This window comes from Dreissena polymorpha, chromosome 9, assembly GCF_020536995.1.
Source record: "Dreissena polymorpha isolate Duluth1 chromosome 9, UMN_Dpol_1.0, whole genome shotgun sequence".
Lineage (NCBI taxonomy): Eukaryota > Metazoa > Mollusca > Bivalvia > Myida > Dreissenidae > Dreissena > Dreissena polymorpha.
In genome coordinates, this window is record NC_068363.1 from 32,805,872 (window position 1) to 32,877,960 (window position 72,089).

General features: G+C 34.1%; 3 protein-coding genes and 2 long non-coding RNA genes across 14 annotated transcripts in view; 4 read left to right on the plus strand and 1 right to left on the minus strand.

The window, feature by feature from the left end:
* LOC127843866 (uncharacterized) overlaps positions 1–6,561 on the plus strand; it is a 15,007-nt gene extending 8,446 nt beyond the window's left edge. For 4 of the 9 annotated variants that reach the window (XR_008032389.1, XR_008032391.1, XM_052373736.1 and 1 more), the window contains 4 exons: positions 3,515–3,629; positions 3,940–4,022; positions 4,192–4,298; positions 5,469–6,561. Coding sequence is in view for 6 of the 9 variants with exons in the window: in XM_052373736.1 (XP_052229696.1) it covers positions 3,515–3,629; positions 3,940–4,022; positions 4,192–4,298; positions 5,469–5,543 (380 nt within the window). In the remaining 3 variants the exon portion in view is untranslated. The remainder of the gene's footprint in view (positions 1–3,514; positions 3,630–3,939; positions 4,023–4,191; positions 4,299–5,468) is intronic. The other 5 variants (XR_008032390.1, XM_052373742.1, XM_052373741.1 and 2 more) reach the window with 3 other exon arrangements.
* Positions 6,562–23,991: 17,430 nt separating this feature from the next.
* On the plus strand, positions 23,992–42,724 carry LOC127845938 (uncharacterized). Its single transcript, XM_052377117.1, has 3 exons — positions 23,992–24,064; positions 42,192–42,265; positions 42,365–42,724. Exons 1-3 carry the CDS (start codon positions 23,992–23,994, stop codon positions 42,722–42,724), a joined length of 507 nt encoding a protein of 168 aa, XP_052233077.1.
* Positions 42,725–47,821: 5,097 nt separating this feature from the next.
* Positions 47,822–54,514, plus strand: LOC127844076 (uncharacterized). The gene is made up of 2 exons (XR_008032553.1): positions 47,822–47,942; positions 53,888–54,514. It is a non-coding gene; the product is annotated as an uncharacterized LOC127844076 (long non-coding RNA).
* On the plus strand, positions 48,149–52,680 carry LOC127844072 (cell division protein ZipA-like). Of its 2 annotated transcripts, none has more exons than XM_052374044.1 (2): positions 48,149–49,044; positions 49,638–51,640. In XM_052374044.1, the coding sequence occupies exons 1-2, from the start codon at positions 48,670–48,672 to the stop codon at positions 49,722–49,724; spliced, it is 462 nt and encodes a 153-aa protein (XP_052230004.1). In that variant the 5' UTR covers positions 48,149–48,669; the 3' UTR covers positions 49,725–51,640. The 2 variants fall into 2 exon arrangements, with proteins under 2 accessions (XP_052230004.1, XP_052230005.1); XM_052374045.1 differs by lacking the exon at positions 49,638–51,640 and adding an exon at positions 51,776–52,680 and having other exon boundaries at positions 48,174–49,044.
* A 6,864-nt stretch (positions 54,515–61,378) lies between the features above and the next one.
* Positions 61,379–63,720, minus strand: LOC127844078 (uncharacterized). Its single transcript, XR_008032555.1, has 3 exons — positions 63,621–63,720; positions 61,967–62,131; positions 61,379–61,691 (listed from the first exon to the last, which is right to left on the minus strand). It is a non-coding gene; the product is annotated as an uncharacterized LOC127844078 (long non-coding RNA).
* Positions 63,721–72,089: the final 8,369 nt, after the last annotated feature.

A 72,089-nucleotide genomic window follows, 5' to 3' on the forward strand; every position in this document is an offset into this window, starting at 1 on the left:
TTATATCTCCCGTGAAATATCCGAACATTTACGGGCGAACACGAGATTGGATACGGTAAGCGTAGGAAGCATGACGTAGCTCTCATGAATAATCATTCTGTGAAATCAAAATGAATTCTGGGTAACTGGAACTTAGCGAATGCGAAAATGGCTTGTATAAATTATGCAAATGAACGCAACCCGAATGAATCCGATCCTGACTCGAAAGCGAAAGTATATTACATCGTGGAACGATATTTTGATATTTAGATGCTTAAAACTTGCCGAATGCTTGTAATATAACGTTTTTACATCAATGTTACTTGTTGTTAGGGTCTTCCTATTGTAATTAACCATCGTATGGTACTACTTGTTGTCTAATGATTTTATATAGCATAATACAGTAGCCGTATGTATTGGTGAGCGTGATAGTTACTTAAATTATCAACCATAAAACGTTTTTAAAGCGAATGAAAATTGTTATCTTCACCTTATAAATGCACTATAGTTTTTGACAAAACGTGTCAATATTGTATTTCATCATGTTAATGTCAGTTTGCAGTTAAATTTATCAGACTCGTTTCAGAAAGGCTTATTCGGCGAGGGTATTCGTTGCCTAATTGATTGATTTTATAATTAAAACGTTACGATTATATCAGTGTTGAACAATAATTGTTTACTGTACTGCAATTTTTAATTATCAACCATAAAACGTTTTAAGAGCGAATGAAAATTGTTATCTTCGCCTTGTAAATGCACTATAGTTTTTACGAATAAATGAAACAGTTATATAAGCGATCCCTTTATTCAGAACGAGAAATACAAGGAATAAATATTTCCGCATGGAGTAGAAATATTGCGATTGAGCTTTTAAAATAACACCACATTACAAATCAGATGCTTAATGCAAAATAACAACGCGCCATGATTGCTAGTTAAAATTGACTTGTACATGCGTGTAACTGCGTACAAAGCCCAACCATCCGCTCTGCGTATCTGCTGAAAATGAAAGCCACCAACGCCGCCGAAACAATCGCCGCACCAAACAATTGAATCAATGCCACCGCCGTTTTATTCATTCCATTTACTCCTTGGCCCATTACATGATATTTACACTTCCTTGCAATACCAAGTATAGAACATCATTGTGTTAGACGTTACACTTTAAAGATATAATAACATAAAAAACATAGTATTAATGTATTATAGTATTATTTTATGTATATGACTGTGTTGCTATTTAATTTTTTTTTATACTTTGTTTTCAATAAATTGTTACCCATAATTAACAAAAGTTAATCAACATCGGTGTGTTTACAAAATCGTGAACAGATATAAACAAAACTGACAGTGATATTTACCAATCAGATCAGATTGGGAGGCGCCGGCCTTGACCGCAACAGAAATAATGACAGAAGGGTTGTAAGCTTCATCTTGATATTTCATCTTAATATCTGTAAAGATTATTTACTGGTGAAATCATAAAATGTGCTTCAAAAGCATATATATTAATGAAGTTTGATATTCAAATTAGCAGTAATGCACTTCGCAAATAGACGAATTCGCAGCTAAAAGAACAACGATAACAAAGCATGGGTTTAACTTAAGACAGTCACGAGTTAACATTTTTTTAAATTGATAAACGATTTAAAAAAAATTATATTGTTAAGCGGAAAACATTAAGTGACAAAAACGACTTGCATTCGTGTGAAGTATCTATCGTAAAACAAACGGCTTTTCACATTTGTATAATCAAAATAAAAAAGCTTATTGAGTAAATGGACAAAAAACAATATATAAACTATATATCATGATAATAACAATAGTTAATTTAAGGATATAAAGTTGATGTAAATTTTGATTCGGCCGATATCTGTTAAAAAAAAAATTCAATCAAAAAGATATTACCTGATTTTTATGTCGGTTCGTCGTTATGGAGTTAAATTAGCGTTACGTATTATACTTCGCAGAAGCGTTATAAAAAATCGTTAATTCAACAGTTAAACGCTCTTTACAAATCATGAAATGTTGTTAAAATTCACGTGCGGACATTACATTTGTAGTAACATCCATCATTTACTCATTTATACCAGTGCGTTTAAGTCGCTCGCTATAAACGGAGAGGTCGCCGTACGATACCGTTTACAATATCGACAGAGTGCGGCATGTTTCTCTGTGAGAACAACTGCACGCTTTGATGGAGAATTGACACACGTAACATGCACTTGGTTAACACATTGTTGATTTAATAAATAAATGTTTTCGAATTTTGTTTGGTAAGCGACTGATTTATCCGAAATGGCATGTCTGTTTACTGCGCAAATACGCTTTTCGTTACTTCTAGCCAAAGACTTATATTAAGAACAGTTTTTTCGTGGAAAAAACACTTAACAACGGACTTTAAAAATACAAATCACGGAAAGTGTAAATAAATCTTCTTGATTTAAGGTTAAATTTTTACTTTATTGATATTTGTTATTTTTCCTACTTATTATTAGGTTTATGTATTGTTCAAATCACTTCTTTATAAAATTATGAACGTATATCTGCAATATATCTATTATGCCTTTAGTGTACATCTTTGTATACTAATTCTTGAGTTGCGTACAAAAAGTGCATTTTTATATATTGAGATATATACCTTGGATACTATTTGATTTTATTATTTAAATTCAATGTTTACGACTTAACAAAACAAGAATTTCTAAAAAAATGTGTACACAATGTTAACTTTCGATTTACATTATGTATTAAGTATGTACCTATTGTCATTCATTGAAGACGTTATATTTCGGTAAAATGTATACGTATTTATAAGACTTCTTTAGATATATTTCATTGACGTGTATTTAAAGTATTTGCTAAACATGGTTGATACATTTTATTTAAACATTATTATGCATTTACACTTTACCTTTGCCTTTGAGTATTCAACATCAGACTTTTAAAATGAATATCACGGACAGACCACCCTTTTCCATGTTAGCATGTCTGATTGCAAGTGATCCCGGATTAAATGTAATTATAAAAATGTAGTACCGACATACGCTTTACAATTTGTTTCATTTTAAGTTTTTGTGTGTTTGTAACCATAGTATCCTTGCAGTTCATAACAGTAGTAACTATAAATTATTACCTTGATGAATTTCTTGTGCATGCTTTGATGTCCTTCAAAATGTGAAATAAGCAAGTTAAAATTGTCAATTTTACTTGTATGCGTTTTGATCAGATAAACTATATATTTAAAAGCAAACGTTTGAAACAACTTGAGAATCTTTTCACATTTCACAGGCTTAATATCGTCTGAAATATAGCCATACGTATTCAGTGGTATTGTACTAAGCATTCTGTTTATAAAGATGAAGGAACAATTTCATTCTTTGTTTTCCTCAAAGTTTTGTTGCATGTGACCTTAAAGTAAAAAAGACAAATTGGATTCAGAAATTCTTCAGCTTTTGTCACAAGCAAGTGTCTTTAAGACTTAAGAATGTTTTATTTAATTAAGATTGCACAAATATGCTAATGTGGTTTATAGATATTGCATTTACAGGAATCTACCGAAACACGAAGATGCTCAAAACAGTTATTTTGGTAGCCATGGTTATTATGCCTTTAGTGGTGGACGGAAGATACTCTTGCTTGAAGTTACAGTGAGTTTTTTCTATCAGTTAAAATTATGAAAGATTCATTAAGGACGTACGCGGCAGTTTGAAATATTTTGTGTTACTCACAAAATGTAATAGTGTGTGTTGTTTGCTAGAGCCATCTTTTGCTGTTAGAAAAACAATGTAATAGAAATCCAGCGTAACAGTTGTTTGCATTTGACTTAGGCCTTAAACAACATGAATATATCAACTTTTGGGTGACCCACACATATGTCATGCCGTATAAAAATGGACGTACCCATGCGTATCAACACACATTTGATTTTCAGATAAATTTATGTTGATGTGTTTACAGAGATTGTCAGTGCGGGAATGTGTGCGTTAATGAACTAGACAAGAGCTGCCAGGGACCAAAAGACTCGTGCATGTGCAAACCTGGTACGTTATACTAGTATTGCCTTAGTCTTACTACCTTATGGATATTTGCCCGATGTCATGTTAATAACACGTGCTATCATTTCTGTTTATGGGGAACATTGATACGTATTGTATTATACATTGTATTGACATTTTACTAGGCGACGTTTCATCCACGTGGTTGTTGCAGGTTGTGTGGTGTTCGACCTCTTCATTAAACCTGGTGCAGCAAGGTTCGTGTATGGCAACACTTGTAGCTGTCCTACAAGCCCCCGAGCAACCAAAGGGCCGTTAGCTGTAAGTAAAAGCTAAAATACGCTTATATTATTAACACTCAATATCGGTTATCCGCACTTAAATAACCATACATTCCGGTGTTAACATTGTGTTGTAAATAATTTACATGATATTCATCGCGATTTGAATAATGCGTGTTCAAATCCTGCTCTCCAACAAACTTAAATACATATCAAAAACCATTATAACTTGCGTTTGTAAAATGAGGTGTGAAAGAGGAAGACTTGGTAAATAGTTTGTCCCAATAATTGATTGTAGTGCAAATCTGTAAACAAACTGTCGAGCATTAACTATTATCTAAATGATTAGATGCGGGCATGTTCAATTAAAAACAGAATGGCAGTTTCGATTATTTCAGTTCCAGTGCCTTTTTTCCTGATTTTGTGAAGCGACCATGGCCCCCTAACTTCGTTAAAAAATGAGTCGCGAACTTGTAAACATTGTGAAAAAAATAGTCGCGAACTTCTGAAAGTTGTGAAATAACACGAGTCGCGAACTTGTAATAATTGAGAAATTCAGTTTGTTAAGAATTAGTATAGTAAAAGCATTTTTAATACTTGCATCATATTAAAATGTCTCTAAATAATGCATTAAAATATTATTTTCATTGTGTTTACACTTTCTTTTAACAAATAACCTTTTACAACAATATTCTGACTGGTAAACTCTGTCTAAAACAATAGAAAGGCCTATCTACTGTCAATATATTATCTCGCTTATGTAAAATATTAAATCAAATTTTAATTTTGAATTGTGAAATGGCCGTTTTTGACAGTTTTAAGCCCAAAAAAGTCCAATTTTCACATTTTTAAATGGCCGTTATTGTTAAGTAAAGTGACCTTACTAGCTTTGTGAAATGTTCGTGTCAAAATTGTGAAATGGCCGTTCACGGCCATTCTCTTAGAATGAAAAAAAGCCCTGCAGTTCATAAGTATTTGTCGGTAAGACACAAGTTATTGATATTTCAAGATTTTTGTTACCTTCGTCATTGAACAAAATTCCAGTGTATCAATGATGGGTGTTAGAAAAAATAAGTTTTTAAAAATATACTTGACCTATAAATATGCGAATGATTTCTTATTTGCCGACACTTAGTTTAGACTCTTGTTACGTGTGCAGATGATTTGTATTAGGATGTAATTGATTATTTTACACTTGTTTCATCCCCAGTGTACCAGGGCGGGATGGATAGGCCAACCAGATGGTGTCCCGGAATATATGGAACACCCAAAATGTTTGTCGTGATTCTGAAAGAAAAGTGGTCGCCGTGGTTTGTTTCTGTGTTTTATACGTTTCCATTTATATATGTATATAATATGTATATATGGTATTGAAATAACGTGATAGCTGTCTGAAATGATGTTTGTACATTGTATGCCTCGCTACAACCAATACATCATTTACACAATGCACAATTACATAATATAATAGATCGCTCATGCATCCTATTATGTCAGCTCTAATTATTATATTTGACACTAAACACTATCCAAGATTATAAGAAGATTTAAATATAAATTAGAGAACTTATTGTGACATCCGCAAATCAGGTGACTAATTGCCTTTACACTAGAGGGAAAAGTAAACAAAACAACATGTAACATAAATACATATTTCTGATATATAACAATAGTGAATAAAGTACATGAAGCTTATTTATATTCATCACTATATTTATGTTTTATCAATTCAGAGGATCTGCATCTAGGTCTAAATGTCAGATGTTTGTAGGCCGTGACAACGTCTCTAAAGAATGCCTTCTTCAACGGGCCGCGGCTAGTCTTCTCCATAAGTCGATTTACATCAATCTTCGCACTTTCAACGTTTGTTTTACTTAGAACTCAAATTGGATAACTCGATTACATGTTTTAACAACGCCATTAAGCATATAAATGCTTATGCAAATGTAGGAAAAAGCTGCAATTAAAACTATCTTTTTGATATATCGCATGAAATATTTTAATAATATTCGCGTACTAAACCTATACCTGAAAACAATGAATATTCATAACGTCTTATCAAGATGTTTGCGCATGCAAAGAAAGTTAAGTATTTTGCCACTTTACTGTAAAGCGGAAAACGTTGCCCATACAACATTGTCAGATTGTCACAAATGTTCAAAGTTATTTCAAATTGCAAGATTCCCCATAGTTTAACAGAGATGGATAGATATTTGCACAATGTTCATGCACAAATCATGAATAATCATCAATGCAACACATTTTGTTTTACTTTGAAAAGTTAAATAAATAATAACCTTACACATGCATTATTATTATTCGTGAGATATACAATCAAGGACCAATCAAAGGCACGCTAAAACGAACACTCAACCCGGCAACGACCACTTTAAGGCAGTGCCTATTGACTTCATGAAATTCGCACAAATAAACAAAATAAAGTCGAATGGTAGGGTAATCTGTTTGAAACAGTCCATGCAAAAAAAAATATTGGAAGCGTTAACCGGTATTAACGAATGCATAAACTCTGATACCCTTACACTAAGCAAATACTTTATCACAAAAGACAAACGTTTTTATATATAAAACGTATATTTTACCATTTTTAATTCGAATTAAACAGCAACAAAATAATTTCAACTCAATATAAATTTCCGATGGTTATAGAGAAACACTATTCACTTGTTCCAGAGTGATGAGGTATGAAGAAACAACACATTCAACTTAAAGCCACACACCTTGAAATGAGGTACATGTTAATCAATACATATAGATGCAATTTGAAAGTTTGCAAAATTGTCATTAAATCTATAGCCTAGTTAGCAAGTAATTAATTTTTTTTTAAATTTAAAACCGAAAGTAGGATTTCTATACTTATACATACATTTCGACTAACGCGATTATTTTTAAGTTTAAGCGCAAAAAAGACGGATATCTACCTTGTAATCACCAGATATATTCTAATTGAGATAGATACAATTAAATTTATAGCCTAGTTAGCAAGTAAATTATTATTTTTCGAACGGTACCGCATTTAAAACCGAAAGTAGGATTTATAGACGTATACGTCCATTTCGACAAACGCGATTATTTTTAAGTTTTAAAGCGCAAAAGAGATGGATTTTTTCCATGTAACCACCAGATATATTCAAATTGGCATAGATTAAATATGTTTCTTATTTATACTTAAATTTACTATGCCATGTAGTGCATTTCAAGGTGTGTGGCTTTAACAATTTCTGTCGATATTGTAGAACCAACACTCATCAGCATCATATCGTACAGAACAAAATACAAGCATCTATATAAAAAAAGCCGTAAACAACTGGTTGGATTACAAAATGATAATGGTCATTCCAATATGTGCACATACCGCTGTGAAACTGTAATTGTGTTCGCAAACGATGGTGAAGTACACTTGCGTACTGAATTGTCTTGAAATAACATACAGCAACGATTAACTATAATTAAAAAGGGGTAATTGTCAGTTAATAGAGTTGAGCACTTAAAGCGGGTATATACGATTTTTTATATGTGTTTAATTGTAATATATTGATAAAATATGTTACAATAACACAAAATAGGCAAGAAAAATTATACATTAAACCCGAATTTCATAAAATGCAGCAAGACAAATTAGCGCCCCCAGCCGATAGTGACGTACATATTTTCCTACAATAACCGAATCATTCGTCTTTGTATTAGGATCGGAGATAGTGTTCGTGTGTCGTATGAATAGATATCGTTGCAGAATTTCAAATAAACCGTTAAACTAAGTTTAGATGCACATCGTTCATGTATGGTATACATGCTGGCGAATTCGGCTGTACAGCCGTTTTCAATTTCAGAATTAAATATCGACACATGTTCTTCTTAACTTTTATTTTAATTTATATTGAAATATATATATAATAAGTTTTTTACACAGTTTATATAAATTCATAAATATTTGACTAAATCGTATATACCCGCTTTAATACTGGTAAACCAGCTCAATCATGATAAGTGATAGTAAGTTAACGGTCCGTAGTGATATGAGTGGATACTATTGAATTCACCAATAATAGCCTGAAATAGCTTGAAATAGCTTCCCCTTCCATATTAGAATCTGCTTGAAGGCCGTCGCTTATTCTGATCTATTGAACAAGCAGCGGGAAGACCGCATGATTCCTGTTTACATCTCTCATACATTTTTCATCTGCTGAATATAACTTATAACACGATTTTTATGTAGTCTATAAACTACATGTATAGTTAGAATAAGTAGCTTGTCCACATATTCTCGTATTTTTGAAAAAATCATTAAATGAACTAGCATAACTGTAAAATTTTGAAATGTTTTGAAACAATATAATAACAAGGTAAATGATAAAATACAAACACTGGCCTGGGATTCGAGCTCGGGACCTCTAGAAGCAAAGGCGAACTCTTCCATTTTAAAATGCAGACTTTTGAATGAGATTGGTAGTTTAAACGTTATTTTGGTAATACACGTTTTTTGTTAAATTTTAAATGAAGAAAATTATAAAACATTGTTTATTTTTCCATTTTTGATTGAAGACAATCGATGAACGAAAATATATTTAAACATTTTCTTAGAAAGCAGTGTTATTTTGCTCAAATGAATATAATGCATACATTTCGTGTGTTGTCTTTTTATTGCAAACTGTAAACAAGTCCTCTATTGCAGTTCTATTCCGCCATACAAATGTGTGTGAGCAAACGAATACTGATCAAAATAGAGGTTTGACGAGCAAATCAATACACTCAGAACATTTATCTTTAATTATATATACAACGGCATAACAAGGCCCTGCATAGAAGGACATTATTCGCTAACTTGATTAAATTATCCCTATATAGTATAACGTAATGTCGCCGTAAAGTGCTAAAATTTTATTTATGCCAGACCCTTACAACTGTAAAGTAAACTAAGTATATGGTACCAGTGCAACTCTATTATAGCCTACTGTAGATATTGGGAGGTAAATAATTATAGTTCAATAAGCTACGCTGTCGAGGTTAGTTCCCTTATATTTTATTTCTCGACATCATTCTTGCTTGCGGTTTGTTTATGTCTTATATATTTATATACATTAATAAATAACAGTTGACACACTTTCCGAAGTTCTAGTCAGTATATTCTGTTTATTAAGAACATGTTTGTTTCCAACAATATGGGCTGAAACACTATTGATGCTCCTTTAGCGCATTTAACACTTCATTATGTGCTATGATAAATTAATAAGTGATAATGTCAGCCATTTTGAATCATGAGTTCGTAATATTTATATTGAACGATTTGGGTGCAAAATACACTAGAAGACACGATTCCAGTCGTATCTTTATAAATGATATTACATATAAAGATTCTGAGAAACTGCAACTATGCGTAGGCTGTACAAGTAAAGAAAACATACTTAATATATTAAATTGCATCGTTACTGGACAAGTGAACTTAAAAGTTCAATTCAAGCACTGCATGTGCACACGATAGACAATATTGAAAGACTGGCCAATCATGCTAATGTTACACTTGCACGACGGCCTAGCAGCAGGGAGATCTTTGTGTCTCAATAAGAATAAGAGTTTAATTAAAACCAAGTAAAAATAAGTTAAAACTCAAGCATCTTAGCCACATAAATGTACATGGCAATACAATCCCACCACTTGTAAGATGTAAATAGTAGCTGGATGATTTCGAATTATATACTAAGATTTCATACGTGCCTATTAACATATATATTCAATGAAGACACACATTTGTTTGGATATTAAATAGTAGAGGCCTGTCGGCAACATGTAAAGCTCGTTGTCGTAAATGCACGATGCGTGATTAAGTTGTACTCTGGAAAATATATTTTTACAATATGTGTATGACAACAATTAAACTATTTTCGCTTTGTCTTACCTTTACCATGTAAGAATGGAGACGATACACGCATCTTGTCGTGGTCGATATTTGTGATATGTTCTTGTGTTTTGAAATAATTAAATGACATAGTAACGTCAGGACAATCGAAGACTCTCATATGCACGTACACACATGTGCGACCAATGTGACTGCTTTAATGAGCTTTCCGAAAGTATACAAAAAAAGAACTTCTCAATTTTACAGCCAGAGTTTTAATAATGCTACAGATATTAAAGTATCAATCAGGGCTGACAGTTTGAAGCTTAAACATATCAAATAAATACAAAATCTATTATTGAATTAAACTAAATCATAATGGTTGGCATTTTGCAATTTTGATTTGGCATAAGAGGTTTAATTACATGAGCACGGGTTGCTTAATAAGATCTCAGTGCTTGATATTTTTAATAAATGAGTAAATACTAATTACCAAATATAATTTTCATAAAAACATTCTAGGGCTTACTTTATATATCATAAAGGCCTCTGTTTTCGGCACAGACGATCTGAATATATATCAATGACAGCCTTACCAAGTATTCAAATTATCTGAAGGATAGAATCAGCTCGCGATAAAGGCACGTTTTCGGTTTATTAAACATTTTAACTGCTAACACAAAAATAAAACAGTTTCATGTGCTGCGCATGAAATTTATCATTTGAAGGTCTAATTCAATCGACAGGTTTCATCACATTAATAACAAAATCAAATTTATTCTACTCGATCCCAACTATTTCAAGAAAATTATATTACGCGATAATAAGAAAATTATTTTTGGGCTTGATGTAGAAAAAAATATACGCGGAATATTACAGTGGCGTAACTTATGAAAAATCCAACACTCGCATATTGGCGTTTCTAGCTATCGGAAATTACACTTTAAATATGATTTATGTTATGTGCATGTATTCCATATGCATACTTGAGACGTTTTAGAAAAACAAATGTTGCACTTAAACAGGACAATTTACAGTTTTATGTAGCAATACAAAAGTCCCGTAAGAATGAAAACCTGTAAAAAATAAAGTATCTGCAGTAGCTGTGCACCGTTCTTTATATGGTCGTGTTTCATGTTTCATAATCGACTAGAATGTCAAACAATCAACGAAGTTAGGTATTAAAATATTCACAACAAGTTTAACCTCTACTGAACATATACCTGTTTATACTGCAAGCATGCCCAACAAAACAACTTAACGCAAAGTTGCGACACAAACCCTTACTTTTGATCTCTTAGATAAAATATAATTTCAATTAAGAATTTCAAAAAATACTTTTAGTCCATGAAATATGTGTTACCCTTACTTTTTCAATGTTCAATGAGACGAAAGCTTGTGAAATAACTTTGGTTCTATTGAGTATCTTGTAATAGCAATGGTTTAACAATTAAAATAAAAAATAAGTTTACTTTTAAATTCATATATTACCTATATACAATCACAGTCACATGCTTTTTATCTTTTTTTAACTTGTGTTATTAATTCAGCATTTTTTAATTAAACTAAAGGTGTTTTTTTCCATTCAGTTTGTTTTTGTCGTTGTCCTACATTTGTCCCACAACGTTGTTAACAAATATGGAGAACGTCTCATGCCTTTCGCTAACCGGGTTAAATGTAGTATTTGGAAGAGATGTAATGCAAAAAACATTTTCCTCTTGTCGATATTGTGCCGAATATAACCCCTATTTAAATATGAATTCTTGGTATTGAGATTTCCTTTGTTGCATGATATTTTACTACGGCCTACATTTTGGAGACATCCTGCTGATAAAATTACATTCCGTGAATAGCGCTAAATAAAAACTAAGGTCATACATTCGATATGTTTTCGCATATTTAAGACTTATGAAGTTCAAGGTAGTTTATTTTGAACGAATTGTTTCTTGGTATTGCGGACTACGTGATTTTTCGGTTGACCACGTGACAAACTGTTGATACATCCGGCTCACGTAATCACATTCCACGAACAGCTCTCAAACTTTTTTCCGACTGAATGCAGTTTTTACAATAATGAAAAATACTGATGTAATAAGTAAAACCGGTTGTAACAACACAGAGAATAAGCATTGTCAGGTAAACAAATTTTGAGAAATTTTATCAACCAGATTAAAAACTGAATATTATTTCCGTATATGGTGCATAATTTTCATTACACTATCTTATGCATGTTTTTAAGTATTTGTCATTTACTCAGTTTCGCTCTTGTATTATTACCTGTGAATTTTACATCGGTAAAAATTAAAGATCGTGAATAATTTCACGATGTAAACCAAGTTTCAACAAAGTGAAATGCATACGTATTTATTTATAACTTGGTAATGGACGAACTGACAAACATACAGAATAGATAGAGGGCATCATTCATAGTCGTCCTCGATTAACAAATTACAAATAAGAATATACAACGTGTGTGGTATTTAGAATTGAGTGTTTGTGTAAATAGATCTGTCTTAGATTTGACCTTGCAACCTGATTTTGTTACTCAACATTCCTCAGATTCAAACTTGGTCCAGCTATTGTCTAAACAGTCTACACAAGTTTCACAAGCACATGTGGGCTCTAGAGTGATAACACGTCTAACGTTGGCGAAGCACGATGCTGAGCGCTGGACATATATATTTATATCAATAGATCACCTTAATTCCTTTGTGTTCAATCGATCTTAAACGAGTAATTATTTATACTTAACAATTAATTATATTTATCGCATTCAAATCCAGCACAAACCATCTATTGAAAGGACCTACCTTTCTTGAGGATTGTTTTAATGGATTCCCATATAATAGTATATATAGTGGCTGCGACCACTTTTGAAAATGTGTTTTGTGTATGTATGCTTTTCTTATTCCGAAATTGTGCCCTTTTGACTGTGTCCCGCTGTAGAATTCACAGTCCCCAAACTTGTTGGTGATTAACTCCTTTTTAACAGGGTGGCGTAAAAAATTGGACAGATTAATTACCTTCGTGCGTATGTGTTTGTAAAGAAAGAATTGAAATCGGATCAACTTTTGTGAAAGAATAACCCATGTGTAATTTTAAGTGTTGAGCATAAACATCAAGGCTGTTTTGGTTGGAGGAAAGTCTTAACCTTGACTAGAGGATAAATCTTAGCCTAAACATGCGTCGCTGACACAAGAGTGTATGTGACATACCTAGTTTTTTTTTACGATTTTTGCCTCATTGGAATGAACTGCCTAACAAAAGATACACTCCGTGGTAACATGATTTTTTACCAGTACAACTAGATGAAGTTTCATTCGATCGTCAAACTAGTTAAATGAAACTGTCTCCGTTTTCCTTCCACGAAATCCTATTTGTGGTAACAATGCAGTTTTGCTGTGTCATTATTTAACCGTAATGTCCACTTCTTGAAATCGTCAGTGTCGGATGAATAAATTGTAACTGTTCGCGGAATGAAACTGGATCGTTCTTTATTTGCTGAAAAGTCTGGGTCATCGCAACACAAAATGTATATACATATATTTACAATGAAATGTAAACTACATGTTTACCAGGGGGGTGGAGAGGAGAAGTACCCATGGATGAACTTAATGTTCAAATAGGGATTGGTTACCGTACCAGACAATGAAACGTGTCAAAACGGCAAATGTTTGAAAGTCCATTTCATGTTCGTGTCCTCTTCAGATATCATATACCAGTTGACGGATTGTAATGAAATGTTAATACTTGTTATTGAAAATCGGGGCCTTTATATTTGTGTCCGCTTCATATCTCCTTTACTTGAAATATATTCATGAAAATATGATAGTATGGTGAGATCGATGAGATGATGTTCAAAAGTCATGAATCAGTGAAATCGGGTCAATGTCAAGGTCATAATTGAATGTTAAAAGCATGAGCTTTAAGTCCGCTTTATGTCTCATTTGAAATATCCTCCAAAAGCTTGCTTGCTTGCCTCTAATATTTTGGTGCACAGGTCGTGAGTTATACACGCTGGTCAAGTTCACGATTTGAAGGTCAAAATAATCGCGGCGGGGGTTAAAGCTGTCTTACTGAGGGCCTTGTTAATCTGTCTTATATTATATATTCTCATTATATGTTTGAGTACTGTACGTCTGTCTTTCTGTTTGACAATCAGCACTTAATGACATTTTAAAATAACAACTGTCATGTTGATGACCAATCCAATGACTGTGGACGTGTTTTCAACTTTCAAATAACAGTGCAAATTTACTTCTCTTCCAACTTCCACTCCACGAGCAGAATTTCGGTTACTAATTTATTTCGCAAAATAAAACTTACTACTGTGTTAAGGTACAGCTCGCTCCAAAATGTATCGTTTAAAATAGGTTCACGTGACTTTCATCATGTTTCGTTCTACGAAAACCGACTTAAATAACAAAGCAAATTTGATTTCTCATCGTTATACATATTTTCCTAAAACTGGTAAAGGCCACTCTTGTCATTTTTCGTTCTACGAAACCCGACTTTAAATAGCAAAGTAATTTTGCTTTCTCATCGCTATACATAATTTACTCAAAATTGTTCATGTCATGAAAGCCAATTTAACTGCATTTGCGGCGATGTAATTAGATCTTATCGTTAGGTAGGCTAGTTTTCGTCCGCACTAACAAAACTGCTTACTCCGCACTAAAATTGCAACTTGATCAGAGCTTTAGCGCGATGATACTTTCCGCCTTCAGGAGGCCGACACATTTTTTATTTTTACTGCTTTATTATGAGATGGAGTGTCCATAATCAAGACCATAGAGCGGCCTAGACAGTCAGGACTTTATGAACGCCGAACCCCTGTAAGAATTTTAATGCAATTGCAGATTCATGTCCCTTTGCAATAAAAAAGGTGTTTACCATAACCATATGAGATAGTTTTTCACGCAATAACAATAAACAAGTCATTTGATGGATAATAATGGATGCGCTGAGTGGGTGAGAAGATCCTAAGATCTATAATCATCATGGTATACCATAAGCAAATACATATTAACGGTGTCTTGCACAAATGTTCGCATTTCAAAATCTTTGGTTGAAACGTTCAAAATTAGATGTATTAATTTAAATCGTCTATATTTTGTTTAATTGCATGTTAACATACAAAACTGTAGTCAAATGTAGAAAAGTGCAACTTGTCTACAAATCATAATTTGTTATTGTTGGTTTATTAAACATGCAGTAAAATTATACATGACAATTCTTCTCCGCGTACTGTTGTGTTGAGCAATAAATCCAAATGAACATGGCGTTTCGTACTTTTACCAATCGACTTTAAATTGTTATTTATTGGACATCTCAATGTACTATAATGAATGCTAGTGTTTAAGATGTATAGAACTCAAATATGCGGTATCTGATCATGTCAATTTTATTACCGGCCTTCTATGAATAACCACATACAACTATAAATAAGATAATTGCACTGCGACGCACCTATTGTACATGATTGCTGAAAGCGGAAGAGATATTTAAATATTTATTGGCTCTTAAACACACTCAATGATTGAAAAGGTCTTCCAAAACATAATATCTGTATTTTAAAACATGGTTTTCCACGTCGTTGAAGGCATTCATTGCGGCAGTTAAACACGAATATGATTACCGATTGCAACCTAGGACTTCCTTTACAACCCTGAAAACTGCGCAATTCAAAAACTTGAAACACTACACCAAAGTTGTTTATACGAACAGTTCATTGTTCAGTGTGCTCTATCTGGCTTAAATCTGTTTAAATATTGTCCTTAGCCTAGTGCAATTTAAAGTGCACATGCTTATGGTAAAGTTAATCAAAGTGTAGATAACTGCGTGAATTGTTTAAACATTTTAACCATATGTTCTATGCATGTATGCCCATAGATTAATGTAATGACAATCAACGAAATCCTTGATATTACGATGTGTGTGCATGTTTAGAGGCTAATAAGAAAATGATAATAATAAAAAAAAAATCGGTTGCATATCAGTCACGTATTTACATGTTTTCATTATATATGTTTGTGGTAAATATACTATTATTTATGGAAATTCAAACTAGTTATTTGATTTATTAATCTGGCTCCATCATGCTACTGCATTCACAGTTTCATGTAGTTGATATTTTGTATAAAAGCAAAACCAATGGAATATTTTAAGTCTTCTTTAATATCATTTCTGGCCACATTGAACCATATTGTCGATGTAATCAAATCAATTTTAAATACAATAAATATAATCTTTCTACAATGTTGTGTCGTCTTCCGCTGATTATTTTATTAGTCCATGCAAATTCTGCCAGTCCATCGGTGTCAAAACAATTTATTAAGTGTACGCATATTTCCGTCGTTACGTGTATGAGTCCTAAACATATCTTTTTAAGAAAGCAAAATGAAGTTGTTAATGCGATTGCAAATAACCCACAGTCGGTATATTGCTTTTTGTATAACCTCAGGTAATGTGAACATTTTGGAAACAACAATATATATGTGTTACTAACGAATGCTTCTAATTCTTCGGCTTTTTCTTATTAAGTTCTCAGTAATCTGCTCTTCAAATATAGGTCTCCATTATTAAAGACGGCGCTAACTAACTGTGGAATATAATTTCTCTACCGCATTACAAACTGTATGTCTCAATTGTTCTTGTGCTTGAGAAAGTGTGTGCTCGGGCTTGCATTTTTAATGACAATGACCTTACCAATTGTTTACTTACCTTAATTTACTTCAATGTGACGCCAGTCTGAAATCTTTATGCACAGTTCACACATCATAGGTGTCAAAGAGGTCATTATCGATTGATACCACTTTCACATTTTGCATACGCGGAAGAAACACCCTCGCTAGTTTTGCATATGCATTAATCAGCACAAAGCAGTTTGGAAATAGATTTTCACACCTTCGTTTAATTAATGATCAGATAATGATGAGAAGTTGTTTCATGATTGGCGCCTTTTATTCATGTCCGAAAAAGTAACAGTTTGTTTAATTACATTTGATCAATTATTTGGTGTTTACTAGGCCATCGGTTACATAATTCGACTATAATTGTGTGTTTTAGTGAAGGGTGTTGTGTTGCCATTAGTTTTTTTCCATCAGCAATGTGATTAGTGCTGTTTATCATATTTTTGTTTGATCTTTTATTCATCTGCATTACTTTTTTCGTCAACAATTTGAGTAGTAATATTTATCATATGCCTGTTTTATCGTTGAAAATATATGTATGTTTTTTTCATCAACAATGTGTTTATTGCTTTTTAATACATGCCTGTTTGATAAGTGTAAATCTATATTATTATATTTTTGTCTATTTTATCCTTCGATAATAATTATTTTTTTCTCCATCATAAATTATTCGCTTTATTACCAGCTTGATTAATTCTAACTAGCAAGTATCTTTCAAATGATTCAATTATCTCGATAACGATGTTTGAGATCCACAGCTTGAATGTGTTTATTATATAATGTGTATCATTAACAACTTGTGAACGAACGGCCGGTACACTTCTTTAATCAGCACAAAGCAGTTTGGAAATAGATTTTCGCACCGCCATCCTGTTATGTACCGCTGGCTATTGTAGATGATGGTAAGTTGTGTCATGATCAATTAATCAAATTTATCAAAGTTAGGAAGGGGGTTTATTCCGCCTGTCTGAACACTGGAAGGGGGTTTGTTCCGCTGTGGAAGGGTGTTTCTTCCGTGTATGCAAAATGTGAAAGGGGGTTTCTTTCGCTATGCCGTTTTTAGGGAAGGGTGTTTCTTCCGAAAGGTGTTTATTCCGGTAATCCTATTGTTGATATAGCAATTGTTGATTAGATGATTTTTATTGAAAGATTGTACTTGAAAAAGATGTTTGCATATTATTAAGACTTTTTTATTGTTGCTACCTAATTTACCAGAAACACATGTTTTAAATTAAATGTTATTGTTATTTCTTTGCTATTATATAAACAATAACTTCTGATTTCAGGTAACACAAGTGAACGGAACGAATCCTCATTCGCACGAAGCAGATCATCACATGATTGAGGCGAACAAATTACGATTGTATGTGCTTTCCGTTGCGTATTTTGTGTGTATATATGTTTATAAATGTCATATAAATGTCATATCATAAATACAAATGAAATAAAGAACAACAGTTCATCTATGCGGTTTTCATGTTTATTCCATTTGCAAACTGGCACATATTCCAATAAATGTAATGTAGGAACGAATGTCCCTGATAGGAATAATGTTGGAATCATTGTCCGAGGTGTCCTTATAACTACCTTATAATTACAGTTAAAGAATCTACAAACTGCAACATAGTTTGCTAATAAGTAAATTAATTAATTAAAATCACATTGATAGGCTCATATTGAATCGGCTTACTGTTAACAAGTTGGCAAATTTAATTGTCGGTTAATTATAGGTGTTAGCCTTTAATCACACACGTCTTAATCTTAATGCCGGGCTAAGCCTTTAATTGTCAGTCAGCATTTCGCTGAAACATGACTGGCATGTGTGTGCCCCGACACGGGATCGAACCCGGGACATCTGGATTTCAAGGCAAGCGCCTTATCCACTCGGCGTATACTACGTTTTGCCGTGGAGTCAAAATAATGTAGGAGCGACTGTCCGGGTTGACAAAATAATGTAGGAGCGATTGTCCGGGCTGAAAAAAATAATGTAGGAGCGACTGTCCGCCCTGTCAAAACATTGTAGGAGCCACTGTCCACCCTGTCAAAACATCGTAGGAGCGACTGTCCGCCCTGTCAAATTTTTAAACAATTAACCGGTATTTTTTTCCATCCGTCAATTAATCGGTTAACTGAAAAACTGAAAACAAGATATGTGTTTGTGATAAACTATGTCCCGTTTTGCGCTGCTTTGACGCTATATATTTGACCTTTGACCTTGAAGGATGACCTTGACCTTTCACCGCTCAAAATGTGCAACTTCATTAGATACACCTGCATTCCAAATATCAAGTTGCTATTTTCAATATTGCAAACGTTATTGCAAATGTTAAAGTTGGCGCAAACAAACAAACACACAAAGCAACAAACCAACAGACAGGGCAATAACAATATGTCCCCCACTATAGTGGTGGGGGACATAAAAAACTAGCTATTCGATGTACTGCTATGAAGTCGGGTGGTTGTAGTGCATAGGTAACAGAACGCACATTTCGTTTCACCTGAAACACATACACATGCAAATTTAAAAAAAATATTTTTGAGAAAAAAATGAAATGAAATACAAATAATGTATCATCATATTAATCCTTTACGGATGCTAACAAGTATTGCGATCTCAAACGTTTCTAATAACTTTTTTAAACGTACCGTAGTGTGCAACTGTAAAATAATTTGATAAATACTACAAGTAATGATTTAATGACTTAACGAGTGTTGGTTTCTAATCAAGTTTGTTTAACAGTTCGCTCTTAATTAGAAAAGCTTAAACGGTTGTGGTTGCATAATTGATGACGTAAATTACATAGACGTTAATATTTATTATATTAAATTCTGATTTAACAAATACGACGTAAACTAATCATATATCAACAAAAGTGATAATCTTGATTCAATTTATATTTCTATTCCGTCATCATTTATGCTGTTTTAGTAGGCGAAAGCGTTATTTGACACAATGTAGCGCGCTTAAGATCGACTTTGTACGATAAAGTCCATGATAAATGCATTAATAAACATTTTTTTGGTTATTCTTTAATAGTTTTTCCCCGTAATTATACAGTGCGGGTTAGGTACTGACATTGCGCTTTCTGTACCGATACAGCGTTAATTATCATAATATAGCGCGCCTAAGAACGAATTTGTACGAAATATTCCATAAAAAATGCATTAATAAACACGTTTTCGGTTATTCTTCAATTGAACATTTAACTGATTATTTCCATAATGTACATTCTACAGTGCGGTTTCGGTAATGCTATTGAGCTTTCGGTACCGATACCGAAAGCACGCGCTTTCGGTAAATCTAGTAACCGTAATGACATCTCTCATTGCCAGTATTCATTCTTCTCTTGTGTTTATCAATGTGGGGATTGTATTCTGATTGCCTTACATTCTATACATAGATTGTGACGTCACTTCGTTATTGTCACCTCTATACTTAGACGCATCACATTCCCCTGGTTTGGGGAATTATGCTTTCGCCAAAGTAGTTCTGCGTAGGAATGAAAATGTTAATATTGAAAGGAAAATCGTTTTTATTGTGTGTTTAAAACGGAATGTTGTTTAAAGAAATGTTATTTAATTATGTTTAAATGTGATTTTGAATCTCTATTAAGCCTAATAGCGATTATCAGAAGCATGATTACCAGACCTTCTTTCGCTTTCACTTTTCATTCGTAAAAGAAGTGCTACCCACAATTCCTTTCGCGTTAGTACACAGGTCAGAAAGACCGGTGTGTACACAATGGATTGCCTTATAAATTGTTAACTTAAAGTGAACTATGGACAAAGCGTCACCGAATGGACTTTCAGCGCGAGAACGTTGTGTACTTAAAGGCCATGTTCTCATATTTAGTACTGACTTCCATATTCCTGTCAACATGTTATATGTAAAAGTATAAAGAGCAGTGGAAGCGATGCCTCACTTCAATGCATTACATTTCAACCCGCGAGGTATAAGGGGTCAGTTCGCGGTTAGTGTGTTTGAATGTCAGAGTTTATACAGGATAGACCTTATGTGCTGTTCGGAGTTCGCGGTCAGTAACATAATAGTTATATAATAAAGACGCTATAGCGTCAACTAGGTGAACTGGAGTTTTCTTTACCACCATGAAGATGTGAAATGAAGATATCCAGCGATATTATTTTATGGCATGACAATAATAGATTCTTAATGTGTTTTCAACAATACCATGATAAATATTATTTTTAATTAATTAACAAGAATTTTTCCACCATATTGACTAATGTATTAAGTATGAGCGCGATGATTCTCGATACTGTTAATAATCGAATCAAATACACGTAGCAATGCCCGATAAACCACTCAAACAGTTTGTTCGAAGAACGCGCGTATACATATTTAAAATATGTACGAAGACTTCGCGTGTGGCCGGTTGACTTTGGTTTTCTGTTTTGTATCTATAGGTTTTTGACCAGCAATATGTAATAATGTAAAATAAGCCGCGAAAACTCCGCGTAACATCCTGTACTGCGTTTGATGCAGCTAAAAACTGCACAGAAAAAGATATTAGCTATCCTTGATCTCATTCATTTAAATCTTTACCTTCCATAAACTCCAACCACAATCAACGCCGTATATCTTTTTTAAAGATATTTCTTGTGTACATTGTGATGTTTATTTTGCACTCAAAAGCACGTCAATGATATTAATGAGGCAGTGTCCAAACAATCAAATACAGCACAAATTGCAGATCTGAACCAGTTTTCTCGCAATTAAATAAGTAGGACAACTTATATCATAGTCGACATTCCGTATGTTTACAATCGGTGATTGCAGCGAGGATTTATCGTTAGACGGGGGGCATAACTTGTATTTTTCGTAATGTATATCTGATATTCTCCACGTATCAACTTCTTAAAGCTCTGTGCTCTCATTTCGGATGATACAATATTATAAAATTGAGCTCCTTTAGTTTTCTAACATGTTTGATTATCGTCAGTGGTTGATTACTTGCAAATATGTGTTGTTCTTCTAACACAGACGTGTTCTTACAACTCCAAATATTATATAAAAGTAATACTTCTTGATTTAAGAGCTTTATATTATAAAAGTAAATTTCATTTTAAATATCAGTTTTATCGTGCTAATATTAGCAACGACAACTACAAAATATATGCGAGTATAGAAAGGCTCACAGACTGTGCGGGCGGATGAAATAAAACACAAAGTCAACATTTTGTACCGTTTTAGAGACGAATTCGACCTTCTTTTTTATTATAATACGTACCCTGATCTCAGAAATATCCGAGTATACTATAATCGCCACCGAAGTAAGTTATAATGAATTGCACTATTTTGCAACACATTTAGTGTGTGTTTTTTATAAACTTTTGCTGTTAATATTGAAACAGAGGTTTTCATATGAGAAATATGTTTAGTCTAGATTACTTATAATGATGATGGTGATGATTGTGATGATTTAGATTAAATTGATGATAATAATGATGATGATCATGATGCTGATGATATAGATGGAGGTCGTGGCGGTGGTGGTAGTGGTGGTGTTGATGATGGTGGTGGTGGTAGTGCTGCTGCAACTGATGGTGATGATGATGATTATCATAATGATTATGATGATGGTGGTGGTGGTGATGATGATGATGATGATGATAATGATGATGACGATGACAATGACGACGACGACGGTGAAGGTGATGATGATGATAATGATGATGTGATGATGATGATGCTGATCATGATGATGATGATGAAGAGGAGGAGGAGGAGGAAGAGTATTTGGATGATGAGGATGATTTAGTATATTAGAGTAATATGATCGTATTCTGAAGTAACTTACAATTGTAGATTAATACGGGTGACAAATCGGTTATATATAAACGGTATGTAGATATGTTGTTATTAACGGGACCTTGGTTCTCTTTTATTTGTACATGGTATTGATGGCATACTGAGATAAACAGATTTGTGATTTGTGGTTGTGTGTGACACCCAGACAGGTTTATGTAGCACGTTGTATGGTATATAACGTTAATGTTGTATAATTGCATAATTATATAAATTAAGTTATTAAACTAATAGGAAACTGATTTTTGGATCTTATTCGGCATACAGACTAATAGCGTTCGAATTGATCCATTTTTATTTTTTTTCAAAGTCTCAATACAATTTTGCATTTACAATAACGGGCTTCACCAAAAAAAAATAATGTAATGATTGTGTATTATGTGTTTGTCATAAGGCACTAGTGAATTGGCAAAAATTGTATTTCGTAATATAATGACACAGTTTTAACTGTAATTTCTCGCCTTGAGAGATTTACACTGAGCTGTTAAGTGCTTACTCTCATTATTATCCCAAATTATGAAAATAACTTGTTGATTTCAAAACACATTTCAAACGCTTTTCACAGCGCCAATAAAACAGATAACCAAAAAAACCGACCAACATCTCCCAACAAAGTGCGGGGTCATCGGCTTTTAAAAGTACATATCTTTAGTAAAAGAAATAATCGAGCCGGCACGTCGATGATGCATTTAATGCAATGATGCTGGTGAAACTTAGTTTACAAAGTTACGATGTGTAGGTCGCATGGTAAAAAACAATGTAACTTCTTTTGCTGTTTGGAGATTAAATTTTGGAAAAATATGGTCTTTTATGTTTAGTTGATTTCCGATGATAATGTAATTTGTAAGAATCATGTGATTGATTGCATACTTAACATGAACAATTTAACGACACTTTATTGATAACGATATTATAATGTATAAATACGTGTAAAGTATATTGTATAGTGTTATATTTATACAATACATAAAATAAAGTGAGATTAAGTTTTTCGGTAATGAATTGTTTTTCGTACCCAACAATTGCATCATCAAGCAGGGGCTTCTTACAATGGGCGTTTCCGGCGCATCCCACAACGTATGTCATCGACACAGTTTATCAAGCATGGCCTATAACTGGATGACTGCGTCATGTCTGTTTGAATCATATCTATATTAAGACTGCTTCCGCTTCTGTTTTTGATGATGACAAAAGTTTTCCTTCTTGTTGCTCCTATAACGTAAAGAAAATTGAAAGGTATCTACAATTCCTGTCTAGTAAATCATTGACACCAAAATGTAAGACATGTACTATTTCTATCATCCTCTGGGATGGAATCCATTTTTTCAAGGGTTGATTTAAGAGCATTTAATGTCAAGCAGCAATGAGCGCCATCAGTGTGGTTTTGTTGGTGGTTCTGGATGTGCTGTTTGATTCAGACCACCTGCAGTTTCTGAGTACAGCATTTGTCACACAAACACATTTCGTATTGCAACTCGATTAAAACAAGGTTTTGTATTTTTACCCGGTGTTGAATATTCAAAATTACAAAATCATTATACTCATCTCTACAACTTTGTGCTTTCTCTGACGTCTGAAGTGGCGGTCTGCGCTAGAAGTGGGCTGTTATGGGACGAAGCCTCATTTGACGTATAGGCAGTCTTTTACCACGTGTCTTGTGATGCGGCAAGCGAAGCACGGTCCCGAGGACGACCGGAAGTCGCTGTTGTTGGAGAAAACCTTCTTGATAACGTCTTGACGCAGCCTCTCCGCTTAAATAATACTAATATTTTAAAACTAAAAATGAGTATAATAATTACTGTTACAAATATATAAAAACCACAAAGTGCGTCGTCTCCTGTAAGCGGACCTCGAATGACGCTATACCCGCAAAACTCACGAAAATATCGTGAATTAGTAAACACGCATGTTTATTGAACTGTGACGAAAAGAATAGCAATTCCGAAGCTATTTGATACTTATTTATTTAAAAACGAGGCACTATTAATTATTAAACTTCTTTGTAGTATACACCCCGTTAAGAAGAAAAGGGGATCACCCGGATCCATATGTACATATATCCTTGTTTTAGTCGAGTTTCAATACGAAATGTTTCTGTGTGACAAATGCTGTAGAGTATGGTAAAGTGCATCGTTTTGATTCACTTTATTCGTTAGTTAATAACAATACTTAACGCAAGTAATAATATTTTATTCTAACATACACGTATTAATTGCATTTGAAATCAATAATAAAACTATTATATTAAATTTATATTATCAAGTTTAAACACATCAGCATATAACACAACTTCTGACATAAGACACCACTTGCATTCAATATAATGCATAAACCTGAATCAACCACAATCCATCTAAACTTAATACATTTATTTATTCAAAACAAGTGCTAATTTGCAGGTTTTTCACATTTTAAAATGTAAAAAAATGTCGTATTTGGTTTATTAAATATAACATGTTGAAACCATGTTATGCACGTTACATGTAAAATGGCTGTGTATGATACAAGCTATAAGATAACCTGATTCAATGCAAGTTGGCGATTGCAGACGCAGTATGTCATGATTCGGCGAACTGCAACTCAAAAATCAGTTTGAGAATGGTAGCTTTTCTGACATTTTACAAAAACAAGCGAAAACAATGTACAGTTACAATTTAGGTAAATGTTGAATGTGCATCAATTTATTTACATAACAATCACCCAGTGCTCTCTGATGAACAAGGGGAAATAATTTTATCTGTAACAAGATGTTAATCTAAAAATTAATTTAAATATCCAATTAAGATTCATAGCAATTCAATTAGTGAACTTTATATTTAAAGTTCTTTCAATTCATCACGCTGGATTATTCATCGGCGATAGTGGGTATGGCTACTCACTGCATCTCATGACCTCATACCGTAGACCAGCCAATGCAGCTCTTTTATCGTCCACTGTGCAGAACAAGGGTTTCACCGATTAAACAGTTGCAATGTGAAAGAACATGTTAGGTATTCTGGGGAAAATAAGAGCACATCCACAAAGGGATGTGAAAATCATATGTTAACGCATTATTCTACACAACATTGAAATACAAATGATAATTCAGAAGAAAATCAGTTCTGGCCCGTTCACAACAATCAATGGAATGGAATACTTTATGGCAGAACCGTACGAACATTTCAGACAGATAGATACACTGCGATTTACATATAGGGGACGATATGTCCTCGGACCATTAACGCTTTCAGACGTGTTCTATCGATCTGATCCCAAACCTAAAAGAGGAAAGGGGAATACTATTAAAAGCTCAAGCAAAATCATAACATTTCCAAAACAGAACACACAACTGATCTGCAATAACTGTCAGACTATGTAATGTGGTTTCAGAATTATCAATTTGTAAAGGCCTTACCAGAACTGGTCAAATTTTGTGGGACACTCTATATGGACTTCAGAAATGTGCAATCGGGGAATTGAACCGGCGTATACTGTAGTAAGGATTTTTGTTTTCACCCGACCAATGCATCACCCTTGTGTCGCTTTAAATTGATTTTCTATACCGTTTACACAAATAAAACCGTTGTATACATAGGCAGCAGTATCATAAATTTGCACCCCCTAAGACCCCACCATCCCCCCCCCCCCCCCCGAGCTTACTTCAGGGGTTCCAGATTGTTAAATGTACACCTATTGTGTATGGTTTGACTTTTCAACAACAACGAATATTGACAAAAATACACAGTATGAAAAAATAACCCTCGTATATGTATTATATATTCACAAGGTATGAAACGTACTATATGCCTATTCAGGCTATTGCTGAAAGATTGTGGAACACTGGACGTGACCTTTTTCACCGAAAACACACATGTTCCCATGCAGTTGCCGACACAATGCAACTGGATTCGTTAAAAGACAGTAAAAGCAACGTGATTACACAACTAACCAATCTCCTGCTCGGCTAATAACTTTAATATTCTATTAAATTTGACTCGTTGTGGAAAAGTCAAACCATACACAATAGGTGTACATTTAACAATCTGGAACCCCTGGGGTAAGCTCGGGGGGGGGGGGTGGTAGGGTCCTGGAGGGGGGGGGGGGGTGCAAATTTATGATACTGCTGCCTATGGATAGATAGATATGTGTTAGTTTCGGTAGCATATCGAATTTAACTCACGAGTGATAATATAAATTTCTACGCGACTCGTGAAAATATAAATTTCTATGATCACTCGTGAATTAAATTCGATATGCTACCAAAAACAACTAATTTTCTTTTTATTTTATGCTTATTTGTCATAAACAATCATAAGCAATCCAGTATAATTTGTCCACTTCATATAGAGGGCTTTATTTGTCCATCTATATGTTGAGAGTACATCACCAGAATCGATTTGGGCTGGCATGTATGGTAAAGTTTCCTGGACCTTGCGTAGTACAATCTGATCTCAATTCTGAAATTTAAAGATATAAAAGCATATAATGGACAATATAACAGCACAGATTGTTCACACATTGAATAAGCACACATTCAAGCATAAGCATAAAGGATTGCTTTGCCTGTTAATTTGTGTAGTAAAAGTAAAATAATGCTATCATTATAAATATTATTATGTTTATAAAGCTTTACTTCTACAAGTGTAAAATGAACAAATGCATTACAAGCATTACAGGAGCCAAGAATTACATTAAGTATGAATATGATTATGACAAAATATCTCTTACACAAGAGATGTTTTTGTCAGAAACCCAATGCCCCCTACTGCACCGCTCTGATTTTTTTGTTACATTGAAGGTTGACCGTGACCTTTCGCCACTTAAATGTGCAGCTCCATGAGATACACATGTGTGCCAAATATCAAGTTGCTATCTTCAATATTTCAAAAATTATTGCCAATGTTAAAGTTTTCTGACGGACGCACAGGCTGACAGACAGACAGACAGACAGACCGACAGTTCAACTGCTTTATGCCCCCCTCAGGCCCGTATCCAGGATTTTTTAACTTGGGGCGGCAAAATTGGCATGGAGCTGGAGGGGTTTCCTCTTCCTAATATTTTTTTTTATTTGGCACTGTTCAAGGTGAATTTTAATGCGTATAAAAACCTTATTTTGTGATATAAAGTTATGGTACATTACAAGTAAATCAACATCTTTCTGAAGTCTAAAGATTTCAGAAATGTATGATGTTTGGTGAAGAAGGAAAAGCAACCTTTGAAAATCAAAAACCTTTATTTAGAAATGTGACATAAAGAATGACTCTAGAGGAGGTTTGATTTCAAAGATAAAATACTATTATGGTTATATGTCAGTAAATATACCCAAGTAGTATTTTTTCTTTGAAATCAAACCTCCTCTAAAGTTTCAAAGTAAATTAACAATAAAATGTTTATCATCTACAACACAGTTTGCACAGAAATGTAACATAAAGTATGACTCTAGAGGGGGCTTGATTTTAAAGAGAAAATACTATTATGGTTATATGTTAGTAACTGACATATAACCAACTAGTATTTTCTCATTGAAATCAAACCTCCTCTAAAGTTTCAAAGTAAACAAATAATAAAAGGTTTATCATCTACAACACAGTTTGCACAGAAATGTAACTTAAAGTATGACTTTAGAGGAGGTTTGATTTCAACGAGAAAATACCATTATGGTTATATGTCAGTAACTGACATATACCCAACTAGTATTTTTTCTTTGAAATCAAACCTCCTCTTAAGTTTTAAAGTAAACAAATAATAAAGGTTTATCATTCACAACACAGTTTGCACAGAAATGTAACATAAAGTATGACTCTAGAGGAGGTTTGATTTCAAAGAGAAAATACTATTATGGTTATATGTCAGCAACTGACATATACCAAACTAGATTTTTTTCTTTTTAAAAAACTCCTTAAAAGTTTCAAAGTAAATAAATGATAACATGTTTATCATCTACAACACAGTTTGCACAGAAATGTAACATAAAGTATGACTCTAAAGGAGGTTTGATTTCAAAGAGAAAATACTATTATGGTTATACGTCAGTAACTTACATATACCCAACTAGTATTTTCTCTTTTATTGTTATTTTTATGTCCCCCACTATAGTAGTGGGGGACATATTGTTTTTGCCCTGTCTGTTGGTCTGTTGGTCTGTCTGTCTGTCTGTTTGCGCCAACTTTAACATTTTGCAATAACTTTTGCTATTTTGAAGATAGCAACTTCATATTTCGCATGCATGTGTATCTCATGAAGCTGCACATTTTGAGTGGTGAAAGGTCAAGGTCAAGGTCATCCTTCAAGGTCAGAGGTCAAATATATGTGGCCAAAATACCTCATTTTATGAATACTTTTGCAATATTGAAGATAGCAACTTGATATTTGGCATGCATGTGTATCTCATGGAGCTGCACATTTTGAGTGGTGAAAGGTCGAGGTCAAGGTCATCCTTCAAGGTCAGAGGTCAATTATATGTGGCCAAAATCGCTCATTTTATGAATACTTTTGCAATATTGAAGATAGCAACTTGATATTTGGCATGCATGTGCATCTCATGGAGCTGCTCATTTTGAATGGTGAAAGGTCAAGGTCATCCTTCAAGGTCAGAGGTCAAATATATGTGGCCCAAATCGCTTATTTTATGAATACTTTTGCAATATTGAAGATAGCAACTTGATATTTGGCATGCATGTGTATCTCATGGAGCTGCACATTTTGAGTGGTGAAAGGTCAAGGTCATCCTTCACAAGGTCAAGGCCATCTTACAATGTCAAACATCATATAGGGGGACATTGGTGTTTCACAAACACATCTTGTTTTTTCGTATTTTTAACATTTCTCCCCTTTTAAATAGCTTCAAGACTGCTATTACGCATTAAAATATTGTTGTTTACGTTTTATATGAAACTGTTAATGTTATAAACAAAATGACACTCTGCACATACGATCCTCGTTCAGAGAAAACGGGGCTTAATGCATGTACTTAAAGTGTCATTCCAGTGTTGACACTGTCCGCCTTTGATTTTCGCTAAGAAGAGACTCATTTAAACGACAAATATCGTTTAAGCTGAAAGTGTCGTCCCTGATTAGGTTGTGCGGACCGCACAGGCTAATCTGGATTGACACTTTACGCACATGCATAAAGCCCAGAAAGAGGCTCACAACATCAACATTTAACTCACCAACAGTGGCGCGAGAAAACTTCCTATCAGGGAACACAGATGGCAATCCGACTATATTAAACAAAATCAATAAATAAATCAATATTTTCAACACTGCTAGAGTCACTCAGAGGACAAAATAATAATTCATAGTATATACAATTTAATTACATACATTTCACAAGTATGTGTAAATTACGTTTAAAAAACGTATGATATAGTGATTTTAAGTCATAGCAAAAACAGATAACGAATTGTATTGGTTAACTCCAAACTTGTCAAGTTAAAGACGGTATGGTCTTGTAATAATAAGGTCTCAAAAAGTGATCCTTTTAGGGGTTCCCGTATATTCCGGTGTTGTTTGAACCCCTATTATGTGCCACTGCGATAGACCAATACACAGGTCGGAATACACTGGTCGACCCCCCGGTCCTGTCAGCGAAATAACCGGGACGGTAGAAAGGTGTTTAGTCGTAACAAGCTATATCATAATGCACAAAGATCCTGCACATACTGAGGCTTATGTTATATTTTAATATTTATGCAAGTGCGCAAAGTGACGTCCCAGATTAGCCGTGCAGTTCGCATTAACTTGATTTTTGCTAAGAAGAGGCTTCATTTAAACAAACAATACTAAAAAAGCGGAAATTGTCGTCCCTGACGAGCTTATGCGAACTGCACAGGCTAATACGGGACGAAACTCCAAGCAAATGCATTAAGACCAGTTTTCCCAGAATGAGGCTTAATTTAATATATAAAAAAATAACTACGACAAAATAGCTATAAGTAAATATAATTTTATGAATTTTCTGTCGGAGTTCAATTTATAATTGTACATAAATTGTACAACTTGACAAAACCCACAGAATCCTTCGTGATCAAAAAATTACTAAAATGTATGTATGAATAAATTGTTATACATAAATATTAAAATATTCACCTAGTTTACCCTCCTGCGCTTGATGTGCGTCATCAGCTACATGTACATCTATTATGAACAGTCGTTCTACGGATGTCCTCTGCTGTGCTTCCTGTAATCTGATATTATGACACGAGGATGAAGCACAATGTAAACGTTGACCCAAAACTTATGATAAAACATCCAATCCTAGATATTTTAAAACATATATCGCTTAGACTCAGATAATATGACACTAAACCGGATTGAGGTACTGTGTTAGAATGCCATTTCCTGCTCTTATTTTTTCCCAGTGAACGGAAGTCAATCAAATGACTGGAAAGGTATAGAGGTAATATCCTATATCAATACATGAATGGCCGTTTTGTTGGTCAATAATATCTTGAACATTTATCGCACGATTTTCATGAACGTCCGTCATTAATTCGTTCACGGTTTTTAATTTGAAGGTTACAGACTATATAAGATTTAATTCTTCCTTAGGAAGATTTCTATATTCCTAAGGAAGAATTCGTGACTTTAGATCCTCATGGTACGTCATAAAGAAAACATAGCCTAGGGGCTTATCTCCACTGGCGAGTAAATTAGCGCTAATCCCCTTTTGTATCAGGGGCAATAAAACACATCTGCGCATTTGTTTTGCGGGAAAGTGTACTATGGGCCCTTTCATGTGAGAAAAATTTGCAGTAGGCCCATTATTAAAAGAAGTAATAACTCGACAGCCAGCTGGGGGGGGGGGGGGCTCGGGCCCCTGGGCCCAGTGCCTGGATACGGGCCTGCCCCTACCAGGGGCATAAAAAAAACACATAAGAATCCTTTGAAAGCAAATGGGAATTGTTCAGTGCTATTGTCTCGCAACTTAATATAACTTAATATTTAAATTTGATGATTGTTGTTCATTTGCACCCTCTTACATTGCCATTGAATTGTATTGTATAGATAACTTTAAATGGTTTAAATATTTTTTTATCTTTTTCATCTCTAATTGTTGTAGAGTTCACAACTTGTTACAAATACTATTTATACTCTACTAATATAAAAATGTATTTATATGCCTTTTTCATATGTTAGTGCAATTAATACATACTTTTATTGTGTTAACATACTAGAAATGTCTTCTTTTTATTTTATTTTTTAACTGTCATATTTTGTGTATAATTGTTTTTCAAACTCAGAATTTCAAGCAACTGAAGTTATACTTTAAATTTACTTTCATTATTTAAATAATTTATATATGTAGCTTATTCACCTATTGTTCATCTCAGATTGCATTATATCATTAAATCCTGTTGAAAAATCTGTAGATGTTCAAAAAAAGCCTTTTTTGAAGAAAATGATGCTCAAAATAACCCATACATGACCAGTGTCTGATCAAAATTTTATCTGATAACAACCATATCTCACCATTGAATGTGCTTTATGGCAGAACAGAATGGGGTTTAGAAACCATATATCGGTGTACGGAGGAAACCCCCTCCGGAAGAAACCGGAGTGCATTTAAATGTAACTAAATCGTCTGGAAGGGGGTTTGTTCCGCTATGGAAGGGGGTTTATTCCGCCTGTTTGAAAACTCGAAGGGGGTTTGTTCCGCGTATGCAAAACTAGCGAGGGGGTTTCTTCCGCGTATGCAAACTATGAAAGGGAGTTTCTTCCGCCCTGGCGTTTTTAGCGAAGGGGGTTTCTTCCGAAGGGGGTTTATTCCGGTAATCCCATATATCACTAGGGGATGTTGATAATTATAGATAAGAATTTATGATGCCCCATGACAAGTGATTTTTGGTACTAGAAGAATACCTTGCAGAAATGTGTACCTTGTCATAATTTATATTTGTTAATTAATCTTAGGGATACAACTGCGAAATGATTTTTATTAACTTAATAAGATATAATTATACATATGCCCAATTCATAACTAAAAATGAATGGAATTTCCAATGAAAAATGTCATGTTATTACTGCAAGTGGTAGTTAGTTAGTCATTACAGGATTATAACTCTTTAAAACTCTCATTTATATTTATTATTTCATAAATTAAAGGTTATAAATATCAGTTATATTTCAGAATGGTAATTTGTGCACATCAATTCCCATATAGATGTTCAAAAAAACAACAACAGAATTTGGATAAAGCTTTTTTTTACAGGTATTCAAAAGAATATGGTCAAATTAGCTCATGTAGTTCATATGTATCAAAATTAATAACATTGCTTTGGCGAATCCCACCAGTAGAATGATTGTAAACTAATAAGCATACATAAAATCGCAAATGTACATTTGAATGCTATCCTGGGCAGGTAAAATGAAACATAAAATGAAATGTTGTTATTAATTGGTTTTCCAACATGTTTTAATTATATACTTGCTGTACACAAATACAAAGTTGGTTGTGCTGTGTAAAAATTTAGACAGCATAAAAAAAACACAATCTTCACAAATTGAATTAAAATCATCTTAGTCATTAAAGTATAATTGTCCACATGTTACTACTTTATGTTTTCTCATTTGAGTTTGTGAATGAGACAATTATTGTATTTTTAATTGTAGCTATTAATATTCATGGCTTATAGAAAGGGGATACACACTCCTTAAAAATTGTCTCCAGACTTCTTCAAGTTCAAATACAAAATGCCTTCATAAAAACAAGAGCTCACAGATTGTGGCAATGTCGTTTTATCAAAAGGTTGGCTCAGACTAAAAAAGAAAAGAAGTATACCGGTATACCCTAATGACTAAACCAAAAGAATAGATTTGTTAATGAGTAATCATCCTTTGTCATTAGTAAAATTATAAGCGTTAGAAACACAAAACCCCTGATTTTGCAAAGTGTTTTTGTTTTTTCAATAGTATTTCAGCACGTGTATGGCATATGTTTAAAATGTGACATGCATGCTGCAATTAAACAATTAGGTGATAGCTTTTCAATCCTAAGGATGCTTGTTCAAGCCTTGTTATTGATCATGTACATTTGAATAGGTTTTCCAAAAAATGATTTATACATATCAGCTGTTCAAGCCAAATATAAGACACCAACGCCACCAACATCATTATTTCAAACTTATACTTTGTCTTGCACTTCTCACGGGCAATAGGTATCAGCTGTTAAAGCCAATTATATAAGACACAACAACCACCAACATCATTATTTCTAACAAATACTTGGTTTTCCACTTCTCACGGGCAATACATATTAGCTGGTCAAGCCAAAGATAAGACACCACCACCACCAACATCATTATTTCAACATTATACTTGGTCTTGCACTTCTCACAGGCAATACATATCCGCTGTTCAAGCCAAATATAAGACATCACCACCACCAACATCATTATTTCAAACTTATACTTGGTCTTGCACTTCTCACGGGCAATAGGTATCAGCTGTTCAAGCCAATTATATAAGACACAACCACCACCATCATCCTTATTTCTAACAAATACTTGGTCTTGCACTTCTCACAGGCAATACATATCAGCTGGTCAAGCCAAAGATAAGACACCACCGCCACCAACATCATTATTTGAAACAAATACTTGGTTTTGCACTTCTCACGGGCAAAACATATCAGCTGTTCAAGACAAAGAGAAGACACCACCAACACCAACATCATTATTTCAAACTAATACTTTGTCTTGCACTTCTCACCGGCAAAACATATCAGCTATTGAAGTCAATTATATAAGACACAACCACCACCAACATCATTATTTCAAACAAATACTTGGTCTTGCACTTCTCACAGGCCATATATATCAGCTGTTCAAGAAAAAGAGAAGGCACCACCAACACCAACATCATTATTTCAAACTTATACTTGGTCTTGCACTTCTCACGGGCAATACATATTAGCTGTTCAAGCCAATTATATAAGACACAACCACCACCAACATCGTTATTTTAAAATTATACTTGGTCTTGCACTTCTCACGGCCATACATATAAGCTAGTCAACCCAAATATAAGACACCACTGCCACCAACATCATTATTTCAAACTAAGACTTGGTCTTGCACTTCTCACGGGCAATATGTATCAGCTGTTCAAGCCAAAGATAAGACACAACCACCACCAACATCCTTATTTCTAACAAATACTTGGTCTTGCACTTTTCACAGGCAATACATATCAGCTGGTCAAGCCAAAGATAAGACACCTACACCACCAACATCATTATTTCAAACAAATACTTGGTTTTGCACTTCTCGCAGGCCATACATATCAGCTGTTCAAGACAAAGAGAAGACACCACCAACACCAACATCATTATTTCTAACAAATACTTGGTCTTGCACTTCTCACAGGCAACACATATCCGCTGTTCAAGCCAAATATAAGACACCACCGCCACCAACATCATTATTTCAAACAAACACTTGGTCATTCACTTCTCACGGGCAATAGGTATCAGCTGTTCAAGACAAAGAGAAGACACCACCAACACCAAGATCATTATTTCAAACTTATACTTGGTCTTGCACTTCTCACGGGCAAAACATATCAGCTGTTCAAGCCAATAATATAAGACACAACCACCACCAACATCATTATTTCAAACTAATACTTGGTCTTGCACTTCTCACGGGCAATAGGTATCAGCTGTTCAAGCCAATTATATAAGACACAACCACTACCAACATCATTATTTCTAACAAATACTTTGTCTTGCACTTCTCATGGGCCATACATATTAACTGGTCAAACCAAATATAAGACTCAACCAAAACCTATTTCATGATTTTAGACAATTACTTGTAATTGTACTTCTCATGGGCAATATGTATAAGCTGGTTAAGCCAAAGATAAGACACCACCACCACAAACATATTATTTCAAACAAATACTTGGTCTTGCACTTTTCACGGGCAATACTTATCAGCTGGTCAGCCAAAAATAAGACACCAACACCGCCATCATCATTATTTCAAACAAATACTTGGTCTTGCAAAAAATATACTTGGTATTGAACTGTTCACATGCCATACATATCAGCTGATCAAGCCTCACATAAGACACAACCTCAATCAACATCATGATTTCATTAATTACTTGGTTTTGCAATTCCCACGGGTAATACGTATCAGCTAGTCAAGCCAAATATAAGACACAACCACAACCAATTTCATGATTTTAGACAATTACTTGGTCTTGCACTTCTCACGGGCAAAACATAACAGCTGTTTTAGCCAATTATATTAGACACAACCACCACCAACATCATTATTTCTAACAAATACTTGGTCTTGCACTTCTAACGGGCAATACATATCAGCTAGTCAAGCCAAAAATAAAACACCAACACCACCAACATCATTATTTCAAACACATACTTGGTATTGCACTTCTTACGGGCAATACATATCAGCTGGTCAAGCCAAAAATAAGACAAATCACCACCAACATCTTTATTTCAAACAAATACTTGGTCTTGCACTTCACACGGCCATACATATCAGCTGGTCAAGCCTAAGATACGACACCAACATCATTATTTCAAACAAATACTTGGTCTTGCACTTCTCACTGGCCATACATATAAGCTGGTCAAGCCAAATATAAGACACAACCACAACAAATTTCATGATTTTAGACAATAACCTGGTCTTGCACTTGTCACGGGCAAAACATAACAGCTGTTCAAGCCAATAATATAAGACATAACCACCACCAACATCATTATTTCTAACAAATACTTGATCTTGCACTTCTCCGGAGCAATACATATCAGCTGGTCAAGCCTAAAATAAGACACCAACACCACCAACATCATTATTTCAAACAAATACTTGTTCTTGCATTTCTCATGGGCCATACATATCAGCTGGTCAAGCCAAATATAAGAAACAACCACAACTAATTTCATGATTTTAGACAATTACCTGGTCTTGCGCTTCTCATGGGCAATTCGTATCAGCTGGTCAAGCCTCACATAAGACACAACCTCAATCAACATCATGATTTTATTAATTACTTGGTCTTGCACTTCTCATGGGTAATACATATCTGCTGTTCAAGCCAAATATAAGACACAACACCACCAACATCATTATCAGACAATTACGTGGTCTGGCACAGTTCTAATGATAGTAAGTATCAGTTGGTCAAGCACAATTCAATACAAAACCACCATCATCCTTAATTCAGGCAATAACTTGGTCTTGCACTTCTGATCCGCAATAAGTATCAGCAGGTCGAGCTAAATATAAGTCACAACCACAACCAACATAGCTTTATTTCAGACAATTACTTTGTCTTGAACTTCTCGGGGGAGGGGGGGGGGCAATTTGTATCAGCTAATCAAGCCAAATATAAGACAAAACCACCAACATCAATATGTCAGACAAATAATTGGTCTTGCATTTCTCACTGGCAATTCCTATCAGCTGGTCAAGCCAAAGATAAGACACATTACAAATGCCAACATCATTTTTTCAGCCAATTACTTGGTATTGCACTTCTCACTGGCAATAAGTAAAAGATGGTGATGGCAAATTAAGACACAACCACCACCAATTTTATTTTTTTAGACAAATGATTGTGCTTGCACTTCTCACGTGCAATAAGTATTAGCTATTTAAGCCAAATATAAGACACAAACACCACCAATATCATTATTTCAGACAATTACTTGGTTTTGCACTTTTCGAGGGCAATTTTTGTATCAACTGGTAATGCCAGTCTGTAAGTTGGTTTTGCAAATCTAAAAGGCAAATATTTTTGCAAGCCATGAAAAATATAATACACCGCTACCAAGTTAACAACATCATTATTTGAGTCAATATTAAAGTGATTCTTACATGAATCAAATGTAATTATATATTATAATAAATGTATTACTAGCTATAGACAATACGTACAGGACATCACCACAATTATAATTTAAAACAATATTTTGGAAATATAAAAAATGGGAAAAAGCTAGAAATAGCCATTAGAAATATAAAATATTTCCAACACCAGCACAATTCATTTGGTTAATAACTTGACGAATGATGAAATAACTGTAAATGTATTACACAATAAAACAATACCGGGGTTTTCACTTTTTGGTTCCCACATCTTAAGTAATTTTGACAGGATTTTTTTTGGATTAATTTACAAAGATAACAAATCATTATAATTCAATCTAAACACTTACATATACTTAATACCTTAAGAATTAACCATATGTCCACATATAAGCGTTCACAGAATGTGTGATATCTAAACGTTTTAAGTATACTTGTGGTAACACTTGTGGAAACACTTTAGTATAAACATATTCATAAAAGTTTGGGTCCGGTTGTTAGCACATTGATTTTAAAAAGTGATCTTTTTAACCTGTGAGGCCGTTTTACCTCGGGACCGTTTTCATTTTTACCAGTAATAATTTTTACCATCAATGTATCAATCAATAACAACAATCCGAACGTTAGTTTTTTGCATTCTTGATGTAAAGTCATTTTGTACTACGATCTTTATAGATCAAAACTAAACTTTGATCCAGCTTGTTATTGCGGAGCTCCTTGTGAAAATGCGTGGCATTCCTTTTTTGAATGTTTAAAATGTGCACACATAAGAGGATTAACTACAAGCAAATTGAACTATAACATTAATCTTAAATATTTGCCATTTGGTGAACCCAACATGTCTTTGGATTTCAATTAAACGGTGTTCAGAACGGTACAGGCATTAATAGCAAGCTCATTTCTTTTAAATTTTGTATGCCATAGTCAATAACATGCATATAATAGAAGATAACTATTCTCAATAACTTAACAATTGTTTACCTACCTTCATGTTTATTAATCGGTGTACATGTTATACTATCTGATTGTGTTGTTGAAATATAAATAATGTATTTTAGCCATTTATGGTATATAATTATCTGCGAGAGGATCCAGATAAAGTTGCAAAATCTTGTAATCCACTTCCATGCATTTTTGATGCAATAAATACATTTAAACTAACAAAGATAAATTTAGTTAAATATCTAGAGAAAGGAAGTTAAGCCGAAACTTTGAGACAGATCTTACTTAGAAGTATATGTTGTTGTTGAATGCACTTGTATTTATTTATAGAAATACATTTTTCATTGAAACTCTGACTAGTCAAAACCGGATAAAACGTGAACAATGTATTTCCATTGGTCGATGGAGGCCCAGAAAAAGTATAAAAACAAGATACATTTGCGTAGTAATGAAAGCTTCCAAGCGATATACAAATCACAGGTAAAAACTTAGTTTCTTTATTAATTTTACTTTGATAATTAAGCAAGTCACGTGATCTCTTTATCTTCTTTATAGAAAATACGAAGTTGTTATAATTAATGCTTAAATTATAACTCTTAATCGTTGTGCAATTGTCATTACAGCAAAACACATAAAAATAATTTCTAAAAACAAGTAAGAACGACGTAAACATACCGGAGAAATAACTTTATATAATATTGCCCACAAACACCGACATATGAAAAACGCAGTAAAATTACTTTTGAAAATGACCGACAACTTGATGCGCATATGTTAAATAATGATATACATACATACAATTTGTTTCGATTCTAAAAAAAATATTCTGAAATGACAGTTCTACTTTTCTGTTCCCATGTTTGGGGATTCATTCGAATAGTAAGTGAGTAGCTTTTAACGAGAATACATGTATTTGAGATTAAAAGTAATTATGTTAGAGTATTATTTAGCTATCAGTAGTATTTCTCTCAGACTATGCTGTAAACGCTGATAAAGTTTTAATTACACGAGTAAATTTAGATGCATTGCAATATTTCCTCAATCAGATTTACTTAAAGCAAAGTCAACACGGGCAAAGATTGAATTAAAGTACTGAAACGTAGTTATAACGGTGCAATTATATAAACAATAAATCAAGTAATTAAACTCCGGTATTTTTCAAAACGTAATTAATATGCATGCCACAATTATAATCACAAATATCCTGTTTATTGATACCCGCGGTTTTCCAGGACGAAATTGATGTGTTTTTATTAATATATAACATGGTTGTTTTTAGTATACTGCTAAATAAAAACACAATCTTGCTTTAAAATATAAGATTAAAATTCCATTTCTCTACTAAAATGCAATTATACTTCTTATTATTGCAATTTAATTTTATTTTAAATACTTAATGCATTAAATAGTAGTTTGCAATAATTAAAATGGTTATTATGGCTTGCGTGTTTCTTTATCAGCACATTTTGTTTTTTAAATCATACCATTATAATACTTACAATTAGTATGCATGTGAATTGTTTGTCCCATGTGAAATTCACTGTGTTTAAAATTATATTATTAAGGACTATTTCTGTATTTCATCGTTGAATGAAATGTTGAAAAAATGCTCTAGCTCTCAAAGGCGTTTATGCTTAAATTAGGCGTAATTTTCCAGACTCGGACACAAATTAAAACAACACTAAAGTCTATTACATTACAAGTATCAAAGCAATGTAAAAAGCATTTTTGAATCAATACTAAACGTGTCATTTTGTATTAACCTTGCACGGAGGGACATATAAACGCACGAAGGCTAGAGCGTAACGGTTAATCACTATATGCCTCTCGCATCAGTTGATAACCCGGGGACATACATTATGTTTGGAATGTGAATTTTCTTGCATAACAATGAACTAGAAACAAGTTGGTATCTTGATTGGATATAAACACTGTAAGGAGCGTCAGACATATCTCGTAAACAGAAACAGACAAATTAAACATTTTAAGTATCATTCGGAAATACTGCATTATACAATAGCATAAATTGAGGCTAGTTTACACCTAATAATTTTCCAACAAACAAAACCAATTCGAGCCACTGAATTTTCTAATCGCCAAGTTTTGATTGACAGCTGCTTCCGACCGACCAAATACAAATATTTATTTGCTGCAATTTAGGTCAATGTTGCAAATGGCACATACTGAGATCGGTGTTTCGACTAGTTCTCAAAATAGTAGCATTAACAAATAAGTAGTTGTATCATCTTTCAACTTACAAAGACGGTTAATTACATCAAATTTGAATGTTTGGAAAGTTCACTTAATTTCATCGTTAATGTGATATTTTGCCGACATGGGCATCGAACTCAATGCTTGTTTACCAATTCACTCGTTGTAGTGATGTTCTCTATATTATTGTCACCAGAGTTTCATTCAATTTATTTTTATAAAACCTGAATTGTTTCACTACAGATAAATACAATTCCCGCTTAGTTTAGTTGCTGGTCACTTATTCAGAAGATGTTGCTTTAAAGAGATCATGAGGGTTCCTTTTTATGTCCCCAGTCTATATTGTTTTTGGCCTGTCTGTTAGTTTGTTTGTTGGTTTGTTTGCGTCAAACTTGAACATAACTTTTGCAATATTGAAGATAGCAACTTGATATTTGGCATGCATGTGTATCTCATGAAGCTGCACATTTTGAGTGGTAAAAGGTCAAGGTCATCCTTCAAGGTCAAAGGTCAAATATATGAGGGGACATAGTGTTTCGCAAACACATCTTGTTAATTATGGCTTTTAATGACGTCATCATTCGACGAAAAAGCAGTCCAGCGAGTATTATTGCATTAAAAAAACATAACAAATAGCATTACGGCCAAATATATCCGGATAAAGTTTATGCGTTTTGCACTAAAGTAAAGCGTGAAAAAATTTAATCTTGTAAACAAGTTTAAATGAAAACCGTATTATAATTTAAAAAAAAACGACTACGTTCGATACTAATTAATAATTCTGCATAAAAGTTGTTGGTTATAAAAGATTGAAATATGACACCAATTCTGTTTTAAGAAACTCAATTGCAAATGATGTGACCGGTTTATTTACATGGGCTTGGTGTTTCAATAGCTAATGTTGATAAAATAAAGTCAAATTATATAAATAAGTTGATCTAGTAAACAACTAAAGATAACAAACGGAATATTTTAACCAACGTGGGCATCATTAACAAAATCCTTTCCGTAGCATAACGTTATTGCATTTTTAATTTATTCAACGTCGGCTTGTATAAATTCAAATGCGATATTTCATGATTTTTAACATGAATTTTATGGAGTAAACGATAATCAACAAACGTTGTCATATACTATCAGTTTCATATCGTTAAAGATTTTGGCATGTTTTGAAGTTTGTCATTAAATGCTTTATATTGATAAATGTTAACATTAAATTTTAAAAGCTCCAGTAAAAAATCAAAATTAAATTTAAAAATGGGAAAAAAGTAGCCCGCAGCAGGGCTCGAACCAGTGACCCCCGGAATCCTAAAGTAAAAACGCATTAAACCGTATAGTTTTATTTTTAATACACTTTTTTTACAATTTTTGAACACGAACAATGCACGTTTACTAATGCGAGGCACAGACTGTGAATAACCTCAAGTTTATATGACTTTTTTCAAAAGATACAATTTAATTAGTAGACACGAATTTACTATTTAAACAGTTCATGTTGTTATAACGTCAGACTTACCCCGCACAATGTTATCCAACTGACTGTATTGCACCAACTGATAAATATAAATCATATATATTTCAGGTTCACCGCACAAATTAGCAGAGGACATGGGGAACCTTGGACTTAAAGCAATGCCAACTGTTAATGACGCAGATGTAAGTTATAATCAACTCGAGTATAAAATTTGTTTCTACATGTCGTATGATCTGTTCAAGTATCGTGTTGTTTTCGTGACTTGTTTACGTTCATTCCAGGCCTTTACGACCCAACAGGCGGAAAAATTTGCTGCCCTTGTAAAGAACGAGCAAGCGCTTTTAGAAAAGGCTGTAGTATATGCATTACTCAACGACATGGCAGACACTGCGGTATACATCGACTTCATAAGAGATGATGCTGGAAAAGGTCCTATTATATTATTCCCGGGAACTGAGAAGCCCAGAAAGATGCTGTATATAGTATTCGGATCCAAAGTCGACACAGACAAGGAGCTTGAATATGGAGACCTAGAAAATGCAGCCAATGACGGCAGGTACAATTTCAACGACCTCTCCGATTTGGCAACGAAGTTCAATTTAAAAAAGAGAATGCAAATCCGTACCTTCTTGAAGGAGTAATCCTTGTTATTACGATAACGGAAAAGCTAATACGTATTGACACTTTGATCTATCAATGCTTTAACAAACGTTTGTATGCTCTTATGGTGTATTCATTTCCACCTCATACTTCTTTAAAAAATTGGATTATTTCTAATATGTATTATCTTGTTTTATATGTGTTTATGATTGATCTTGTTCATGAACAGTTCAATGAACACATTAATATTAGCATGTATGTACAGAAAAAAAAAATTGTATTTAATACGTTTTGAATTACAACTATTCCAAACATTTCTTTTTTATAATAAATTTCATAGTGAAAAAAAAAGCATTTTGTAATCAAAAATAATAATGTTATCACATGTTTTATACCAAAGAAGTAAATCTTTAAGAAAAATGGTACTTGAGTTTGCAATAATTAAAAAGGTTATTATGGCTTGTGTGTGTTTCTTTATCAGAAAATATTGTTTAATTAATCATACCATTATAAAACTTAAAATTATTATGTATGTAAATTGTTTGTCCCATATGAAAATCACTTTGTTTTACATTATATTATAAAGGAATATTTCTGTATTTCATCGTTGAATGAAATGTCGAGAAATTGCTGTAGTTCTCAAAGGCGTTTATGCTTAAATTAGGCCTAATTTTCCAGACTCGAACACAAAAAAAGATCTATCACAAATTTCTAATCGCTGGCGTAGGGATCTTGTTTTAGTTTTGGCCTTATTTGTCCACGTTTAATGTACGTTCTTAGTTAAGAATTAATTTCATTAAGTACTTGGATCACGTGTCATTGGTAAATGCATCGTGTGTGTGAACATTTCAAACTTTGTATTTGTAGTGTATACCACCATTTGATGATTTTGTTAAGAAGCAGGCGTTTCATCAAATAAATAATCATTTCATATCAATACCTTAACACAATTGGATGCTCATAAAAAACCGGAAATGGAAACATATTTTTGCATATATTAATGTTAACAGAAACGCATAATTGTGGGTTATCTACGAATTTGGAAATTCTGAATTAATCTTCAAGCAATTCAATTTCAGATCAAAATGAGGTCTGATGATGTGTGCTTGTATTGTTCAAAGTCATTATCTATACACGTATCAAGAGTCATGATTGAGTTTATACTAAACGTGTCATGTTGCGTTATCCTTGCACGGAGGAACAAATGAACGGACGGAAGGGCCAATACTATATGCCTCTCGCATTTGTTGATATTCTGATGACACACATTCATTTCGGAATATGTATATTCTTAAACAACACAAAATTGTATGTACTAGAAACAATTAGGTGTCTTGAATGGCTCACTGAAAAGAGTGTTAGGCATATCGTTTAAACAAAAACACCACATTAAACATTTAAAGTGTCTTTTGGGAATACTGCAATTACGCAATGACATATATGGATGATAATTACATATATTAATTTTCCAAAATTAAATTGTGGGCCATTTGATTCTCCAATCGCCGAGTTTTTATTGACAGCTGTTTCTTGCCGAGCATATGCAATGATTTATTTTCTGCAATTTAGGTCAATGTTGGAAATGGCGCATACGCAACGCAGATCGGTGTTGCGACAAGCGTTCAAAATAGTAACATTTAAAACAAGAAATATCTTTAAAAAAGATATACGGCGTTGATTGTGGTTGAAGTTTATGGAAGGTAAAGATTTAAATGAATGAGATCAAGTTTAGCTAATATCTTTTTCGCATTAAGAAACTTAACGCAGTACGGGATGTTTCGCGGAGTTTTCGCGGCTTATTTTACATTATTACATATTGCTGGTCATAAACCTATAGATACAAAAAAGAAAACCAAAGTCAACCGGCCACACGCGAAGTCTCCGTACATATTTTAAATATGTATACGCGCGTTCTTCGAACAAACCTGTTTGAGTGGTTTATCGGGAATTGCTACGTGTATTTGATTCGATTATTAACAGTATCGAGAATCATCGCGCTCATACTTAATACATTAGTCAATATGCTGCAATAATACATTAGTAAATATGATGGAATAATTCTTGTTAATTAATTAAAAATAATATTTATCATGGTATTGTTGAAAACACATTAAGAATCTATTATTGACATGCCATAAAATAATATCGCTGGATATCTTCATTTCACAGCTTTCTGGTGGTAAAGAAAATTCCGGTTCACCTAGTTCACGCTATAGCGTCTTTATTATATAACTATTATATAACTGACCGCGAACTCCGAACAGCACAGAAGGTCTGACCTGTATATAAACTCTGACATTCAAACACACTAACCGCGAACTGACCCCTTATACCTCGCGGGTTGAAATGCAACACATTAAAGTGAGGCATCGCCTCCACTGCTCTTTATACTTTTACATATAACATGTTGACAGGAATATGGAAGTCAGTACTAAATATGAGAACATGGCCTTTAAGTACACAACGTTCTCGCGCTGAAAATCCTCTGAAAATAAAAGATGTACGCACAAACTGTATTGATGTCGAGATTGAGTGTAAAACTGTTCTATCTATAAAGCCTTTTTATTAGAGATAAAACTGCTTCATGCTGAACACGCAGTAAAACAGTGTTACAAAGACGCGGACATGTTTCCAATGTTCTAGTGGTATTATCAAATCAGCCAATGCAGTCAATGAAGTGTATTCATCTGTACTTGGCCGCGGGAAGTTTTATTTGAATTCTACTGGACGCTAACAAAGGTCAGGCTAAGGTGAAAAGCTGGCGTATACAGCTGACGCCGAAAAATATAGGCATCATCTTCTGACAGAATAACATATAAGCCGTTTGATGCCATTACGTTTGAATGCTAGGAACCATTTCACTCGTTGTAGAAATGTTCTCTATATTAGTTTCGCAAGAGTTTCATTCAATTTATTTTCGAAAAACCTGAATCCTTTCAATACAGATAAATCCAGTGTTCGCTTGGTTTATTTTCTGTTCAGTTATTCACATGATGTTGCTTTACAGATATCACGAGGGTTCCTTATTCATTTTGTTTTTTAATGACGTCATTATTCGCCGAAAAAGCAGTCCAGCGCGCATGATAAAAATTAATCAAACAAAAACATATCGAATTGCTTTAAGGAAAACATAGCAGGGACAATGGTTATGTGTTGTTTTTTTCAATTACATAACGCATATTCAACGTAAATCTTGTAAACACCTTTTAATTAAAACCTTATTATAATAAAAACATTTAATACGACAACGTTCGATACCAAATATTAACTCTGCATAAAAGTGACAGATTATACAATTATTAAAATATGAAATCAAATCAGTTTTAAGAAACTTAAATGCAAATAACGTGACCGGTTGATACATGCGCCTGGTGTTTCCATAGCTTATGTTGATAACATATTGATAAATTTAAGTTAAATTCCATAAATCAGTTGATCGAGTAAATTACAACTTAACATAATAAACGAAATATTTAAACTAACTTGGGCACCATTAAAAAATCCTTTCCATTGCATGACATCCAAACATATTACAATAATAAGACCGATTTACTTCAATTACGTCATTGTATTGTTAATTTGTTCAACGTCGTCCTGTAAAAATTAAAATGCGATATTTCATAATGTTGAAAATAGTTTTAATGAAATATACGATATCCAGCACACGTTTTCATAACCCATCAGTTTCAAATCGTATAAACCACATTTTCCTAAAACACTTCCATCTATTTTAACAAAAATACGTCGTCGAAACAATACGTGTGTTTACTGGAACAAAAGCGGTTCCGTTGTCTAAGCCGAAATGCTACATGTGATATTCACTAAAAAATAAAATTATATTATTTCACACATAATTTAGTAAAGATAAGTAATGTATTGCTTTTGTTTTATTGATTTATGTAAACTGTAATGATCGAATTGTAATCAATGTTTTTAAAGTGTTTTACTTATTTTCATATTATGTGTTATATAATAAAACATAACGATGGCTATTCAATATTACTGTTTAAGACTTGAATGGACCAGTTGTAAACAATCAGTGAAAAGGAGCAACGTGACTGGGTGTGTTCATATACTATTCTAACACTATGACTAAATGGAAAGTCTGAGGCGATGTTACATACCGATTAATAAAGACTGGCTAGAGTTCAGACAATAAATTAAACTACAAGATACGTTTTTGTATCGGTAAAATAGATCGTATATGTATATTATAGTCCTGGTTTTATATAACAATTTTTGCAAGAAATCAAAGCACGGGATAAAATAGACTTACTTATATTATACAACACAGAAACAGGCAGGTACATATAATAATTAATTGCCTTAAAGGAATTTTTCGCACATGTCCATTTACATTTTTTTTGTCAAGGATTAAAAAAATATATATACATTCAATCAAAAGAAAAAACATTAGTGCCTAAAATAATATTAAACAAATCCGTGTATGCGTAATTATGAATTATAAACGCTTTGAACCGCTATTCGACGAGTATTACTAGCATACCGTTTAAAATAAACATTAGAGGTCCAGTGTTCAAATACCGATTAACGGTATAGTTAAATCAACTTGGTTTCTTGACAAATAAATTAATTAGGAATTATCTTAATATTATATGTTTGTTACATTTTATAACAGAATAAAACAAACGTAACATTTTGTGACAGAATAAAACACAGTTAAGTGTATCATTAAATACCCAAAAAACATATAAACACAACCTTGTCGAATATATGGCATTTTTAAAGGACGCAAAAAGTACATGAACAATGAGTGCCGTCTTTGGAATAAAATAACTATTTAACCGCTGCATATAAAATATCCTAAATTTTATACCAGGATTCTATTTATCTTATGTTAATGTACCTGCGGAAAATATAACGTATACATTTTTGAGGTTCACCACACTGACTATCAGAGAACATGGGTGGCCACTCATCAAGATGTGTTTGTGGTAGAGTACTCATCAAGCATGTCCTCCACCGTCCTTCTCCGGTATGTACACCAATATTATTTCTCAATTTAGATTTTGCGACTGCGTTTATGAGTGTAAATATAATGCTCACACATGATTTCGGGACTCAACACTGAGTTCGATCCAAAATATTTCAGGTCCATTACTAAATAATAGACCTTTTTATTGTTGGGCCACTGCTGGGCTGGTTTTTCAGTTTTCTTATTGTTGGTGTTTTTTAACCGAAGTAGCGAATTTTACAGATTTAAAATTTCTTTCTCATTGTTATCTACACAAACAAAAGGTTGTAAATTTTCTCCTTTAATTATTTCTAATCTATTCTACTAAACGTTTATTAAATATGTAAAATAAAGTTAAAAGCCGGTAGTTAAAAGGTGTTTCTTAGCAATTCTTGTGATATTTATGATGAATGGTGAGTTTACGGGCTGTAGTTTACGGATTTCTGTACAGTGGTGGGGAAAAAGTGGATCGGTCACATGGCGTCTGATCTAAGCAATTGTAGTAAGAGCAAAAACAATTTCAAGCGTTATGATAAAACGTAGTTGATATGCATTCGTGTATTCAGTGAAATAACCATGTTATACTTATTTTCTGAAAATAGGCTAATATCTCACTGGCAGTAAGAGGGTAAATTTCAATCGAAATAAAGGAATTCCCGTGGCGTGTTAAACAAACATATTACTTTTGGTCAGCACAAATATGTCAAAATATATTTAGCGTTATTATTCAATTTCTGGAGAGTGGGCTGCTACAGATTCAATTAGGGCGGGCACTATGTTCAGGTTTATCATAAACACTTTAAATGAATGTTGGTTTTTATGTAGCAATAGTAAAAGGAACTTAATTGTGGCAATGCGGCAATAGTCGGTACTTACTGTAGTTAAGAGGTGGTCTTATGGCGCATTTATTTATAATTACCAAGACAGTTTGTTGAGTCACGTTTTAGTTCATATGCAATAAATCTCTAAAAGGTTTGTTAATTATTATAGTGGGTTAGCTATAAGCCAAATATGGCTTTTTTCGGTATTTACTTATTATCTTTATTGTTTATTTTATTGCACACATGGAAACGCGAAACCGGAAAAGGCGCCGTCCGTCGGTCAAACTACACCAGCATCCCAGCCAAAACCTACCTGGCACCAGCCAACAACCCCGTCAGCTGCCTTCCAACCAAATGCCTGATCAGCTGCCTCCCAACCAACAGCATGTCCAGCTGCCTCTCAACCAACAGCCTGTCCAGCTGCCTCTCACCCCCAGCCATCGACTCGGCCAATGGTCTTCAAACCAACAGTCCGGCCATCAACCCGACCAGCTGCCTCTCAGTCAACAACTGGGCGACCAGATGCAGCCTGCAGCAAGCCAGCCAGATCCGGCTGTTCAATCGGGTAATGGTTTTAGTGAGGATATTTTTTTACCATGCATGTTTCCTAGTTTTAAGTCTGTTTTAGGTGATCATGTTCCTCAGTCAATTAAAGAAAAATAATATCAGGCCAATATGTAGATCTGGCATGTTTGTTGGAGGCCCCGGTAGTTCCTGAAGATTTAGGAAAACATTTGGTTTTGAATAATTCGGGTGAATTAGTGGTAAAGCCCAACATGAAACAAAGCATTGTGGATATAGCTAAATGGACTGACGCATTCCTCATTTTCTCAAGCATTTATTTAAGTGCTCATCTGGTTAAAATGCAAGATCTCTTAAAGTATATGCACACTATAAGGCTATGGCAGCAAGACACACTGAGGGTTGGAGATCTTATGATCAACAGTTTAGGTTGAGAATGGGTAATAACCCAGCGAATTCGTGGGCAATGATTGATATGGAGCTTTGGCTGTTGTGTATGGGGCCTCCAAGGCAGCCAGTTCATGATACAGGGAATTTTGTAAGAAAATGTTATGATTTCAATTATACCTGATGCTTACGGTCAGTTTGCAATTACAAACATGCTTGTATGATTTGTGGTTCCGACCATCCTTCCAGGGTATGTCATCTCAAGCCTCGCAACACCAGTTCCTTGGGAGGAGGGTCTGTCAGGGGGGCTGTCACCCAGACCTCGTACAGGCTTAGAGCTTACACGTTCCGACCTAGAGGCCCAATTCAGGGGCTCCGGGGCCCGTTTAGCAGATACTAATACCTCAGTTTGGTCTCTTGGCAAGTCGCCAATCAATGTTGTTACGATTTCTAAATATCTTCAGTTATATCCAAATAAAGAAGTAGCTTCTGTGCTCAGTAATGGCTTCAAGCAAGGTTTTAAGCTGGGTTATAAAGGTTCACATCTAGGTTCTTCAGCGAATAATTTGGTTTCAACAAAAGTACATTTTTCAGAAGTCCAAAAGAAACTTGACAAAGAGATTTCCTTAGGTAGAATTTCAGGTCCTTTCAAAGTCCCACCAATTTCCAATTTAAAAGTAAGTCCATTAGGCATTTTAGAGAAGCCAGACGGGGGTTGGCGGTTAATTACACACCTGTCGTATCCCAATGGGTCAAGTGTCAATGATGGTTTTAGTGTGGAAGACATTTCTGTTAAATATACATCATTTGACAAAGTGGCTGACATGTTATTTAGTTTAGGTACGTCAGCAATGATGGCAAAAAGAGATATTAAATCGGCTTTTCGTTTAATGCCTATTTACCAAGGGGACTTTCACTTGATGGGGCTTCAGTTCAACAACCAGTATTATGTTGACAAATGCTTACCAATGGGTTTATCTATTGCTCCGGCTTTATTCGAATCATTCTCCACTTTTATACATTGGCTAGTAAGTTTCAAAACTGGGATTCAAACTTTAGATCATTATTTGGACGACTTTATTTTTGGAAGTGCAGCTGGGTCAAATAATTGTAACATGCTAGTTTCTACTTTCGAGGAAGTATGCACCGAAATGGGAGTCCCAGTTGCGGTGGAAAAGTCGGTCGGCCCAACAACAGTACTGACATTTTTAGGCCTGGAATTAGATACTGTGCAAATGACTGTTAGAGTACCTGCTAAAAAAGTGGAATAACTTTTGAAGCTTTTGCAAAATTGTCTAGTAAAAAAAGACTTACGTTAAAAGAATTGCAGTCTTTGACTGGGAAGTTGAGTTTTTGTAGTCAAGCAGTAAGAGCAAGTAGGGCATTCTTGCGCCGATTTTATGATGCTATGTGTGGCTTAAAAAAGTCCTATTATAAGATAAGAGTTAATGGTGAAATGAGAGAAGACATCCTGATGTGGATTCAATTTATTGAAGATTTTAATGGCGTTGTACATATTCCAAATAAAGTATGGTTGGATAACTCTGTCATTTATCTTTACACTGATAGTGCAGGTGGTGCTACTCTTGGCTGTGGTTGTTATTTTGGAGGTAATTGGGCCTATTGCCCATGGCCTGTTCAATGGCAAGGCCAACCTATTTTATCAGATATAACATTTTTAGAGATGGTCCCTGTTTTGTTGGCAATATGGCTCTGGGGGGTCTTTTTGAGGGACAGGAAGATTAAGTTTCATATTGATAATTTAGGTTTGGTAGAAGTGATCAACAAACAGTCTTCCAAGTCGAAACGTTTGATGTTTCTTGTTAGAACATTTGTGTTGTTAGTTATGAAATACTCGGTGGTGTTTAAAGCAGTACATATTTCATCAAAGTCCAATTACATTGCTGATGCAATTTCTCGTAAACAGTTTCACAGGTTACAACAGTTAGCACCAGAGGCACAAGCGAGTCCAGAATCAGTCCCGCCGGAGTTTTTACTGATGATCTGCAACAAGAGGCTAATAGATTGCTAGACAATTCCCTTGCTGCTAATACAAAAAAGGCATACATCGTTGGGTTAGAGAGATTCTCTGAGTTTAAAAGGCAATACGGCTTGTCAGATGCCTGGCCGCCTACAGTTGAACAGGTGGTTCGATTTGTAGCATGGCTATCCCTACAGAAACTATCACACAAAACAGCAAAATCATACTTAAGCTCTATAGCTTTTCATTGCAAGCTGCTTGATGTTGTTGACCCTACCAAAATGTTCATTGTTTCAAAAATGGTGGAAGGAATGCAAAAAGATAAGAAAACACACGATAATAGGCTTCCAATTACCCTCTCGTTACTGCAAGGGATAGTAAGCAAACTTAATATTGTGTGTTCCAGTGTCTACGAAGCAAAACTGTTCACTGCAGCTTTTATGCTAGCGTTTTTCGGTTTTCTAAGAGTTGGCGAAATGGCTGTTCCTAAAAAAGGTGATAGTATTTTACAGGCAGCGGTGTTGGCAATAGAAGATTTACAATTTGATCACAATGGGGTAATCATTTCAATCCGGCATTCAAAAACTGATCAGTTGGGCAAAGGGGTAGCGCTCAAAATTACTAGGTCAAACAGTGAATTTTGCCCAGTTGTGTGTCTTAACCAGTATCTTCATGTTCGTCCTCAAGGGCCTGGTCCCTTGTTTTTGCACTTTAACAAACAACTAATTACTCGTTACCAATTTTCTGCTATTCTTAAGAAAACGGTTTCTCTTTTGGGTCTAAATTATGGGTCTTACAAATCCCACTCCTTCAGAATTGGAGCAGCAACTGCAGCTTCCCAACTAGGCTATTCAGTGGAGATCATTAAACAGGCAGGCAGATGGGCTCCCAATGCCTACCAAACATATGTTCGTCCTGTTCCTGTTGTCATGCCCAGCCTAATAAATAACCCCCATTAAAAAGGTATGGTTCATATAGTTAGATTCATGTGACTAACAAAAACCAAGTTGTATTTAGGGAAAACCATCTGGATACTGGGTTCATCAATAATCAAGCAAGCCTTCATAGCAGCAAGATTACGACCTGAAGGGGCCAACCTCTGCCTTGAACCCAACATCATCTGGTGGCAAGGGTACAGTGGGTAAACACTTGCAGAATCAAAGAAAAAATTTCTTTCGCTTGCCAATGTGGGTAATTCTCCAGACTATATTGTGTTACATTTAGGTGGTAATGATCTTGGTCGTCGGTCACTGGTGGACCTTCGAAAATTGATTGTCGAGCTATTCAGGACTATTCTGTCTATATTTCCAAGTGTTAAGATTGTATGGTCTGCAGTGCTTCAAATTGGAGATATTCTGATAATAAAGTTGCTATGGACAAAGCAAGAAAGCGCCTTAATAGTCATGGTTCATCTAGGGCTTTGGCATGTGGAGGGCATTACTTGGCCAACTCTGACTTTGGAAAATTTGAGGAACATTTGTTTGAGAAGGACGGAGTCCACTTGTCAACTCTGGGTACAGATATTTTTCTTTCTAATATGTCTGCAGGGCTTGAAAAATTTATAAAGCATAATACACCAATCCATTACTGAAGTTCTAGATGCACAAATTTGGGGGTTCTTACAATTTTAAATCCCAAACATTATGTATGTTGGTGTTGCTATTGAGTCCAAAAATAGATATTTGCAGTTAGTTTGTATGCATATTTTTCTTACTCATATGTATGAAAAAAGAAAAAAGAAAGTTTTTTGCTGCTAATTTTTATGCAATTTTTTGCTGCTAGTTTTTATGCATTTTTTTTTCTGCTGGGTTTTATGCATTTTTGCTGCTAGTTTTTATTCATATCTTTGCCTTGTGTTTACAGTTTACTGCTTCAAGCATGCGTCCATCCGCCCTGCAGCCAAAGTTCTTTGGCAGTGGCCACCCGTCATCTCTGGCCCAGCTGGTTTCGAGGTTGGGGCATTTGGGCCGCTGGGTCAGCGTTGTTGGGTGGCCATATGGCAATCAGTGCCGGATGGACGCTTTTTACCTGGCACATTTTTTGGGGAAAATATATATGATTTTGTTGGGAGTGCTGATGGCCGTCACCCGGAGTCAGCACTCATATACAATTTATTTGTGCAGTTAGTTATTTGCAGTTAGTTTGGGCTTGCCATGTTCGCAGGTGGCCCTTGCTGCTTGGAGTCGAGACATTATATGCCAGAACCATTTTTTATGTTTTTATGTTATAAGGTCCTTTAATAAAAAGTAAAAATTTAGTTGAGTTTATATTTACTGTGTGAAAAGGGTTATTCATCGGAGTTTTCATATAGGCTTGCCCATGTAATGCTAGGTGGCAGTTTGGGTTTAGTTCTTGGCCTTTACAATAATATGGTCTGTTACTAAATAATAGACCTGTTTATTGTTGGGCCACTGCTGGGCTGGTTTTTCAGTTTTCTTATTGTTGGCGTTTTTTAACCGAAGTAGCGAATTTTACAGATTTAAAATTTCTTTCTCATTGTTATCTACACAAACAAAAGGTTGTAAATTTTCTCCCCTCCCACCCAACCCATGTAGTTTGTTTTTACACAGTGTTGTTCTGTCACACTTTACTGCGTCCGTTATATATTTAAAAATTTAGTCAAGCTTAGGGTAAATATAGATTTATTTTAAGTTTTATTTGCCTGTCCACATTAATTTTAATAACATAAGGGGAAACTGATTGTTTTCCGTACTAGATTTGGTTTTAGTATATTACATATTCTGCTGGTTTGAGTTGCGTTTTTCAGTTTGCCGTGTAGACGCAGAGTACCAAACGTCGGATACAGGTCGGTCACGACTCCACTTCCGATGGGGCAGTTCGGACACCTCGGGTTCGTCGACAGTCGCTTGAAGTTAACAGTTCCTTGGCAATCAGTGCCGGATGGACGCTTTTTACCTGGCACATTTTTTTGGGAAAATATATATGATTTTGTTGGGAGTGCTGATGGCCGTCACCCGGAGTCAGAACTCATATACAATTTATTTGTGCAGTTAGTTATTTGCAGTTAGTTTGGGCTTGCCATGTTCGCAGGTGGCCCTTGCTGCTTGGAGTCGAGACATTATATGCCAGAACCATTTTTTATGTTTTTATGTTATAAGGTCCTTTAATAAAAAGTAAAAATTTAGTTGAGTTTATATTTACTGTGTGAAAAGGGTTATTCATCGGAGTTTTCATATAGGCTTGCCCATGTAATGCTAAGTGGCAGTTTGGGTTTAGTTCTTGGCCTCTACAATAAGTTATTCTACTTATAGTTGTTAATTGTGATGGCAAACATACAATATCAGTGTTAAAATAAGAGTCCCAAATTCTGATTTGACCAAAAATAATCGATATTGTTCTTGATACTGAGTCCTGCAAGTGTAATGTGTGTTCCTACGCAAATAGGTGATATATAGGTGTAAAGCGTGACTTGCCATAACACCTGCCCTCAAGAAAAATCTTATAGACGATATAATCAATCGGTCAGCGCTCGGAAGTGTACTTTAGTTTGGAAACAATGGCCTGTTAGCTTTTTATTGTATCGTTTCGTCTAAGACTTTGATAAAAACAAGAGTTATTTACAGCGCAATACAGTAGTTTATTTCATGCGCAATTATTTCAGAATACAATAATTAAAAAAATATATATTTAAACTGTATAAATACATAAAATATAATATAATCCTTATTCAAAAAGGTCTTGTATCTAAATAGGTTTTGAGAATTACCTACAAATTTATTAAATATTTGTTTGGTGCAAATAACTGTTAACACTTAATTTGAAAAATGAACTATGCAAATATATTAGCAGTTCTATTGCAGAGAAAAATGGTCAGCATACAATGCCAATGTGTTTTAATATGTTGTTTACACACTCGGCTCTTGTGTAGTTCTTTACCTGACTAACCTGTGTATTTCTCACTGCAGTGAGAAATGCGTCTGATGTAAACTTTTATTAATTAAAAAATGAATTGCCATACGCAACGGCAGGAATGTTGTATATACATCTTTTTAAATCGTTGTTCTAAAAATATATTAAAAGTAGTGCACATTATCATATTAATGATTTATATAAAAACACTTATTTACTATATCAGTTTTTCGATATGTATTAATGAAATTCAAAGCATTAGAAACGGTAAAACAAGTTATTCATCCGCATGATTTCGTGGGCGCAGTAATCAGCTATGGCGCTTTACGTAAGCCGTTTTCTTTCATTCCAGACATTCGTAGGGACAGGCGGGGGCACCCAAGTAATTCCTGAGTTACACAATCATGTGAAAACATTTGTATCGGATCTTTCGCAGAGAGATAGGGGAATTCTGAAATCGTCTCTTGCAAAGCAGGACTACCCTACTGGTGGGTTAAGCGTCAACCTTCTTGACCAAAAACCAATCAAATTGGTCCCCAAAGGATCCCACGTAGACAGCGTAGATGAGAAGCATGACTGGTACTACGTCGACAACATTCACCTTACGGGAAAGCTGACATTGCACTTATTGGAGCTGCTATAATCCTATATACTACCAAGAAGGGAAACGACTGGTGATTTGACTACTGAACTATTTCTTCTTTCTTTATTTTTACCAAACCAAGTATGTATTTATATGTCTATCGTGTAATCATTTCTGTCTTTAACAAATAATATTATACTTAATAAAATCATTCTCATATAAAGTATTTTGTGTTTTAACTATATTTTATATTGATTGTGTTTGTGTTATTGAACGCACACTTATTTACATGTATGTATTTCATTATTGACCATTGACATAAATTTAATTTAGATAAATCAAAAATAGTTTTTTATAGTGATAAAATGCATGGTAGTTACATGTTTTTGTGCACTTTTCTTCTTAAGAAACTGTTTAAAGGACAACGTTCATGAAAGGTCTAATTTGGCCTCATTGTTAATGGTAATGAAAATAAAATTAATATAATTCATTAAGCACATGTCGCTTTTTAATGTTCAAACTGTATAGACATTACCACACGCATAAATGAATAAATAAATGAATAAATAAATTATATAAATAAATAATATATGTCAAACACCAATACAATTTTCACAGTCTGAAATAATTTGACGTTACTTTTTAGGCGACATTTTTGCGTACTAGTTACTATATGGCCCACTTACTAGATGGCCCATCTGAAATAGCCCTTCCGTCTGGCAAAACATCCGATGAGTTAGCACAAGATTTCAATAATTTTTTCATAAATAAAGTTGAAGGTATCATAAAAGCAATCTCTAAACATGCCCTATCTCAAGTAAATTCAAAACAGAGTAATGATAATAAACCAACAGCAGAAACATGCAGTTTGACACATTTCCGTCCGACAACTGAGGAAGAAGTTGAAAAAATCATTATGCAATCCCAAAATAAATCTTGCGAGCTTGACCCTATTCCAACTTGGTTCCTAAAAAGAATGCAAAACTGAACTGCTACCAATACTGACAAAAATCATCAATCTTTCGATGGAAACAGCAAGTGTGCCAAGATCCTTTAAAACATCACGTATAAGACCTTTATTAAAAAAGCCCACCTTAGATAAAGAAACAATAAACAACTATCGCCCGGTTTCGAATCTGCCGTATGTTTCAAAATTATTGAAGAAAGTTGTCAGCAAAAGAATAGATAAACATTTGACAGAAAACAATTTAAATGAAGAAAACCAGTCTGCATACAGGAAGTTTCACTCAACAGAAACAGCTTTATTAAAAGTTCAAAACGATGTCCTACAATCATTAGATAAGAAAAAGGTCACTGTCTTTGTTATGATGGATCTCTCTGCCGCTTTTGACACCATCGACCACATAACCCTTTTAAACCGCCTCGAACAACAGTTTGGCTTTGCTGAAAAAACCACTACAGTGGGTAGCTTCCTACCTATCTGACCGCTTCCAAACGGTGAGCATTGACGGCAAGGTATCAGAACCAGTGCTGCTGACCTTCAGCGTACCCCAGGGATCTGTGCTAGGTCCAAAATTTTATACCATGTTTACTAAACATGTTGGGGACATTTGCAAAAAACATGGACTCGGGCATCACTTCTTCGCCGATGACTCGCAGCTCTACCTTTCCTTTCAACCCACCGATGGAGCAGCCCAATACGAAACACTAAATCGAGTTGAAAAGTGCCTACACGATATCATCTCGTGGATGAATACAAATATGCTCAAATTTGAAACACCGACAAAACCGAGGTCATAGTATTTTCATGTCAAAACAACGCCAAGTACGTAGATGGGTTAATTATTAAAGTAGGGGACTCGACAATTAAACCATCGCAATACGTTCGAAATCAAGGTGCTTGGTTTGATTCAAGAATGAACATGGAACACCATATTAATGCTATAGGTAGATCATGTTTCTGTAAGATTAGGCAAATAGGTCACATCAGGCAATATCTTACACCAAATGCCACAAAAGCCTTGGTCAATTTACTTGTCACGTCTCGGCTAGACTATTGCAATGCGCTGCTGTATGGAACACAAACATCGGCTATCAAGAAACTACAAAATGTTCAAAACCCCGCGGCGCGTGTTATCACAAGAACATCCCGCTATAGTCACATAACACCGATCCTAAAAGAATTACAGTGGCTCCCCGTAGAAAAAAGAATCCACTTCAAAATACTTACCAATGCGTTCAAAGCCTTAAATGAAAATATGGTGCCAATCAAAAGCTAAAACTTTAAATTTATATGTTAATTGTAAGTTATAGTCTTACTTTAGATATACTTTTCGTTACCCGGCTGAACAATTATTTCCTTACCGGTCAATCTAGTATGTTATTTTTAAAAAAAATATTTTTTGTCTTGTTTATCCTGCTTATTTATTGCGTGCGTTCGCGTTGTGTATAGAAAGATTAATATAGAAATATTTCGTTTATTATGAACATTATATTAATTAAGTTATATTTACTAGACGAAATATGCTTGAACTTGTAATACATACAACTATTTCAGCGCTAACATTTTCTATGCGATACATGTTTGTACAATCTTGAATAAATGCGAGATGAACACAATAACACACTTTAAATTTATTATAGCAACTTTTCAAATAATTTTAATGCTTAAGGTATTGTGTTGAACAACTTGGCATCGTTTATTAATACTACCACGTTTTGTTCATCAAAGCGTTTGAAATTAAGATTGTTTCACCTGATAAACACGTCAGTCATTACGAATGTTCAGCATTAGTATTCATTCAATTCACCCGGCCATGATCTGCTGACTTCAGTATGCTGTGATGAATGCAATTGCATTTATATTAATGCGTAGGTGTGCTATGTTAACGAGATCGAAAATTCAAGATCTTATTTATACTTGTTAACCAAATATCGAGCACGAATGAATATCGAGCCTGCTCTGAAGTCAACTATTAGTTAAAAGACAAGAATATTTAGCGATCTAAATGTGACATTGACACTAAAAAAGTGCAACCTAACACGAATATTGAGTTAGTATTTTGATCAACATTTAATCAGCAGAGACTTCTGAGAAAAGTAAAATATCATGATATTTCGGACTCAGCCATTCAAACCGTCAGCATCGAGCTTGTTCAAAAATCAAAAAGTGCATAAAATCGAAATTTAATCATGTATCTAAATAAATTTTAACATCAAACCATACTCAGTGTGGCCATACCACGTGGTTTGTGAAGTCATTTTGGCTAGCACGCTAAGTAGAAATTTGTCAACATTGGCCCCGCTTAGAAATTTCAAATCCACGTAAGTATCTTATTATTTACTCTTTTTTGACGAAATAAAGCGCAGGCTAAGGGAAAAGTTGCGCACTATTCCCGGTTATATAAATATTTGTCACCAGATGAGTAGTTTAGTCTATCATTCGAGGCAAATTCCTAGTTTTTACGTTACAATGCATGCAAGCACGACAAGCACATTTGAAATCGTCCAAAATATCTGTTTTATATTCCTTTTTGCAGTGAACCAATATGTGATTAATTCCATATAAAATGTGTTTTGTCCGAAAAAATTACCTAAAAACACCACTTAATGACATTTCTAATGTACATCAACACTTTGGCTAACACGACAAGCAACGAAATTCAAGGCAAGCACGGCAAGTCGATATTCGGCTACAACGACTAGTTGTTATTAATTATGTTTCTGAAGCGATGTTATTGTTTCATTAGAAATTAAAACTATTAAAAATGTTATAATTCCATTTTCATATAGTCACTCGCGGATAACAGGCTTATAAGTCGTGTTTATTTCATATTATGCCGTAAATTTGACATCCGATGCACTTAGATTCCAACCCAAACTATTGTTAAAACTTTCAGGCACTTCTTCTATACAACCTCGAAAAAGAATGTGTACAAACTCGTTGGTCAATATAAGGTCGATGGCAAAGGTGAAGATGAACCAAACATCAAGAGCTCCTCCGATATTCGGTAATTTTGTTTGTCCGTAAAGCTTTTTTAGTCGTGCACTAACTGTTATTATGGAAATACATGTAATATGTCCATTCGGAATATATTAAGTAAAATTTAAAAGAAAAAACGCATGTTATTTCAACTGAAGTAATGTATTTATTTGTATTTATTTCAATATTAGTGACCACGAGTTTGACAACCCGGGGAGACTGCGCGTGAAACCGAAGGCAAAAGAGGCCAAGATGGACTCGAGTCGAAATTGCCAGGGAAACTTTAGGTGTACGGTGGGACTGTGCGAGGAGAAACGAAAGCAAGTTATTGCCTTCGTACAGACTTGGACTAGACATGGAAGAAATTTGATACGAAACCGCCTTTCTGAAGAATTCCGTGTTTTAGTAGCATGACTTGAGCGAGATATAAATAATTATTCATGTGCATAGTGTGTTATTTTTTTCCCGTATTTAAGTTAATTGTGTCGTATTCTGAGAAAACTGGGCATAATACTAGTGCGAAAATTTGTCATCCCAGAATAGCCTGTGCAGTGCGCACAGACTAATCAGGGACGACATTTTCTGCTTTTATTGATTTTTTTGTTTAAATAATGTCTCTTCTTAGCAAAAATCTGGTTTAGGCGGAAAGTGTCGTCTCTGATTAGCCTGTGCTGACTGCACAGGCAAATCTGGGACGACACTTTACGCGGAAAATGTCGTCCCTTATAAGCCTGTGCTGACTTTATAGGCAAATCTGGGACGACACTTTACGCACATGCATTATGCCCAGTTTTCTCAGTGCACGACACAATTGTGCTGAATATTTATCTCCCTCAAATAAATGCTAATAGTATGTGTTTATTGTCGCCTTTGTGAATCCGATCATAATTACTTGCAAATAATTAATTGAAGCTTTGAACAGCATTGATTCAAACGTTGTTTTAATAACTTTATTTTTGTCCAAAACTGTACAATATTTAAACGACCCTAATTTAATACTCCATTAAGCATTGTGTGTCACATAGATAATTGAGAAATTTTGGATAAAAGCAAAGTATAATATTACTCAAATGCTCAGTTGTCTTTGCTGTTTACGTTTGATTTCCTCAATGCAGTTAACGAACAACGAAGATTGTTCAAGATTTCGTTTCAGAAATTAACACAACGCAGTGTATGTTTTATTAATAATTTTAATTAATGAAACAATGTTAAAAGGCATCATTGAATCACATGTAAATCGCAATATAAATCACAATTGCTATAATATAACAGTAGCGTTAACAAAATAATAAAATACAATAAAAAGAAAAGAAACGCAACTAGTTAACATCGTGGTATAAACAGATACGATTCACATGTTAATTATGCTTGAGATCTGCTTATAAAGCATTAATAACAATTATAAAATTACATTTTAATCACAATACAAATCACAGCTGCTCTAATATAACAGTAGCATTAACAAAACATAAAAAAACAATAAAAAGTACAATAAAAAGTAAAAAAAAAAACGCAACAAGTAAACATCGTGGTATAAACAGATACGGTTCAAATGTTAATGCTTGAGATCTGATGATTATGCTTTTATCGCAAAAATTTAATCACGGGTAAATCACAAATAAATCACAAACAGGTAAAACCACTGTATACACGTCATTTGTGCTTTTGCCCATAGTGCCTATACAGTGAACTTATATGTTTATAGGCGGCTTTGCACACATGGCAAACGTGTGTTTTTTCCTCGCTGTGTGTTTTGAGATGTTCTCGGAGATGAGCCCGTGTTGTGGCCTTGTGGTTGCATATCTCGCACTCGATCTCTCGAGTGCGCTGTTCTCGGGCCGAGTGGGCATCTAAATCTACTTTCGTTGCGAATTCTTTTCCACAATAAAGGCAAAGATAGTTTTTCCGTCACCGTGTACATTGCACCTGTAAGCATTCATAAGCATAATAAGCACATGTATCCTACACGTACACTCTTTGCTACTTATTTACAATAATTAACTAGTTAATGATTTGGGAAATGTGTATCTCATACATCTATATCGCTTTTTGGTTAAGACTGTTTATCACCGCTTTCTAAAGATAATGTTTATGTAGTGAAACTGCAATGTACATGTAATTCGAAATGTTTAGAATCGCAAGTAAAATAAGACAGCCGACTGTGATTTTTCTACTGACTAAAAGCGCTATAAGATAATGACCTGTGTCTTTGTAATTGTCGTCTTGATGAAAACACAACGCCGCAACAGTTAAAGGGTAACATCCCAGCGTGTGTTCTTTCATGGTAAACCAAATAGCACCTGTGCTTGTTCCCCTCTGGCGCATATGGCACAAATATATCGCTCTTCGGTCGTCATCATGTGTATCTAAAAACATCAAATATGTTAAATGAAATAAATAATTATGCATTTGTTATTATGTATTCACCGTGCTGTCACCATTAGAGTATTATAATCATATGATGTATTTGTCATGTGTGTTACCGTTTCAAATATTTTATCTACTTAGCCATAAATAATTACAAGACAACGGCGCATTACTAAATCTACATTTTACAACAATTTAAAACATTGTTAACAACAGTATTGTTTAATCCTTGCAATGGCCTTAACAGTTGGAAAGAACATGGACATAACCTACAGTATGATTAATCGAAAGCCAAGCTAACTGCAACTCAGATCGATATATCACTTGTTATCTATCTATGTGTGCATTTGGTATTGCTTTATCAAAACGTACATCACTATGCTACTAATAAAATATTACTTATGTAATCCTACCAAAAATACAAGTGCTAATATACGTCAGCATCTGTCACTTAAGGATAAAACGATCAAAGGAACATGTGTTGATATGTTGCGTCAAATGTTGCATTTTATATCAATAAGATCGGGTTATTGTCGACCTGAAATGGCCCACAAGTCGGCCGTGGTGACTAGAAGCCTATTCATGTCACCCTTGGGTGACTTCAAGCCGACGCTAGTCATCACCGAGTGACTATAATAGGCTTCATGTCACCCCAGGGTGACATGAATCGGCGTCTAGTCACCCCGGTTGACAAGAGTCATCCTTGTGTGACATGAATCGGCTTCTAGTCACCCCCGGATTACTTGTGGGCCATTTTAGGTCGAAAATGACACAATGAGCATCAGTTCGTTTTAACGATAGTTGAGTTATTGTGGACTGTTCATCGAAATCAAAAAATTAAATTGAAACCTGACTCCAGAAGGGTGTGTCAGACATTCGCCACAGTTAGTTGGAACTTTTTTCAGACATATAGTATCTCTGTTACATTCCGAGGATTGTTCTCGGTGAAAGTTTCTAATTTGTTTATAGCACTTGTGAAAGACAGCATCGCAGATATTGTCCGACATTATATTTTTGTGTTTACTGTGCCGGACCAAGAAAATGTTTTGAAATTCTAATTAAATTTGTGTGTATTACCACAACAATAACATCGCTTAAGAAACAAAATTAATAACAACTGGTCGTTCTAGCCGAATATCGACTTGCCGTGCTTGTCGTGTTAGCCAAAGTGTTGATGTACATTAGAAATGTCATTAAGTGGTGTTTTCAGGTAATTATTTTGGACAAAACACATTTTATATGGAATGAATCACGTCCGCACATATTGGTTCACTGCAAAAATGGAATATAAAACAGATATTTTGGACGATTTCAAATGTGCTTGTCGTGCTTGCGTGCATTGTAACGTAAAAACTAGGAATTTGCCTCGAATGATAAACTAAACTACTCATCTGGTGACGAATATTTATATAACCGGGAATAGTGCTCAACTTTTCCCTTAGCCTGCGCTTTATTTCGTCAAAAAAGAGTAAATAATAAGATACTTACGTGGATTTGAAATTTCTAAGCGGGGCCAATGTTGACAAATTTCTACTTAGCGTACTAGCCAAAATGACGTCACAAACCACGTGGTATGGCCACACTGCATACTGTCAGACATCGACATTCATTCTCGGAGTTTCTGTATATACGCATTAAAAAGGTATGCAATGGAATATAATATAATAATGTCATTTTAAGAAAAGGAAATGGATCTTGAATACATGCGTCAAGTGTTATAATAGTTAAGCAGTGTTATCATCCTTACCATCAAACATATCCAGCGTTGATCCCTTTTATATTACTGCATGGGGAACATTGTCTGCAGATAAAAACTAGAATGTGGAGTAGATCAGAACATATAATGAATTCAGCTAGAGTTCGGATTTTAATTGACAGTGACGGATAACCATACAAGTTTTACTTTTCACATATGCAAGTATCCAAAATCCAATTCATTCAGTTTGTTTTCTGCAAAAAAACTAAACACGTTAGGTAAACCCATGGAATAGCTTTTTTACATAATCTTTCAAACGTTACATAACTTTGTCTAATGTTTATCCAACCATTTATGAAATTTGTTCAAAAAAGCTTTGATTGTTTAGCTCCTGACAAAGACAGCACACAAACGGATACTTCGTTGGACAAACAAAAAGGCTGATTCAGCGAAACCTCCACTGTAACTGTAATGTGCTTGAACATAATAAAAACACTTGTTAAAAAACCATCTCCTTTTAAACCGCAATAATCACAAAATTGATATTTGGTGCCAAAGATCTTATAGTTTTCCTCAACATAGCTTTTATTTTAATTTTCCGCTGGGATCAAACATACTGCTTCACATGATCAATATATACTTAAATAACTTTAAAAGCAAGTTTATACAGGCATTACAAAGCTTAAAATACTAATGTGAAAATACTAAGCTCAAGCCGGGGATTGAACCAACGACCTCCAGAGTGGTAGTCAGACACTTTAACCACGTCGCTTAAGAGCTAGCCCAACAGCAAGGCTGTTGGAAGTAACCTTATTTTCACTACACTCTCGCTTTTAATGTTTCAAGGCCCAGACACGCCCGCTACAGCATGTCTTGCATCTGCATGGCCCTCCTAGAAATCATTAAACAGCTCAGACCCATTCCCGCATTCACAGTTCTGTGTTTGCCTCGTCGCCATTAATGTGAAAATACAGAGCTAAAGCCGGGGATTGAACACACGACCTCCTGAGTGGTAGTCAGACACTTTAACCACGTCGCTAAAGGGCTAGCCCAACAGCAAGGCTGTTGGAAGTGACCTTATTTTCACTACAATATTCTTCTATAAATTATAACGGCCAAGAGGTCGAAACTTTATCATATAACATGCTTAAAAAGTCATCTACTTGCTTTGTAGTAACTCCTCCACTGCAGTCACATTTTATTACAGTGAGTAGCCAAAACGTCTAGCAAAATTGTGCCTTCTAAATGATATGTATACTTTATGTGAAAAACTATTAAGTTGCTAAAGTAGACCTATAATAAATGTCAAGTTGATAAATCGTTGTGCTGTCCTATGCGTTCGAATAAAATATACGGTATTTATTTATTTTTAGCTGTCGAGTATTTGAATTGTTAAATATGTAAAGTTTGTTCATTATTTATTTGTTTTTACATCAATGTTCAGGTAAGCAATACTAGTTTTCCCTTTCCATATCTAAAACTTCTTATAATGTCTTCAATAAGACATTGTTAGGTAAGACTTGAAATAGGCAAAACATTAAGGGCAGTTACGTGAAAGTTCATTGTCATAGCTGACAAACAGTTCATCACGAAATACTGTTAGAATAATAAAATAAATGTTTGTATTTCATTAGGATCAGTTTTTAAAATCAACATTTTTCATACAAAGGTGTTTATAAAAAAAGGTCATTCTTTACACAAAAATGAAATGTAATAAAAATGTTTACTATTACATTAAGAATGAGTTTAACTTACTTTAAAATACCACATTTTACCTCCAATCCGATTTTTAAATATTAGTTTTACATTCTGTGCAAAATCTATTTGAATAATGCAAAACATGTTTATATATTAATGTAAAAGATGACTTTTCTGTGGGATGAGTATGATCCAATATTTCTTTACCAAATTAATAGAGCACCTTAATCGCTCTAACTGTTTCTCGTGTATTGTTGTTGTAAACAATTTTAGTACCTAATTGTGTGTGTGTGTGGGGGGGGAGGGGGGGGGGGGGTAGTGGGACAGCTTAATGCATCGAAGGTAAAAAAAAGTGTTTCAAACAATAACACATTTTGCTCGTTTCTATTTTTGAAAACTTGAGAATGCCGCTATAAAACAGTTAAATTATAATGTTGTTTACACAGAAATAAAATCTAGTACACCATGTATTCATATGTGTTTTCAAAAATCGGAAGAAAAACTGAACGTTTCACTTTAACTATTAAATTATGTACAGTACAGGCAGCACTTTAGAATTAAGTCGAATCGAAATTACTTCTGCAAAATTAACATATTGATATTACTAACATTCTCGTGTTCTAACATATACATATGGGGGCGGCGTGAAACACAATGTGATATAAGAAAGTATTAAATATGGTATGCAAGTGTTTTAAGGATCAAATAGCAAAACCCACATGGTCACCCGACAAATGAATCTGGGTCTTGAAAGGGAAGCCTATTCAGCAGGGGGGCACGCGTATACGGGAGCTTACCGCGTTTAAGTGAGAAAGTTGTTGCAGAACTTCAAAGATGGCGTCGTTTTTTGGATTTTCTTAAAGGAAGGGAGGATATTTTCACCCGGTAAGCCCCTTTGTATTTATAATTATTTTAAATGAATACGCCGTTTCGGCTCTCCGGTGTGTGTGCTTCCCTCGGTTTTTTGTTTGAAGATCGTAGACGTCGGGATAAAAAAGTTATTGAAGGAAAACCGTCCACAAATCTGTTGTCTACATACGAGACGTGCGAGAAATTGGATGTACACATATCATTTTCTCTAATAATACACAGAATTGACACACGTGAACAGTAAAATATAAATAAAATCATGATTATTTCATTTTACCGACGCCGTTTTATTACTGATAATTAATTTATTGGCAAACATTATTGGTTTAAACCTCTTATTTGGAACTGACTTTCTTTTAAACGGCCACCGGAAAAACTTTGCGAAACCGAAATTTCGCAAACTTAAGTACCCTTTTTCTTGAAGGTTTGCTTATTTGTGATAAAGTATAAGATAAAAGTCTAACTTGTGATTAATAATTGGTTATTTTTGCTTGTTAAATGCGTTTTCTTCACTATGAACTTTATTTGCAAAGTTGGGGTTCCCATGGGATTTTTGTAATATCCCATGGGATTTTTCATTAACCCATGGGAATTTTGGTTTCTCCCATGGGATTTTTCTCCAGCTTTTTTTATGGGAGAAAAAATCCCATGGGATTTTCAAAAACATAAAACACGTTCGTTTGTGCTTAGTTATCGATTTTAAGCATTGTTAAAGCATTTGTGCTTATTTTCGTTCAATTTACTTTGATAGAAAAAAAATCCCATTTTTTTATGGGAAAAAAATCCCATGGGATTTTTTTCTGATTTTTAGAGATTTATTCATGTAACCTTCAGAAACACTACCTTTTAACAAATGATGAGCATTTCTCGCGATTTCAACGCGTTATATCGTGTTTTAAAATAATAAAAAAATCCCATGGGATTTTTTTGTCCCATGGGATTTTTTTCCCATGGTATTTTTTCCAATGGGATTTTTTTAAAGGTATAAGTTTCTAAAAGCTATATAATAATAATAATAATAATAATAATAATAATAATAATAATAATAATAATAATAATAATAATAATAATAATCGTGCTCAATATGATGAATTTGTACTTTTAAGCGACTAACATTTTTATTCGAGCCGATCGTCGAGTCCGAATGGTGAGTATAAGAGCAATTTACCAGTACAAATAAATCTCACTTGTGAAGAGAACGCTACCGTACTATAAAATAATCTTGATAATAAGTCATATCATTTCTCGACAGAAAATGAAAACAGTATCCATATTGATGTCAGCAATGTCCCCTGCTATGATAAATATTGACAAAATGAAAAACCTTGACAATAATTCCGTGTCGAATACGCATTAGATTATAGCAATCAAATTCATATAAGCATTGATAAGATAATTTGCGAAAATGGGTCTTATGTCAAATACGGCAAGCGTAGCTCCATTCCATAATGTCCGGTATTAAGTCACGTCAAGTTTCGTGGTCAAATTATAGCATAATAATCATTTTCACATTACGCGAATCATATGAGTTTCCCTACATATATTGTGTTAAAATTTATGTTACACTAATGTGCGATGATGAAAAGGGGATTTCGGTAATTCTACATTCGCCCGCCTAGTACCGAAATCCCCATATTTACGCCTTAAAGGGTCAATAGGTCATCGGTATGAATGGTTTTTGACTTCACATGAATGTTAAGGTGCAAAAAAATGATATTAATTTTAATTATTAAGCACTCTTGACAGCATTAAGTTGCCTCTCAGTGGGGATTTCGGTAATTCTACCCTAGAACTTAAACGCGCGCCGGTACCGAAATCCTGCTGTACAAACCTTCAAGTGTCAACAAAATTATTATAGTGTTTTTTTTTCATTAGCAACCAGTGACATGTATTATCTCCCATTCGGTTACTTCTTTTGGAAAATAATTAGCGGGGATTTCGGTACTGCTACATTCGTACGCCCAGAGCCGAAATCACCCATGTTTACGCTAATCTCCCATATTACGCCTTAAAGGGTCTATATGTCATTATGTTTGGGTTTTGGCTTTGCATTAATGTTGATTTGTACACAATCATATTAGTGTTAATCATTTAAACACTCTTATCAGAATATTTTTTTCCATTATTAAATCATTTAAAACATTGGTTACACAAAAGTATATGTAAATATAACATAACATAGTAATAATAAGTCTTCAGAAAGTATTTTCCAAATATCTCTGATGAAACAAATGATATCGTACTACCTTATTTACAATATGCTATACACTTTTGCAATTTAGTTATCAATGTTTAATCAAAGCATAAATCAGGATAATATGTTGCCTCTTAGCGGAGATTTCGGTAATTCTTAACAAGCACATAAACCCGCGCCGGTACCGAAATCCCCGCTGTACAAACCTTCAAGTGTAAAAAAATACTGATTTAGGTTTAAATAAAGGGAACAATAGTATTTTTGGCCACCAAAAAGCACTTCCGCGTCAACAAAACGATTGAAATTATGTCAGAAACCCAGCTTTTCATAGTATATATTGCAATACACCATCGGCCGCCGAGAGCGGAATACTGCGCTTGGCCGCTAAACAATGTGGATTGCATCAAATTAAATGTCAATTTTCGATTTTATTACAAAAATAAACACTGCCTTTTTATAAATATGTCAAGCACGTACACTTAACAAAAAAATCGATATATTTTTATGTAATGTAGAAAAGTAAAGCGCTTTATATATAACAATGTTTTATAATTCTCTCTGGTTGAGAAAAAAAACTAAACAAAACCATGTAGAACATATATGTTTTCATAATTAAAACAAAAAATTTAATGATGCACGTGATGTTTTATAATTGATATAAGTTCACGTGTCATTGAACGAGTTAAGGGAGAGATGCGAATTAAATTACACATAATTAAAAAATGATACTATACTGTCAGCTTGATTTATAAATTGTGTTCCATCGCGCCAATATATTCATTGTTCCATGAAATTGTGTATAAAAGCAAAACGATTGAAATTATGTCAGAAATCCTGCTTTTCACATGAAATGATCTTTAACACTTTATTTATTCCAATCAGGTAATTAATAATAATAGGGGAAGTCTATACTGTGTATTAGAAACTTGTTGTGGTGATCCCTATCTTATCCGCTCAATACACATCCACCTGGCTACTGTACAGAAAAAATTAGATTTACTTCCAAAATAACTGATTTCATTAATTGCTAACTTGTTGTCTACATTTTAAATTAACAACGATAATGGATCAACATCACCGTTGCACAATTATTAAGTTCACAGTAATCTGTACTTTAAATAGATAGCCTAATTAAAGACGGTGCTAATAAAGAACAAAGCGTGAATGTGGATATTAAGAAATTAGATCCTTTTTTGCATGACACTGGCAGTATATCATTTTATCTTATATAAATAAGCCACAATTAAGACATGGATAAAATTAAAATAAGACACATTTGCATCTTTCATTTCTTGAAAAAAAAAATAAGCACGCAGTCACATATAAATAAGATACATTGAAGACACAGAAAAAAATAAATAAGACACATTTGCATCTTTCACTAAATTTTCTTAAAAAAACATGTGAAACTGAAGAAAAACATTTATTACTGACACATTATTCTAAAAGTCGACTGACAACTTAAGTTCAAAGAGGGATTTACAATTAAATAAGATCCATTTTCGCATGATGCTGGTTGTAGAGCAAGCAATACATTTCTTACTGACACATTATTCTAAAAGTCGACAGGCAACATAAATTCAAAGAGGGAACCACAATTAAATAAGATCAATTTTCGCATGATACTGGTTGTATAGCAAGTAGTCACATATTAATTACAGCTTGCATTAGTTGCAATAATTTTGTTAAGTGCGCGTGCTTCTGAACGTTGCGTTAAGCGAGAGTGTTGTCATTTTGTTAGTTTTATATTTTGGTATTATGTATGATTATTGCTTGTTTTGAATTTGAAATAAACGCTTTCTGGCAAATAAGCATCGTCTTAATTTTAATACAAATAATGAACATTTAACATACAAAATGTCCAATAACATACCGGCAATAACATTATATATATGTTAATTTCTGTGCATGTTTATACCGAAATTATAGCCGACATCGGCAGTTAGGGAAATTTAGTGACACACTTTAACACATCAAACATGCATGATAGTTCTTTTTTCATATGATATTCCCCTGGTTGCTTACCGGTGTATTGGTGCAGTTGATAACCCCGCCGGGACTACAGTAGGGTGCTAATACACACGTGTATCGTGTTCAATACAATCGTCTTAATTTTAATACAAATAATGAACATTTGACATACAAAATGTCCAATAACATATCGGCATTAACATTATATATATATGTTAATTTCTTTGCATGTTTATACCGAAATTATAGCCGACATCGGCAGTTAGGGAAATTTTGTGACACACTTTAACAAATCAAACATGCATGATAGTTCTTTTTTCATATGATATTCCCCTGGTTGCTTACCGGTGTATTGGTGCAGTTGATAACCCCGCCGGGACTACAGTAGGGTGCTAATACACACGTGTATCGTGTTCAATACCCGATCCATGCTACAACGTGTAAGAACGGGAATTTCGGTAATTCTACCTTTTTAAGCTTGCGTACCTCTAATGGGCACATATCCAAATATAATTTAATTAATTATTTTCCTAATCAGCATCATTTCACTAAACTACATGCAAATTTGTAGGTAGCTTTCCATGCTTAAAAAAAAATAAACCGATTTTTTCAAAACCACCCTCACGCTCGGCTTTTGTCCAGTTTATTTTCACCCCTGGGGTATATAAAAGTTCCATAATTCATTCAAATTTCCAAATATGGGCATGCAGTTGGTGTGTACAGATGCAGTAAAGGTGTTTAAAGTTTAAACAAGATGAAACAAGTATTCTTTTACAGACATTTATTTTTTACAAATTTTAATCTATGGAATAGCGCCATGAAATGTAACTGATTTCAGCCAAGTAAAAATTGGGTCGGTTAAAAACAAAGTGTCATAAAATTCAAAATAGTATCATTTTAGTTATATTTTAAATTAAGTTTTTTATAGAAACACTATATACAGCAAATATACCAAAAAATAGACAGATTTACCGTTTACTTTTTGAAATAAAAATAAAAATGCAACATGCATCATTTGTATTTTCAGCAGTAAATTAATCAATTTAGCCATAACGTTGTTTTAATTTTAAAATTGAAGGATGTGCATACAATTTTCAACATATTTAACAATAAACATAGCTTATGTGCTATATTAAATCAAATTACGTTAGAAAAGATATAAAACGCGTCGCAAAAAGTATGCGATGTCGGCAGGAATCGAACCTGCGCGGGAAAATCCCAAAAGATTTCAATTTCATCGCCTTACCCACTCGGCCACGACAACTTTACATCTGTGTAACCTTAAATTAGATATATATAAGTAAACAGGTAAAAAGGCTCGCTCGATCTTTGAAGAAATCGCGAAATCGTATTTTTCAGATGATAATTGGATCAAAGTCAATATTTATAGTGAAAATAATGTAATCTAAATGAATAAGTTAAACATATATCAAAATTCGAAGTTTGAAAAAAATAAAATGCATCTCTCGGAAATAAGCGATCATTGAAGATCGGCAATGGCTTATGTATGAAGTGAAAGGACAGTTGA

Bases quoted from the DNA above. Each gene is read 5' to 3' on its own strand.
- LOC127844072 (XM_052374044.1), top strand. From the start codon at position 48,670: ATGGCTTTTTTCGGTATTTACTTATTATCTTTATTGTTTATTTTATTG. The intron at 49,045-49,637 runs GTAATGGTTTTA...CCATCCTTCCAG, and splicing joins AGATCCGGCTGTTCAATCGG to GGTATGTCATCTCAAGCCTC.
- LOC127845938 (XM_052377117.1), top strand. From the start codon at position 23,992: ATGAGCGCCATCAGTGTGGTTTTGTTGGTGGTTCTGGATGTGCTGTTT. The intron at 24,065-42,191 runs GTACAGCATTTG...TATATATTTCAG, and splicing joins AGACCACCTGCAGTTTCTGA to GTTCACCGCACAAATTAGCA. The intron at 42,266-42,364 runs GTAAGTTATAAT...CGTTCATTCCAG, and splicing joins CAACTGTTAATGACGCAGAT to GCCTTTACGACCCAACAGGC.